At 39.3% G+C, this 72,089-nt stretch overlaps 2 protein-coding genes across 3 annotated transcripts; both read right to left on the bottom strand.

Annotated features, from left to right (window-relative positions):
- Positions 1 to 2,601: 2,601 nt before the first annotated feature.
- Positions 2,602 to 40,155, bottom strand: LOC148860834 (phytochrome-associated serine/threonine-protein phosphatase-like). 2 transcript variants are annotated; one of them, XM_088984538.1, is made up of 10 exons: positions 39,812 to 40,155; positions 37,578 to 37,724; positions 37,396 to 37,463; positions 29,688 to 29,745; positions 27,927 to 28,037; positions 27,764 to 27,814; positions 4,079 to 4,222; positions 3,874 to 3,969; positions 3,680 to 3,751; positions 2,602 to 2,935 (listed from the first exon to the last, which is right to left on the bottom strand). In XM_088984538.1, exons 1-10 carry the CDS (start codon positions 40,031 to 40,033, stop codon positions 2,852 to 2,854), a joined length of 1,053 nt encoding a protein of 350 aa, XP_088840664.1. In that variant the 5' UTR covers positions 40,034 to 40,155; the 3' UTR covers positions 2,602 to 2,851. The 2 variants fall into 2 exon arrangements, with proteins under 2 accessions (XP_088840664.1, XP_088840665.1); XM_088984539.1 differs by lacking the exons at positions 27,764 to 27,814; positions 27,927 to 28,037 and having other exon boundaries at positions 39,812 to 40,072.
- A 5,540-nt stretch (positions 40,156 to 45,695) lies between these two features.
- LOC148860835 (uncharacterized) lies at positions 45,696 to 46,229 on the bottom strand. Its single transcript, XM_088984978.1, has one exon. It carries the CDS (start codon positions 46,227 to 46,229, stop codon positions 45,696 to 45,698), a length of 534 nt encoding a protein of 177 aa, XP_088841104.1.
- Between the last annotated feature and the right edge of the window lie 25,860 nt (positions 46,230 to 72,089).

The raw sequence follows: 72,089 nt of genomic DNA on the forward strand, positions 1-72,089 counted from the left end.
CACCCTCTTAAGGTTCTAGGTTGGACAGCTGATGTGGCAGTTCAATCTAGTGCGTTGAAATGGTATCTTTCTAATTTAACGATCAAATTGGTAAATTAGAATGTGAAATTTGACGTGCTAGGGTTTTTTGGGTCTTTGACCATAGTGGTGATGTCTGATTGATCAAATAGGCTCGAGATGATTGAAATCTATAGATGACATGTTCAGACCAATGAGATTTGCTGAAATAAAATCTTTGTTTGATGAATAGTCAAACGAGATAATTTTGTGATGAAATTTGGTGGGTTGGCACTTTTGAACATCCAAAATCTAATGAAAGCGGTGGATCTTTGATTAGTGGTATAGATTGATTGATCTAGTTTAGATCATAGTCTTAGCTTATGGTTTTCCAATCAACGAGATGGCTCAAATGAAATCTTACTTTTTTAATGGTCAAATGGAGGTGTTTGGTCATGAAATTTGACATGGTGGGTTTTCTAGGTCTCTGAACACAGTGGTAAGGTCTAATTGGTTATATGAAGTTGGAATGATTGATGGTAATTAATTAGATTTGCTAAAATAAGATTTAGGCTTGATAAGGAGTTAAATGGGGGAATTTGAGCTATAATTTGGTAGGTAGGCATGGATTAGGGTGAGGAGTCAAAAGGATGGTTCTGATCTGAGAAAGATATGGTCGATCTTGGTAATCATTCAGGGCCATTAGATTGAAATCTTGATGTCTTTGCAGTTGGTTACCATAGATTCGTGTTGGAATTCACTAGTTGATTGTTTCCTAATGATGTTAAGGTGGTGGATATGTTGGATTTGATTTTGAGGAGTTGGAATTTGAATATTGCATAGATCAGGGCCATTAGAAAGGGAGTTGGCATGATGAGATGTCTGAAAATTGGAGTTTAGTCACGAAAATTTGTGCGTAACTAAGTTGTAGTTTTCCAAGTCTAGGGATGATGTCTGATCAAATGTTGATGTTGATCTCAAGGTTCTTATTTGTCCTGTAGTTTGTGTCAAATGAGAGTATTATGGGTTTTGAAAAATCTCAAATTGATCTAGTTGTATTTATAAATTTTGGGGGTCTAAGAGGATAGTACAAAGAGGTAGGGTGAAGGGACCGAGCAAATATTGGGTGCTAACAACCATCTATCTCCAAGGTCTTAGAAATAAACTAAAAATTAATCTGAGTTCAATGCTTCTAATAAACACCCACTAGCTATGCTTGGGGTCAAACCCTAGCAGGTAAGATAAACTTCTCTAACTCCTTGGCAGCACACTAGTGTCTTCCTTGTCAAGATAAACTCTCCAAGTCTATCCAATGGTTGAGAACATTTTAAAATAACACGAGTCTCTTAAGTGTCGGATTTAAAGAGTATAATCCATAGAAACATACTAATATTAACATGAAACAATAATGTACTTTATTCATTTACAAATAAATGCTTATGTCCATCAATCTGATTAGAGCTAAGGGCATATAGTGTCTAACATATATTTCTTGAGGTTTAAATAATAGACACATTTGAAAGTTAAACCCCTAAAATGAGATTATCCCCAAAGTATAGGATACCTATCTACAATTTACCCTATAATATATATAAAATTTAAAAAGAGTATCAAACCATTTTGAGATTTCATTCATCACACCAATTGAAAAAAATAAAAATCCAATTGTCCGATCCATTTATGATCTTGATCAGATCAAATATGGATCCACCCTATCAAATTATTTATATCTATCAATCTATCTATCTTTCCATATAGTAAAATTTGCTTGAATGGTTTGTTTTTTATTAAATTGTCTTAATGTTCAAGTTTCACATAAATAATCTTCAATTTATTTTCATGAATTTTTAATTCATATTATTGATAATATATAATGTTTTGATAATTTAGTTTATTGATACCAAAGCAATAAAGAAAACTTTAACCACTCTTAATTTAAAAATAAGGAAATGAAACAAGATTCATGTAGACGACCCGAATCTGATTCGATAATAGTTGACATAGGAGGCCCTAGGCGCCCCGACAGCAATCATTTAGATTCAGTTCATTAGAATTTTAAACAGCCAAATTTGATTGTTTGCTCAAGAAAGATGGAGCTTCTATGCTTTCCCATGTCGTCTGACTCGTTGAATTATCAATAAAATTAGTTAAAAATCAAAATTTTCATTTAACTACATAAAAATGCATATCAATTTAAATGATGACATAATAAAATTATCTACAGAAAGACTATCAGAGGCCGATTCATGAAATGGTGTCTTTGAACTATTCCAGAATCCATATCATTCAAAAAAAGAATGACAGTATTTAGTAGTTTGCGCTTAATAGCCGAAGGCCTAGATGGTCACTTGGCATCCCCTCCAAATCGGACGCGCAGGATCAATCCTGCAGAGCTGCAGGCCCTCGCATGCCCTTTTCTCTCCCCCATCGCCAACAAGATATAAATGTAACAAAAGGATACCAAGATTTTGTATGGATACATGTATAAATTCTTTTATAGTGAGAAACCTGAGCCATGGTAAATTACCCAAAAAGAATAAAATATAATAAAATAAAAGCGACAGTATGACCCATGGTAAAAGACAAGATAAACAGGGAAACGCATTGGAAAAGCAGGAATAACAGCTACAAACAATTGAGTTCAATATACAACACAGTCTAGAAACTGCAGGCACGACCAGAGATGATCTGGCAAATCTCCACTTGGCAATAATAATGATCTACCTGCAAATGTCAATGTATATTCATTCAAGGCTGCTTCGTTATTACATCGCTCTTTCTTTTCTCCTCATTGACAACAACGAATCACCAGACTGCTGAAATAATTTTACAATTGAAATTTAAAATAATTTTATTATAAGAAATATGGGACCCCTGTCCTGGGACCTCTCATCTGGTTGTTCTCCTCTGTTTCGGTGAAGAACTTCACTTCTCTCTCCTGGTACCGAAATAAAACAAAAACAAAAAACAAAAATGAGCGCCGCTGATAAACATGAGTTGCTACAATAAATTAAATATTAATTAAAATTGTTATAACTATAAGATTGCCTGGAAGGTCCAATTTAGTCCAACAAGAAGTACGGGTTAATTCATCATAAATTGTTCCAGTTTAGTATAACAGTTGCCTTTTCAACAAATTTTCATTTATTTGACGTGTCAATTCTGGGGACTGGAGATTATCAGCTAGGCCACTAGTAATCCAGTATGGCTAGGCATGTTGGTTGGTTCAACTGTATAATTTCACCACCTTAACAGTGGTGACCTAGCTGTATCTATACTAAGATATAGAGGATCAGATGGGATCTGGGCCAGGAGAAAATTCATTCTCGCGTATGCACAAAATTCAGCCTAACAACTGTGCACTCAACATCCAAAAACAGTCAAAATGAGCTTACAAAACCTTCAACTGAAATTGAAGCTAGCTGTTTTATTTTAATGATATTTTTTCCTTGATATTATCAATGACTTTTACAGTATCCATTACTAGGTGGATTACCAAATCAACTTTTGAAACTTGATTTGCTATGCTACATAAGAGATAACCTATGTAGCCGGCTATTTGAAGCATATAGGCAGTGCATGCCTTCCTGGTGTATCACAACCCACTGGGCAACAAGGCATCACTCCAATAGATTTTACCATGAGTATTCCAATGAAAGCTTTCTAGGATACAGTACGGTACCATATTTTCATTGAAGCTCAAGATAGAAGCTACATTGCCACAACGGTAACAATAATTGGGTGCAGACCACACCTGCAACAACCAAACAGCCCATTTAGCCATTAAAATATTAGCAGAAAGTGGCTATCATTCAAAAGCATTTACAGACAAGAATGCCAAGTAAAGATACGTCACGTAGAAGGCCTAGGACTCACGGTTACAAGGCCTTTATCTTGGAACATGTACTTCAAACCTTCTTGTACAAGTTGGTGTGCTCGACAAACAAGGTCCAGCTTGTTTATGTGATTGAACTGCATAAAGATAAACCATTGCAGTTTTAGAGGGCAAATAACATGAAAGTTATTCTCTTTTTTTATTTTTTTGGCACTGACATGAAAGTTGGATAGCCTATTTATTTACCTCAGATGTGACCCTAGATCCAAAAAGCCAACCAGCACCACGTGGACTGACAGCCCAAGTTTCAATCTCCTCAGGGTCACTCCACATAAGATCACAAAAAGGTCCCTCATGAGGAATTTCACAATTTCGTTCAATGACCCTAATCTGCCAAGTAGGGGCAAATACCAATTATGTCATATTTGACTGCAGCTGATAGATACATCATGAATAAAATTTAAGGAACTCTTATCTTTGATGAATTACCACAAAAGAATGTATTATGCCATATTTGAGGAACTCTTAGGATAAAATTTGATCATCAATAATGTATTTATTATAATTGAATTTAGTATTATCAATTATATACTATTTTGATTATCTAGTGTTGTTTCTGTAGAGTGTTTGATTTATGGTTCCAAATTTAAAATATTTTCTTTTTACTTCCATTGGGACTGAAACACTATAAGTTTATCAAATATTTACAGAATGCCTAGCATACATATATAGGCAGGACTTATCCCCTATTCCACCTACACATTATATTGAAGCCAGGAAAGTTGTTCCACATTATTAACCCTTTGGGGGCGCGGGCTACCCCCCCCCCCCATTGTTTAGGTCCGTGAACCCAAAAAAAATAGTAACAATGAAAGATTTTATTGATCAAAATAGAGCGATGATGTACATCAGAGGGGAAGGATGGGCAGCCTCAGCCAGCCCACCCATGATCCTTTCATAGTACAAGTCCCCTGTTTTCCAGAGTGTAATTGCTCCCAAATCCTTTATTATTTCTTTTTTCATCAGCAACTCCTTTATTATTTCTTAGCTTCTCTGATTTTATAGCTATATTTCCACGGTCCCTTCTCAATGTTGCCCATTTGCCCAACCATCCCGTTATTACCCTTGGTCCCCTTCAATTATTAACTCGTAGCTTTAGTTTTCTTAGGCCTGCCAAGGCTGCTTTCAGTTCTACTCTAGTCAAGTCCCCTTTAGTTTTCTTAGGCCTGCCAAGGCTGCTTTCAGTTCTACTCTAGTCAAGTCCCCACCATCAATAGGACCTGAATATATGAGCAAAATGTCTCCCACATGATTTCTCATCACTCCCCCTGATGGGACCGAATTGCCTGAACTGCAGTCATCAAAGTTCAGCTTGAAATGTGATGGCTGTTGCAGGCACCATTCCACTTCTACAAGTACTCTGTTTGGTGCAGATTCAGCCAATGTTTCAAAAGTTGTCCTGGAGGCTGACCCAGGTCAGACTGTTCTAAGTCAGCACTCTATACATTTAAATATACATGTATTTATATACATACAATGTGTGTGTGCAAATACATATTTTATCAATAAATAGTATATAATTATGTTTTACATATAATATATGTATTATTTTATATTAAGTTTGTGTTTTCTAAATTTTTTTAAACTTTGTATTTATAAAAATATTAGAAATTGCAATTTGAAGCCAAAAAATGGGTTTTTTTTTTTGCGAAAATACAGGACAAGGTGCCTACGACTCCTTGGGACACAGATCTCGAAAAGTGACCCAAAATAAATAAATAAAAAATATCACCCCAATCAAACATCGGAGTGCAAAGTTATGACGTCCGAAAGTTTGCACATACATTAAGTGTGCAACCCACGACCCGGTGACCAGGTCAAACGGTCAATGGTTGAACTGCCTGGGTCAATGGTTTTTGACCAAAGGGTGGGTTTCAACAGAACCAAAACCAGAATCAAGGTCGGGTGACAGTTCGATGGTTCAACCAGCCGGGTCCACAGAGGTTGAAAACACTGGATTCAACTTCTTTCCAGTTTCTTATGATGCCATCACTTATATAAGCATCAAACAAGTCAACAATTTTGGCCCAATGTGCCACCGTGATGCCATCAATGGTTGTTTGTCTTCAAGTGATTTTCCTTATCATTGAAGGTATTAGCATTAATTTTCTTCCCATTCACACCACAAGTCTATTATGTTGCACAGGTGAAGAGTTTTCAGCAGATACATAAAACTCAATTCAACAATTACAGCCAAGGAGAAACATCAAAAAAGAAAAGTGCCACAATATTCTAAATTTCCCCTCTTGTTTCAGAGTATGTAGGATGCAGCATTCAAGAATTACAGCCAAGAAGAAACATCAAAAAAGATAAGTGCCACAATATTCTAACTTCCCCACTCTTATTGTTTCAGAGTATGTAGGATGTAGCCTTCAACAATTACAGCCACGATGAAACATCAAAAAAGATAAGTGCCACAATATTCTAAATCCCCCCTCTTGTTTTAGAGTATGTGTCCCAGCTGAATTTCAGCAACTAGTTTGCCATTGTCTCAAACCTTTCCTGCAAAGATACACTCAATCTTTTTCTCCAAATCCCCAGCAAATAGCGAAAGGGATGACACCAAAATATTTGTCTTTTTCTACTTCCTACTCTAGGCCATTTGGTGAATATATTCCTACGTGTTTTAAAGACAAATGCTGGAGTTTAAGTAGGTGTTTGGGATCGATGCTGTTTCCTCAGAAAACAGTGCCACATCAGAAATCAGTTTTCAGGAAAAATGCCCACTGTTTGGTTGGCCGTTTTCCAAAAAACATTTTCTCAGACCACACCTTGGAAATTGGAAAGGGTGTGGTTTGAGAAAACACCCTTTTTAGTGTTTTCCCGTTTTTCTACTGTTGCTAGCAATGGTGTGCTGATGTGGCATTGAAAAACGTCTGTGGCAGCAACAGCAAAGGTACCAAATAGAAAACCTAAGAAAAGATTTTCTGAGAAAACAGCATGCTTATGCAGCACTGTTTTCTAAGATACGCCTCTTCGGAAGAAGCATCAATCCCAAACATCGGCTAAGAAGACAAGTGGTGGCAATTGGTAAAGCTGTTAGACAGTGTATGTCTTTAGCTCCAATCAGATTGATGTACATATACACTTATTGTAAATGAATAAAAATACATTTTTGTTTCATATTAACATTGGTAAGTTTCTGTGAATTTACCCCTTAAGCTAGACACTTACGAGACTCGCGTTAGTTTAGAATGTTCTTAGCCGTTGGATAGACTTAGGGAGTTTATCCTGCCAAGGCTGACACTGATATGTTGCCAAAGAAGTTGGGGCAGCTTGTCTCAGCTGCTAGGGTGAGACCCAAAGCACATATAGTGTGTCTTTGGTTGAAACACTCATCCGGACCTTATGCCCTGGACCTTGGAGATTGATGGGCAAAACTGAAAAATTACACATAACCCCTAGACTTGATTATGGTACTACACTGGGTATCGGATTGTGCTATCTTTGATATGCCAATTAGTGAGATCCATTGAGGGCCAAAACCTGGGTATGTTGGGGCAATCTGAGAATTCACTTAAGTAGGTGATCATAGTGATAGGGATCAACTCCTTTGTCGGACAAAGTGAATGATAGGCTTTACACTCTCTCTGATGGAAACCTAAATTACCAGTAATAGATTTCAACTATGTTTGAGATTTGGTTTTGCAAAATATATTTATATGATATATATAAACGTTTGCAAAAATGTTTGCAAAAGGCTTTAATTCCCAAGATCCATCCAAGCAGATAGTGACTCTACACCTTGCAGCCAGGGGAGAGGTCATTACCTAATGGGTTTTATCTTACTTAAGTCCATTATCCTTGGATCTTCATAAGATGGATGAATTCAAAAATCATTTTAAGTGTAAATGTTGAGCCCATTTTAAGCCCATAGTGATGTGCTCAGGGGTTCACTGCATTTAGCAATGAATTCGGCCAGGCCTTTTCACAGAGGCTGGGCTGAACCCATGTGAGCTTATGTGAGGTCATTGTGGGGTCCCACGCCATACAAATCAAACCTAAATTGGCCAAGCAACACTCTTGAGTCGTGAGCCATATAGCTGATGGGCCTAAAACCCATAATTAATATGATTAATTAAGATGTCACACGATTGCTTAAGCTGCCATGTGACAAGGGGCGAATTTGGATTTGGAAATGGGTATAGAGCACCGATCCTAGAAAAATGCAGTTTTTTTCTAAACATTAGAGAATACGATTCCCGGAAGGATTGGAAATTTTTGAAATTTCACCCAACCATTTAGCATGGTTCGGCCATCCATATGATGGATTCTAAACCTTCCTTCAAAAGCTTCTTCAAATTAGATGTTGATTCACCCAAGATTTGCTCATATTAAAAAGGAAGATTTAGGCTATGTTTGGTTTGAAGGAAAATGTAGGGAAAGGAAGGGAAAGGTAGGGAAACCTTTACAAACCTTGTATCAGTTTCCCTTTCTTTCCCTTCCTTTCCCTACCTTTTCCTTCAAACCAAACATAGCTTTAGGGGAAAGGTTTTGGGAGGTTCTAAATTACAAAATAGTGACATTGATAGCTTTTTTCTATTGGGCCATGTTCGCTTTTCACTTAGTTGCTTATCCAAGTAAATGCAGTTACCTGGGGAAACACTTACCCAGGTAAGTGCATTTACCCATGTTCTTTTATTTCTCATGTAAATAAGGCAATGCCCATTTTAGCCATAAAAATCTATTATTAAAAGGGGCATTATTGTCTCATTCAAGTGTTGGCAACTTTCCCCCTAGGTGGGAAAGTTATTTACCTACCTAGGGGATGGGTATCACTTAACCAAGAAAATAAACTTTCCCTGGTCCCCACATAAATCTAAAAAAAGAGCATGGATTCTTGGTCGATGGGAATTAAAATCCCATTGACCAACTTTCCCCCCTCTCAAAATCCGAAAAAAGAACGCCCCCTTGATGCATCATTACCTAAAAAGTTTTATACTGTATGTGTATGTGTAGGTACATGTTGATCACCACAACTGTGGTAGCACAAAAGGTGCTAAACCGATGCCACAGGGACACCCGTGACGAGTTCATAACTCGGCACAAATTTGCGATGAGCTCAAAGCCTGCAAAGGCTTACGACGAGCTAAAAGCTTGAAATGAACTTGCGATGATCTCAAGACCACCATAGGCCTACAATAGACCCAAAGCCACAATACCAAAGACATACACAGAGACATCACGAGACTACGATGAGCATAAAGCCATCGCAAGGCTGCGATGACCTCAAAGCCATCGCAAACCTATGATGAGCTCACATCCATCGCAAGTCAGAGACAGACGAAGAAGCATGTGATTCATTGACGCCGCACGTGAGAGCACCCGGTGAGATTAAAAAACACGTGATATAATTATTGACATTATTCGTGTCGCGTTAACCTAGGAGACTCGCAAAAGGAAGTAACAAACGTGTATTATGGGAGTCAAACGCTTTTGGTTCCTTTCGAGACCTCGGGATCTCCCCTTATAAATAGAGGTCTAACCCGTAACAAGAACATCACTATGCCAATCAGAGCCTTTAGCCTACCCTTTGTCCTCAGCCTACCCTTTGTCCTCAGCCTTCCTTTGTCCGTCAAGGAGACCCCCGCATGTAGCCTTACCACACCACTCACAAAATTCAAAAAATTCAAAAAGAAATCAAAAAAATATTAAACATAATATTAATAAAAATATAAACTTAAATTTTAAAATAAATGTTTTAAAAAACCTATTATCTAAAATTAAAATACATAAACATAAGATGTAAAGCATATTCAAATGAGAATTTAAAAATAAAATCAAACATAAAACATTTTTTATGAATGATAATAAATTTATCAATTCAGAAGCAGATTTAGAGTGAGTTCATACAACATCCCACGGAGAGGCACGAGCTGCAGCCCCTCCTTGAATCTTACAAGTAAACTAGGAAAGAAAAGCAAGAATCACAATTAAGCCCAAATCAAGGCAGCACGAGCACATCAACACATAACTCTCCCTATTTTTGTAGGCCAATAAAAGGTAGAATGATTGAAGAGCATGTGAACTTCTGCTGGTAGACTCCAACTACTCCCAAACAACGAAAGTAGTCAAGCCCAAAGGTCTGCAGAAAAGGGACAAGAGATTAATAGGTTGTAACAATCCTCATCCTAAGCTCTACAGAGGATACACCAATTAGGAGAAATACAGAGGAAAGATCTTCTCTTTTGTAGGTTATCTAGAGTGTTTACTTTCCCATGGAATACTTCCCAACGAAACACCATAATTTTTTGGGGAACTAGATTGCACCAAACTTCTTTTGAAGGAAAGGGTTGGTGAGTAGAAAGTTGAGAGATGGACTTGAAGAAAGAAGCACAAGTGAAAGTTCCATTGGGTCTAGGAGTTCATACCCTCTTGGCCACTCTGTCATCAATTCTTGGCCATTCCACCCCTTCCACAACTGCTCTCTCACTCAAAGGTCTTCTATAAATCGATTTGAAGTGGTCCACAAATTTTATGGCTATGTCATCCCGGTTGGTAATCACCTCCTCTCCTATCTCTAGCTTGGTCACAAGATTCTTTCTTCATCTCCCATTTGCCAAATCATGGAAAAATCTAGTGCTCCCATCACCTTCCTTAATCCACTTTTGTTTCTTCCCTTAGTAACACCTCTTCCAAATCCTTTTTCAATTGTCTCCTTAACACTTTGTCCTCCTCGGTCAACCCATTTTGAGATTCCTTTACATTCAACTTTTCTATTCGAGAGATTAGGCACAGTTTTTGCTCCTCAATTCTACCAAAATGATCTCTATTCCACTCTTTTATTTTGGCTCTCAACCTTTTTAATTTCTTATGAAAATTGATCCCCTTCCATTTTACCCCCCTCTCCTCCTCACCCCACCATTCCTTCACTTTTTTCACAAAATCTGGATGGGTAGGCCACATATTTTCAAATCTAAAAGGTTTGGGTCCTGTAAGAAAAAACTTAGTACCTATCTGGATAGGACAGTGATCGGAGGTGACCCTGGGTCATGCTTTAGCAACCAAATTATCCAAACTATTCTCCCAAGCAAGGTTAAATAAGAACCTATCCAACTTCGAACACAAAGGGGTTTCCTAAAGGTTGGACCAGGTGTAACTGGCTTGTAGCAAAGGTATTTCCTTCAATTCACATTCTTTAATAAAACCATTAAATTTCCTCATGCTTGTTGTAATTACTTGTTGGGGATTAACGGTTTCATCAGAGAATCTAATGACATTAAAATCCCCGCCCAGGCACCAAGGGCCATCCCATAGCCCCTTGATTGCATATAGTTCCTCCCACATCTCATTCCTCTCTCTATAGGAATTAGGGCCATAAACATTAGATACACACCCATCCTCTACACTCTTACACTTAATGGAAACTGAGAATCTGCCTATCAATTCTTCCACTACTTCACCACATCCTCCCTCTACAGTGTTATGATCCCCCCCAAGGCTCCCCAAGAAGGAGACGAGCTCCAACCAAAACCACTAGACCCCCAACAACTCCTCACCCATCTCCCATCTAATTCCATTATTTTGGATTCTTGTAACAACACAATATCGGGTTTTTCCCTTCAGAGTAGGTCTTTGATCACCCTTCTCTTTCTTGCACTCCCTAACCCTCTTACATTCCAGCTAATAATTTTCATCGAGACAAAATAGCAAAAAACCCATGAAAAGGCCATAATCTCCTCATTTTAGGCCCTTCCTCCTATCCCCTCTACCACTAAATTCTAAATCTCCCTCAATGTCTGAGATTAGCCTTTCCACTTCAGATCTTTTTTTCTTCTTTGTTCCTTCCCCCCCCCCCTCCTAATACAACAATCATCCTCTTTCTTTTCTCCATCCTTTCCAGCCAATGTATGAGAAAGAATTTTACCCTACTCACTTATTTTGGCTACAACATCTCTCTAAGAATCCTTCCTTTTTTTAGTTCCTCCATCATTGTATAGATCAACTCCCAAACTCTATCCGCCTCCCTCTTACTACTTCCTTCCATCACCCTCTCTCCTCCTTCCACTATCACCTTCTCTCTTGCACCAAAATCTCCTAGATGGGAAGCTGGAATATCTACTACGGGCATAGCAAACAAGTCAGTACCTAAAAAAGAATTGACACCCATACCTAGTATGACAGGGGGGGGGTAGGACTAGAATCACTGGAATTGAGTTGCTGACAGGCGACAAATGGTTTTAAGGCCTTTCCCTTTTTGGACAAAGTTGTGAAGTAGACATGGTGAAAGAATCACTTCCTGATGACCTACCCACATGGAAATCCTTTCTCTGTGTTTCCAACACTAGAATACCCACATCCATCCTCACGGCCGATTCTTGTCCCTCTCCACCAACATCCTGTAATTCATTAGACTCAGGGTCAGCTCCCTCGATGAAGGGAAGAGGAGCTTTCACAACTGTAGGACCATTTCTTCGCCATTTCTAGTCTTCCTGCCACCTGTCTCTTCAATCTCTTCCTCTAAAAACAACAGCTCTATATGCAAACTTTCTATTTCAAGTAAATCATTGTTGCTTTTCGGAGACAGACTTCCCAAACTTAAAGTTCCGTCTCTATCGGAATCGTCATTGTTGTTTTGTTCACTCAACCAATCTTCAAACCATGTTTTATTCAAATCACTAGGGTTCAGGAACCTATCTAGTGAGAGATGGTTCGCCATGTTGGATGGGACCCACTGTAGAGAGCCTCGAGACTGAGAGTCTTGAGATTTTGCGCCTAAACTATTTGACCGTAAGGAGGGATTCGGGGTAGAAGAAGATAGACGCTTAATCTTGTCTATCAGCTCATCCCTCCTCTCAGTCACGTGCTTACTTAAAGGGTCCCTTGGCCCATCTGTCTTGTAAAGGGCCTTGGGCTTAAAACTTGTAATATAAGAAGCCAGCTTTAAAACCTTTACTTGAGTTGCCTTCTCCGGCCCACCAGAAAAGGGATCCACTCGATTGGGCCCATTTTCTAAGTCTTTTCCTCCCACATGACCTCTTAACAAATCACGCCCCCCCTATTTTAATGGTCAAACCAGCAACCTTCCCTGTCTGAGGTTGTTGGTTCAGCCCTCTCCCTTTAGACACTGGTATATTTTTGTCTATTTCCCCTGACACCACTTGCGCAAAAGATCTGCCATTTGTCATAGCATTTTCTTGCTTTCTATAGGTTTGACCTTTCATCTGCCCCAAAGCTTTTTGGCTTCCCAGAATTTGTTGGCCCTTTTTAGTGAACCATTCCTTCCCATTTGAATTAACCAATCTCACAAGTCCACATAATGCTTCTTCTTCCTCCTCCCCTCCTACCATACAAGCCTCCTTCCACAGCCCTGCTTCAATGGAGGATGCTAGCCACACGGAGACAAAACTCTCCTCTGTTCGTAGCTCTACCTTTCGTGGAATGCCTTCTGGCTTCACACCACTTAGCAAGATTGCTACTGAATAAAGATCACTCCAGAAAGCTCCTTTCAAGATTCCTCCACACAACACTGCTATAGACTCTACTACTTCTTGTTTCCACATATGAAATGGCAAGCCTATTACACGCACCACCACACCATCTTCGACAAATAGATCCTTGGAGTTGGATGTTGGATTCCATTTAAAGACTGAATGATCCGAAATCAGCCTCAACATTGACAGCTGATATTTCTAATTCATTCTCTACTAGATCTAGGAGGGCTTTACAGTTATCGAAGGGAGTTACTATGAAGACACTCGTCAGCTTCATCTGGTTGCCAATAAGTCAGCTACCCTCCTCCAATCATTAACCTTTTCCTTGGCTTGTATCATAAACTTACTATCCCACTCTTCTCTCTCTAGACCTCCCACCATTCTGCATTGGCCTTTTGTTTTTGCCATGACCACTGGCCCTTGTTCTACCCTATTGTTGTTGAGATATGCCTTATCCTCCCTTATGGAGGCTTTTTTATCATTTGCTACTCTTTGAGCTAAAAACTCTTTGAGCAACCAGTCAACTTCCCCCCATCCTTGGCTTTGTTTTCCTGCTGGTAGACATACCAGTTGCCTTCGTCCCTTACCAAAAAATTCAGCCAAAAAATATCTTCTCCCTTCTAATGTACTAAAATCCTGCCAGTTTATCCGCTTACCTTTTGAATAGGCTCCAGCTATGAACTCTCTTAGCCACTCGATCACTTCTAATCCTTCCAGCAATATTGTACCCTTTTTCGCTTCCCTTACCTTCAGGCTTATCTTCCCCTTGATTCTCATCTCTTCGAATAGGAAATTTTTAGCTTCGAACAACATTACCAAATCGGGGGTTCTCGGAGCTTCGGTGAGCAAGCAAAGAAAGAAAACATCGGCTGAGGCGCAAGGCACATCAAGCGCACTAGGCGTGCGCCTTTTGAAAGGGCTACACCTAGGACCTAGGTGAGGCGCATATCCTAAAATGCGCCTCGCCAATGCACCTAAGGCACGCCTTTTAAATCACTAGAGAAACCCAACAGAGGCGATGCAAGATGGCAAAGTCTTATTAAGGTTCCAACTAGTGAGTTGATGTACTTTTGTTGTACTTTTGTTATTTAGTGGAAATAAATTAATGTACATGTTTGATTCATGTTGTTTGGTATAATTCTGTGTAAAACCCTAAAACTGGACACTTATAGAAACTTGTGTTAGTTTTAAATGTTCACAGCCATTGGATAAGTCTAGGGAGATTTATCTTGTCAAGGCTGATACTGATGTGCCACCAAGTGTTGGGATGGCTTGTTTCGGCCATCAGGGTAAGACCCAAGGCACATGCAGTATGGGATTGCTTGAACCCTTGAATCGGACCAGATTTCCAGTATTGCCCTAGACCTTAGAGACAGATGGGCAAAATTGGAAAGTTACACCTGACCCCTAGACTCGATTATGACACATCACTAGGTGTCGGATCGGGCTGTCTTTGATGTGTCAATCATTGAGATCCTTAGTGGGGGTCAAAACCTGGACATGTTGGGGTAGTCTGAGAATTCATTTGAGTGAGTGGTCATAGTGACAGGATCAGCCCCTTTGTCGGACAATGGTAATGATCGGGAATGCACTCTCTCTGATGGAAACCAAACTACCGGCAGTTGATTTCAATCGTTGGAATTTTGTTTTGCAAAATTAATATATATATATATATATATATACGTATATGTACGGTTTCAAAAGATTTGCAAAAGGTTTTCAATCCCGGGATCCATGTGAGTGGAGAGTGCGGCACTGTTCCTTGCAGCCGAGAGAGAGGTCTTCTCTTGTCGGGCAGTGCTTGATCATTAAGGGCTGAGAGGTTAAGTGTAAGACCATTTAGGATAATACCTGATGGGCTAATCTTGCACCTGCCCACAGTCCCTGGGTTTTTATAAAATGGCTTGGCCCAAAGACCACTTAATGTAAGTGTTGGGCCCATAGGGTCCATGTGATGGGCTCGAGGGGTCACTGAGTCTTTCAGTGAATTCGGCTGGGCCTTGTAATAAAGGTTGGGCCAAACCCATGTTGCTGGTGTGTAGATCAATGCTTGGGTCCCACGCCATACAAAGAAACCCAACTGGGCAACAGATTGGAAACTGGTTAAACATTGAACACTTAATGGGCCAAAAGCCCATTTCGAACTGGGCTGATATGATCACATGTTCATGGGGCGAATCTGAGATTAATGTTAGTAAAAGGATTGGGTCTTTAACCTTATCCACTCTAAGAGACCAAATTCAAATTAGATTTGAATCTGGTAACCTCCTGATAAGATCAGGAGTTAGCTTAATCTGCATATAGGATTAAGATTATCCCCTATCCAAATACTGATTTGGATTGGGATAACTCCCAAAATATTGGGAGGTTTCTTAATCAAGAAAAAAGAGGAGAAAACCCTAACAGAAGTATCAGATTTCGAACTAGGGTTTTGTGTATGTAAGAGACACCTACTGCAAATTGAGATTTGATCTCTTACAGACTCCAGCGAGAAGAGACAGTTCTGCCCTCTTCGTCCCTGGATTTCTCCTCTAGTAGCCGCCATTCCCTGTTGGAAGATTGGATCTTTGCAGCAACAGGAAGTCAAGAAATCAGTTCTTGACAACAGTCTTGCAAGAATGACCAAAAAGGTTCGGTGTTCTAGGTTCCTAGAGTATTCTTGCGAAGAATCCAGTGTGTGGGGCGCACCCTGCTGGTTCCGTTCCATCCACAGTCGTGTCATCTTCAGCAGGAGCGGATCTTGGTTTCTTCTTTGGGCGTGAACACCAACTTTGGGAGATATTGTTTCTCCGGATCAGGTATAATCTTTCCTACTTCCTTTTGGTTCAGATCTAGTTTGATTATGGTTCAAGTAGAATCCTTGAATAATGTATTCTAAATTTAGGGAATTTTTTTAATTCGCCCACCCATTCCGCACTCTTCATGGCGTCCATTAGATGGATCCTACCATTCTTTCACCTGAGGCACGCCTTTTAAATCACTAGAGAAACCCAACAGAGGCGATGCAGGATGGCAAAGTCTTATTAAGGTTCCAACTAGTAAGTGTTGTGTTATACCACAGAATGGCAGATGGAGTCAGGACAAGATGCTTAGGGCCCAAAGAGGCAGAAGTAGTCTTGAACGAAACTCATAGAACTTACTTTGGAGAGGTGACTGCAACACTTTATAGGAGACTACAGAGGTTGGGGCATTATTGGCCAGAAATGAAAACATATGCGGCCAAGGCTCAAAACAATTGTGAAAAATGTATACCAGAGGTAGACAATAATGAGTGCCTCACAGTAGGGTGATGGAATTTTGACAAACCCAAATGCACTGATACACCTTAGCGATCAAATGCCTTGGCAAAACCAAGAAAATTTTGACAAACCCAAATGCACTGATACACCTTGACAAAGAAAACCACTAGTAACTATAAGGGTGATGGAATACCACAAGCACTCACTACCTCGAGTAGCGATGAAATAACCAAGTCAGGCTAAACAGTCCAAATGGACTTCATGCGTGATGGCACACACCATAGTTACACCGGATTCTTAATACATACATAAGTTTGGCACTCCTAGAACGTGATGACAATAGCCTGACTACGACAGGCACATCTACAATTGTGATGAGCAATTTGCATACCCCGCTATAGACAATAAACAGCCAAGTGATGTCATAGCAGGCAGCAACAATAATTTGCCAAAAATATGTGTACAATCAAACACCATGGTTAAGGCAAGAACTAACCAAGTCATCAGGGAACAAATGCTATGACACCCGAATAGCATTCTAACTCCTTGCCATAACCCAATCATTAGAAACAGATGTTTGTTTTCATAGGATGCATACACAGATTGATTGACAAACAGAATCGCCCATCACAGGCCTACTTATATTACGCTAAGCCCAATAAGCCTACTAGCACTACGTTCAGCCCGATATCTCGAACGAGTTCAAATCTTATAGCACATTAGAATGCAGAAAACAAGAAAGTTGATGAAACACACAATATGAAAATTGTTCTTTTTATTCAAAATGGTTCTATACAACAGATAAATACAAAATTCTACTCATACCATTCAGACCTCATACGAGCTATCTCCTCCAAGCTCTGTCGTTGCAATCGGATCCTTGATATCTCCTTATCCTCCTCCTCAAATTGCCATATTATTTTCTATTGACTTGAAGCTTCATCGAGCAAAGCACTCATCTTCTTCATTAGCCTTCGCAAGATTCACCTAGACAATCCTCTGGCGTAGGCAGAGGTCATTGGAAGCTTGTGCAGTTAGAGATTTTGACTCTTTGTAGCCAACATTCCAGAAAACACGTGCCAAGAGGGCGACTCTCTCCTCTATCCAATCCATTTTGAAGCAAAAAGAGGTGAATGATGCATAGGTTCTCATCCAGCGGGCAAAAAGAGACCAATGAGACTTCATCTATCAACTGATCCATAATGTGATTCATCAATGCCACTATAGTATTCAAAGACGCTACCATGACCACTGGTGGGACATCACCAGTTAGTAACCACCCTTTATGAGATTAATGCCATAGTCTTTGCCACAATCCAAGAAACAACGTACTTTCGTTCCCACAAACACCCTGAACGAAAATTGGATCAGAGATGGAATATCTAACAAGAACAAGCTCATGCTTTAATTTCAGACTTACCAATGCAAGTTCTTTAGAATACGACATGGGCTCGACCTGTGTTGACATTTCATCGTCCACCGAATCAGGTTCGGACCGAGTCACTAGGCATACATGTTGCTCCATCGAAGCCTTGGAAGATTGGAGTCGCACAGCTGAGACCTCTTTCATAAGTTTCAAAATCCTCATGGTCAATAGCATAGTATTCAAGGCACCAAGGCGAGGCGAGGCAACAAGGTGGCGCCTTGTCACCTAGTTGCCTAGGCGAGCGCCTAGGCTTCACCTAGGCGATGGATTTTTTTTAAGTGAAAAATACATATCCTAGGTAGTTCCCAAGGTTCCATAACCATCTTTCCTTAATAACTATCCATATTTTTCATAAGAAAATTATAACCTTCATGTTTATGTCTAGAAAATCAACATATTTATGAGAAGAAAAATAAGAAAGAAAAGAAAATTCATTAAATATGGGGACTGAACCCCAATTTTTGTTATAGGAAAAGAAAAAAGAAAAGGTGGAAGTAGAAGATGTGGAGGAGGAAATGTGTTGATTAGACAACTTTAAGTTTTGCCCTTACTTATTGGTTCAAATTCTGAAGTCTTTGAGGGTTCTATACAGCAATTAGCAATGTTTATGTTGATTAAACCCTAACAAATAAGAAAATAATAAAAAGAAATTAGTTTATAAACACAAAAAATTAATGTTTTTGTTTAATAATTTCTATTTTATAATTATAATCTCAAAAAAGTAACAATATAAAAGTATTTTATAGGACAATATACAAAACTGCTAGACGACTGGGTGAGGCGAGCCTCCAAGGGCGCCTTGTCGCCTAGGCATCGCCTTGACAACTATGGTCAATAGGTGCAGACCCCTGCTTGTGCTGAGATTTGGTCACCATATCTCCATGAGACTGCTCGAGCAATACAGCAGCAGCCCTCTACTCAAGCTCCCCCCTGCTCCTTTCTTCAAGGACAAGGTTTAATTTTCTTCACCCATCCACCAACAACACGAACAGTAGTGACAACAGTAGGAGGAAATGAGACTACTAATTGCACTAACTGTCTCCGCTCTCTCCCCAACTTCAGGAGAAGAAACTGGGTGGTCCTGATCATCACCCTCAAAAACCCTCTTTTGGAGCATCACCAACTGGTTGATGCTCTGCATGGGGCACTGAGATGCTGGAAACATGGACCGACTCACCAACTAGCCCAGTACCGATGGCCAAAAAGACCAAGGCACTCTCGCAGCCTTGTGCCTTTTCTGAGAAACATGACGATTACTTTCACTGATTTCAACAGAGGACGCTTGCCCTTCCGGTTAGTGCCCAAGAACTCCTACTCCTCCGCACCAACTTGAACAATCGAACGAGCACCTGATTAACAGAGGACTTCCTCCTCCCCTTGCTTTGTTGCATTACCCGGTGGCGGGGGACATCACGTGACGAGGGTGGGGATCAACAACCATGAATAGTTGCAGCTCACCAAGAAGAGAGCATAGATAACTCTAGCGCACAAACTTGCAAACCTCAACCCTCTTGAAACCAGCCAAAGGGAAACGAGAGACACCAAGAAACCCCATGTCGTTTCAACTACTCCAGAAGACATCTTCACCTGTTGATCACAAAAATTGCGATCCCATATCATCATAATCAAACTAACAGAGAAGTCGATCAGGACGGTAAATCGCCACTTGCACTTCCCCAGCACGATCAAGATAATGCGAGAACCCCCAGCCAGAGAACGAGATCTCCCCTTCCTCTTCATCTTCCTCCTAACCCCCCTCCTCTTAAGGAGGCTTATACCTCTTTGTGTTCGGGAGGCTTACACCCGATGCATTCTAAACTACGCCTCACGCCTCTAGGTAGTGAAACGCCTCGCGTCACGCCTCCATGTTTTAAAACATTGTCTACCAGTGCCCTGGGTGGAAAGTCACCTCATCGAGGCATTGGCTCCTTGTTTGCTGAAAAATTATTGCAACTCTGCGCTATGCTCAAAATGCTAGATCAGCATATCAAGGTGATCTTGGTCTGACACTCGCCGCGTTCCTACCACATTGATGTTGACTCCCTAGGTGTGTGTGAGGGGGTTGGTCTCCACCTGAGTTGACATCCTTTTAACGAAATCATCCAGCTTCACCTTCTGTACGAATTGTTAGACAATGTATACCCTCAACTCCAATCAGATTGATGTACTTTTTAACATTTATTGTAAATGAATAAAATGCATACTTGATTTCTGTTATTATGGTGTGTTTCTGTGTAATACCCTTAAACTGGATACTTAAGAGACTCGTGTTAGTTTATAATCTTCACGGTCGTTGGATAAACCTCCCTAGGTTTATCCTACCAAGGCTGACACTAAGGTGTTGCCAAGTCGGTTGGGGTGGCTTGTCTCAGCTGCCAAGGTGAGACTTGAAGCACATGTAGTGTGGGTTTGCTTGAAACCCTGAACCGGACCATTTTCCAATTATGCCCTGGACCTTGGAGACAGATGGGCAAAACTAGAAAGTTACACCTAACCCCTAGACTCAATTATGGTATTGCACTAGGTGTTGGATTGGGTTGTCTTTAATATACCAATAAGTGAGATCCTTAGCGGGGGTCAAAACCTGGGTATGTTGGGACGGTCTGAGAATTCACCTGATTAGGTGATCGTAGTGGCAGGATTAGCCCCTTTGTCCAACAAAGTGAATGATCAAGGAATGCACTTTCTCTAATGGAAACCTAAACTGCCAGCAGTTAATTTCAAACTTATTGAGATTTGTATTGCAAAATATATTTATAGAGAGATGTACATATATATTATGGTTTCACAAAATGTTTGCAAAAGGGTTTTAATTCCTAGGATATACGTGAACAGAGAGTGCAACACTGCATCTCGCAGTCGAGGGAGAGGTCCTCTCTTATCGGGTAGTGTTTGATCATTATGGGCTGAGAGGTTAAGTGTAAGACCATTTAGGGCTTTTACCTGATGAGTTAATCTCACTTAAGTCCATAGTCCTTGGGCCTTCATAAGGTGGCTGGACCAAGGGACTATTGCTAGAGAGTACCTTTGTCGAACAAAGTGAATGATCGGGGATGCACTCTCTCTGATGGAAACCAAAACTGTCGGCAATTGATTTCAATCATTGAAATTTGTTTTGCAAAATATATTTATACATAGATATACATACATATATATATATATATATATATATATATATATATATATATATATATATTACGGTTTCAAAATGTTTGCAAAAGGTATTAATTCCCAGGATCCATTTGAGTAGAGAATGCAGCACTGTTCCTTACAATCGAGGGAGAGGTCATCTCTTGTCGGGCAGTGTTTGATCATTATGGGCTGAGAGGTTAAGTATAAGACCATTGAGAGTAATACCTGATGGGCTAATCTTGCATCTACCCACAGTCCTTGGGTTTTATAAGGTGGCTTGACCCATGGACCATTTAGTGTAAATGTTAGGCCCATTAAGAACCCATGGTGATGGACTCAGAGGTTCGTTGTTTCCTACAGTGAATTCAACCAGGCCTTGTAACAGAGACTAGGTTGAACCCATGTAGCTGATGTGTAGATCAATGTTTGGGTCCCACGCCATACAAGGATACCCAAATGGGCAACAGTTTGGAGGAAAAGAGAGCACATGGACTTAATGGCCCTTAAGCCCAAATCGAACCGGTTTAATTTGATTAATTAAAAGAGGGGCGAATATGGGATTTAGATCAGCAGATAGGATAAGGGATTGTCCATATCCACTCGAAGAGTCCAGATCCAAATAGAGGTTTGGATCAGGAAACTCCTAATCAGATTAGGAGGGCTCTGTAGATAAGATAAGGGATTATCCTTATATCTTAAAGAGAGTCCATATCCAAATAAAGATTTGGATTAGGAAACTCCAAATAGGATTAGGAGAACCTCTTTAAGGCTATAAAAGGAGGAGGGTGAACCCCAATTCACCTATTCTGATTATAGATACAAGAGAGAAGACAGCTCCAGTGAGACTAATGCCATCTTCTGCTCTAGCCTTCTCCTACTACTGCCGCCATTGCCAGTTCGTTCTCCACCTGTAGGAGCAATCAAGAAACATTCTTCATATCAGTTTTTGGTGAAAAACTAATCTGACGTCGTGCTCACACACCCTCCGTCGAATTCTTGTTGAAGAACCAACCACCTACTGATTCTACTCCACCCTACGTTGTGTCATCTTTAGTGGGAGCAGTCTTTGGCGTTTTCCTTGGGCGTGAACACCTTCATTCTCCACCTGTAGGAGCAATCAAGAAACATTCTTCATATCAGTTTTTGGTGAAAAACTAATCTGACGTCGTGCTCACTCACCCTCCATCGAATTCTTGTTGAAGAACCAACCACCTACTGATTCTGCTCCACCCTACGTTGTGTCATCTTTAGTGGGAGCAGTCTTTGGCGTTTTCCTTGGGCGTGAACACCTTCGTTGGGAGTTACTGTTACTCCGTATTAGGTACATCCCTCTCCTACTTATTGGTTTCATATCTGGTCTGGTTTAGGGTTCAAGATTGATCCTTGAAAATGCAATTTTCTAAAACAAGGAATGTGATTCCCAGATGGGAGAGAGAAATTTTTGAAATTTCGCCCTACCTACCTATAGGGTTCGGTTATCCATATGATGGATCTCTCATCCCTTCAACTATTTAGTGTAAATGTTGGGCCTACTAAGAGCCCATACTGATGGGCTCAGGGGTTAATTGTCTTCGGCAATGAATTCGGCTAGGCCTTGTAACAGAGGCTAGGTTGAACCCATATGGCTTTTGTGGAGATCATTGTTACAGTCCCATGCCATAAAAATAGAGCCAAGCTAGCCAACAATTAAAAGGAAGTGAGCCTGAAAGCTTAATGGGCCTAAAGCCCAATTCAAACTGGGTTTAATGAGATTAATTAAAAGGGGGAAATTTTGAATTTAGATTTGTTTCTAGATCAACAAGAGGATAAGATGTTTTATCCACTTAGGAGTCCAGATCCAAATAAAGATTTGGATCAAAAGAACCCTCTCCTGATAAAATTAGGAAGTTGATCCAAGAAGGATTATAAAAAGAGGAAAAAATCTTTCTATTAAACACTTTTTGTGAATCTTAGATCTTCTCTCTGATCTTGACGCCCTACCATGTTCGATCTCCAGTTCTTGGAGTGATCAAGATTGGATCTTAATATTGTTTCTTGCTAGAAGAAACAATCTTGAAGTTGTGCTCACATCCCTGCGTGATTCTTGCTGAAGAATTGGGGTTCTGGCTGAAGAATTTATTTGTTTATCCTGCCTCACCCTAAGTTGTGTCATCTTCAGTGGAGGAAGGATTTGGTGACTCTTCAGGCATGAACATCTGCGTTGGGAACTACTGTTGATTCCGTATCAAGTATATCAGATTTGGTCTGGTTTGTTTCAAGAACGAACCTTGAAAAATGCAGTTTTTCTAAATCAGGGAATAAGATTCTTGGAAGGGATAAAGTAAATTTTTGAAATTTCACCCAGCCACCCTGCATGGTTCGGCCATCCATATGATGGATCTCCCTTCCCTTCAAAACAGCTGTCGGAGTGAGAAGCAGTCCATTAGGTCATGTCATGATTCGACGACTGGTGGAAGTTGCACCATCTCCCTTCATGCCTCCCTTTCTTAGGGTCAACTCTTGGTGGTGGTGGTGGCAGGTTGATCAACTGATCCTCCACCAACTTGTTCATTATCATTATCACTTCATCTTTGGTGCAAGCAAAAGGAGTAGTTGGAGATAGCGAGCTATTTCTTTTGGTTGTCACCACGATAATAGGGCCCCTGGCTAGGCCCCCTGTTGTTCTGAGGCCTCTTGTCAACAGCATATGCTTCGTTCTTTCCATACTGTGATGATGTCGGGGTGGACTAGGATGTGGTACTCTTGACAGTGCGTCGTCCTCTCCACTCACTTCCACAACTGGTTGAAGGTCTCGATCTCGATGTTCTCAATGTTTATCTTGTAGGCTAGTTGCATGCCCTACATGCACTGTCCAACAAAACTCTTCTCAATGGCATGTTCATCGAAAGCAGAATGAGTCAATTTTTGGAAACTCGTGACATAAGCCAAGAGGTCCTCGCCTACACTGTTCTGTGTTGCGTAGGTTTGCCATCAATCTCTGCTCTAAAGTGAACCATTTTGACAAGAATCTCTTTGCCAACTCTGCCCACAAGTTTATGCTACCCATGGTCAGATTGACAAACCAAGTGTATGCAAGTCCAGTCAATGATTTGGTGAACTCTCTTACTTTTCAGGTCTCCATCCAAGGCAAACGACCCCAAGGCGTCCTCGAAATTATTCACATGCTCTTGCGGGCTCCCTTTCTACCCATCATACTATGGCCACTACTAGGGCGAGACATAACCGATGGGGTAAGGTTTGTATAAGATCCAGTTAAAGTAAGGCTTCTAGAGGACAAGTAAGGCTTGGACTCTGTTTTGGCTCTCCACCATCAAGCCTTGGACATACTCCTTAGTTCGTCACAGCTGATGGGCTCTTCCGTCGTTGGGTTGGTTTATGGGGTGACACAAGGTTGCTCCACGGTGGAAAAGCGAGTTCTTTGTGTCGTATCTTGTGCAGGCATAAGGTTGCTCTGGTCGAGTGTTCATTCATGTTGGGGTTTGGGTTGAGACTCGAACTCATACACCTTGTTAGAAAGGATCTCAATGTCGACCTACTCATCAACATGTTCTTTAGGGATGGTAGAAGGTTAATCCTACGGGCAACCATCCTTCGTGATCAAGGAAGAACCAAAGATTCTAATGTGAGTAGGGTGGTAAGCTCATCAAAGCCTCACAACGGCTTTATACTCATTGCAGGCTCACGATGGCTCTGAGTTTGTCTTTGGTATTCATGTTGTGGGTCTATTGCATGCTTGTGGTGGTCTTGAGCCCATCGTAAGCTCATTTCAAGCTTTGAGTTCCATTGCATGCTTGTGGTGGTCTTGAGCTCATCGTAAGCTCATTTCAAGCTTTGAGTTAATCACAAGTCTGTGCAAACTTTGAGCTCATCGCAAACCTGTGTCGAGTTATGAACTCGTCACAGGTGTCCCTTCACAATCGGTTTAGCACCTTTTATGCTACCACAGTCGTGGTGATCAACATGTACCTACACCATTACAAGGCTGCGATGAGCTCAGATCCACGATAAGCTCAAGCCATCACAAACCTGCGATGAGCTCACGTCCATTGCATGTCAGAGACAGACCCAAAAGCACGTGATTCACTGATGTCGTGCGTGACAAAATGCCTAATGAGACTATTGACATCATTCGTGCCACGTTATCCTACGAGACTCGCAAAAGGAAGTAGTATACGTGTATTATGAGAATCCCCAGATGAAAGGAAACATCGTCCTTGAGATATCTCATAAGACACATGGTGAAATCCTAGCAGGGTTCCCTGACAACTGACACCGAATCGAAGATTCCCTTTCCTAATGGGAGTCAAATGCTTTTGGTTCCTTCCTTTCAAGACCTCAGGATCTCTCCCTATAAATAGAGGTCCAAGTCGTAACGGAAACATCATTCTGTCAATCAGAGCCTTTATCCTACCCTTTGCCCTCAGCCTTCCTTCGTCCTTCAAGGAGACCCCTGCATGTAGCCTTACCATACCACTCACAATACTAGTGGGTGTTGCCTCAACACCCTATCTGGATGTACTTTCTTTTGTTTTGATTTAATGAAACTTTTCTATTTACTTATCAATATATATATATATATATCCCTAGATTGAGACATGTCTTCTTCATAATCATTGCACATTAAACAAATACTTGGAAGCTAGAAGCATCTAACTTCCAATTAAACCAAAGTTAGAACACCATCCATTAAAAGTCCCATGAGTATACCTACCTTGGTGGGATTGTGTTTCCCTAAACGCCATAATATCTTCCAACAACCCCTTTTGTCTAAGTGTTATAAAAAGACTTAACTATAAATTTTATGTCTCTGAATTCTTTGCACCATCTCATATCAAGTTTGCTTGTGTCTAGCTTTACTTCTTCCTATTTTGCAAACAAGGCAGCACAGTCTATACTAGTTCTCTAAATAACAGTGGGCGTCTGAAAGTTAAGCGTCATACAATCTAATATCCTCTCTTTTCAAAACAATGACTATTGAAATGTTCTTAGAACTTGATGCATAGACACAACTTTACATCTCCAAACCATTCGTCCTCCCAAAATCTTACCCTATTACCTTCCTCCTACATGAATTTTGTGAATCTAGTCATTTCTGGTTCATACATTATAATTCCTTTCCAAATGCTAATCCCATACGAGGATGATACTTCTGTAGCATCTCATTCAAAATTCAACACTCCACATTTGCTTAGAACTACTCTCCTCCAAAGAGGATCCTCCTCCTCAAACCTCCACATTAGGGATCCATATTATAAAAGTTAGCCTCAGCTAGCCATCTCATATAAGATGGCTGAATCGTTACCCTTTGGGGATTAAACTCTAAAAGATTCTCCTCTATAAACCTCCTCTTTTACAAACCCATCAGCAAAAAAGTTAGCCACTCTCAGAGTACACCTGTAAACCACCCCGAGCTTTGATGCAAGTTTAGCAATTTCCCTCATCACATACATCTGTTTCCATGACCCAGTTTTCTTAATCTTTAGCCACCATATTACTACTTGTGAATCTTGTAGTTTAATGATTTAGCTAGTATTTGTCCATTTGACAACAGTATATCTGACTTCTGTTCATCCCTTTGTTTTGCCAATAGTAATGTGTTATAGTATCAGAGCTCCTGAAATACAAGTACTCCTGAACCTTTCTTCAAATTCCAACACTTGTACATATGAGTGATGCTTAAAAATCACTCATAAACAAACAAGTAATATCCTCATTTGTTCTATTCTTTTAGGTTAATCAAGTATAACCTTGTAGTTTGATGTTACCTATTCCACCCCTCCACTTTCGTAAATGATGGAAAGTGTATGTGATATATAAATTTTTTTTGAAAGTCAATTTTACCCTCTCTAGCACCTTCTTGCATATTATATGGATAACAAATACCCTCATTTAAACGACTTTACGGGGCATTTTTTTCTGCCATAACATTCAGTTGGGAAAGAAAAGTACCCTAGTCGGTTTAGGAAGAAAATAAAAATTTTGAAATGATAAGACAGAATTTTGTGTTCATTAAATGAGGACTTTCATTAATTTCAAAATATATATTTTGTAAGGAAAATAATACATTATTAACAAGGACACTTTGGTAAAATAACTATTTGTCTTAATTCCATCTCTCCACTCCTGTTGTAGTTTTGCGGTCAAAGGGAACACGCGTTATTATAAGTTATTAGATAAACCCTGAGGATGGCACAAGTATTTGACCAAAACACCAGGGATTATATAAATCATTTACCATAAAAAAATATATATATATATAGGTGCTCCACCAGGTTGACTGGTGGCCTTGGCACAGGGCAATAAGGTAGATGCCCCCATTAAACCTGTAACCATCCAAGTAATACACAATTCTTGAAGCCACACTCAAAGAAGAGAAGACAAAAGAAGAAACAATCCTGTCATCCAGAAAAATGCCATCTTTTGAACAGTATATTATTAATTAGAAAAAAGAAAAAAAAAAAAAAGAGGAATAGAAAGATATAGATAGGGAGATGGAGTCAACAAAAACACTGGTTAACAAATTGTCAAGATCTTCCAACCAAAATAGTTGATCTGCTCATCCAAATTTAGTGGACGATCACACAAATATACTCAAATTATTAACCAAAAGAACAATAAAGACAAGAGAGAAAAGGAAAACCTGATCGATAGTTCGAATGTCCGGAGAAAGGCCACCATGGACACAAAGCACCTAGAATGCCAAGCAGATGAATTGGTAAGAATACCAAAAACTAGTGGTCCAAGAAGAAAAGGAGGGAAAAGGAATAGATAAAGGAAAGATAGGAACTAGGAAGGAGTTGTACAGTTCCATCTATAATTGCTGACAGTGTGAGGTAGTCAAAAACATCAGTGCAATACCGCCAGGCATTAGCATTCCCATACTTCCTCTGGCACTCATCATAAAAGCCATATACCTAACAGTAGAAATGATACATCAGAAAGCATCTACAGCTAGGTGAACCACTTAACCCCATATCTCAATTGATAGTCAATGCAACCAAGGATTTAGGTTATAGCAGACAAGTAGAAAGATAGAGCAGGTACAGCAAATGTACCAAAAAGGTTACATTCTTCTCTTGGTCAAGATCAGAATACGAGAGAAGCACTTTGAGCTGACATGGAATATATGCACTCAACCAATTGCAGCAAATAGGTATTCACAAATAATTAACAAGCTTACCAGAAGAACAAATCTCGCTTAGGGTTTTTTTTTTTTTTTTTTTTTGGGGGGGGGGGGGTTCACTGGAAGGAAACCAATGTTTTCACCAGTCAAACCAAGCTTCAATGCTTTATGGCTTCTTAACAGTATCACCAGCCATTAAAAACCCAACAAAAAGACACCAGCACTTCTTTTCCAGCAAATTGGAATATAAAATATTGAATCCACCCAAAAGACAGCAGTATTTTCTTTTCCAAATTCCAAACAAATAGAGAGATAGTAAGTTTTTTTTTTCAACTTAAAAACTAATATGTCTATAATAGACTAAGTACTACTGAAACAAAATAAGAAAACAAAAGCAGTAAAAGGCACAAACAGACAAACAAAACTTCGTGAATAATAAATACTACATCATAATAGTCGAGCATCATAATAATGGATGAATATCAGAGAAATGCAACAGGAAATATGAGATACTTGCAGAGACAGTTTACCAAAGGCATAAGAGTAAACATGTCTTACTTGCATGAGATGATTCTAGCCATATGTTATGATACCAAACAATGCAGTATTTCCTATGGTTAAAACATGATCAACCCAGTGTTTTAAAAGCGCAAGGGCCAATTTTTGCCTGAGGCGCAAGGTGCATGCCTTTTTTAAGCAAGGCGCAAAATTACAGAAAAAAAAAGCTAAAAAATAAAAAAAAATCAGAAATTATAAAAAAATGTCAAAAAATATCAAACATAATGTTAATGAAAAATATAAACTTAAATTTTAAAATAAATGTTTTAAAAAACCTATTATCTAAAATTAAAATACATAAGCATAACATGTAAAGAGTATTCAAATGGAAATTTAAAAATAAAAGCAAACATATAAAGCATTTTCAAGTATTGTTTCCTTAATTGCATCGCTTCAAGTAGCTAATGTGATGTAAAGCATATTGCATTCTCGATTCTATGAGTCGCCTTTGTACTGTGCCCCCTACTGTTCGACTCAAAAAAAAAAAAAGCAAAAAGTGCAAAATTTTAAAAAGGCACACGCCTAGGCTGAGGCTGAGGCTGAGGCACACCAGGCGCATGCCTAGGTGCACCAGGCGTGTGCCTTTTGAAAGGAGTGCACCTAGGACCTGGGCGAGACACATACCCCAAAATGTGCCTCGCCTGTGCGCCTAGAGGCACGCCTTCTAAAACACTGGATCAACCAGTTACATGTACCCTTGGTTAGGTCTCCTAGTTCTGACAAACCAAATGGAAAATGTCACCTTCCCACCTGTGTGCCATGAACACAGCCATTCAATTGTATGACTAATACAAACTCCCTGGCATACAGCTTAAACTTAATCTCAAAATTGCCAGACTAATAACAAAATGACTAATGGGTACAATTTAATATGAAGGCATACCTGAGTTAGTTGCCTGCTCTCATGATTTCCACGTAAAAGAGTTATGTTAGCAGGGAATCTGTTAACCAGCACAAAGCACAAAATCAGAAGGGAGATACTCATAATATCCCTTGGCAAACCTAATAAACCAGATCAATACAATCTCTCTTTCTCTTCAAAAAAGGCAAATGAATTCTCTTTGTTTAGGAAAGGAAATATGAACTTCAATTAAGTAACCTGGTTAACACAAAAGCAAAAAAAGGTCCATATTTTGAGAAGCTCTATTTTTTATAGTCCAGAAGATGTGAAAAACACAAAGCAAAATATCTCACCAATTACCCCAAAAATTTTAAAATGCATTCCATTGCCAAAATTATGAGTAGCACTTGGCTCACTTTAGACTACTCAAGTTTCGAAACCAAGAAAACAATGATAATACAATGACAAAGCCACAACATAACTAAGAGATTTATTGATCAAAAAAAAACATAACTAAGAGATTCTCAGAAGTTGCAATGAAGAAACCACCACAATCACCATATCAAGGAAACATATTTTCACCATGAAAGATTTCTGGGCTTATTGTTCTTGATTTTGGCACAACAAAACAAAACAATAAAATGCGCAAAAAAACAAAAAGTGCAAGAGGCTTTTTTGCAGGCCTTTCCAGGCAATTCGAAAAATTTAGAAAAAAAAAACTCAAAAAAATGAAAAATACAAAAAAGAATATTCACAGGAAATTTAAAAAATAAAAAATATTGAAAATAGTATTAATTAAAAATATATACATATATTCTGAATTAAATGTTCCTTAATTATACATAAAAGTTTGATTTTATATTTTTAACTAGCGAGGACCCGTGCGATGCACGGGATTTATCAAAGGAAAAGTGAAACAATGGAAACTTATAATTATATTAATAATTTTAGTAATTTGTTAAATATAATTTAATAATTTAGATTAATTATATTAATAATTTTTAACAAAAATAATAAATTATTGCTAATTACTCAATAAATAATTATTTTTTCATATCATCCGTTAGTGTTTTAATTTACTTTATTAATCATTAGATGTTATAATTAAATTAATCTATAGATTAACTTTTTTAGTCATAATTAAAGTAATAGTCCAAGCTCAAGGTTTAAGACTATGAAACAAAGCCTCGTACCCATCTCCGTCCCCATCCCTAACAAGGCAATATACATCCTCAGTCCCATCGGGTCGGAACAGTTGAGTACCCGATGGGATGGGGAACATTGTCATCCCTATTCACATTCGAGTCCTATTATATGGTTAATTGTCATAGAACTGTAATTCGAAACCTAATAAATAAAAATAAATTTTAGCAAATTTTTACCTAGCAACTTTTAAAAATTAAGAAATTAATAAAAATTAGTAGTTCATAAAATAATAATAAAAAGTTAAAAAAATATTAAATATAATAAAATAAATCACTTGCATTCCATATAAAAACTATAAAATTTAATTAAAATATTAAAATTAATCTATATATATACAGTAAAGTAGAAGGTACCACGTAGGTGGCCTAATCTTTCTCCACTACTCCGATGAAGAACTCTCTGCCCCTCTCATCTTAGCCTTTCTTGCTCCCTCATGAAGCCATGTCATCAGTGTCTTCTCCCTTTCTCACGAAGCCACATCATCATACCTGACCCACTACTTCACATTCCCTAATACCTAATTGTGAGAGGAGACATGATAGGGTAGGAAAACAAGGCCAATACATCTCTTAGTTTTCTACCCTTCTTCTAATTAATCCACTCACAAATCTTCAATACACCATGTGGCAAATCAATAATGGAGAAAATCAATCGAGGCAGTGTTCGGCACTGCGTTACTCTTTATTAATAGAAAATGTCAATAATGGTATTTAAAATAAATACCATATTTATTAATAGAGAATGTTGAATATATTTTCTGAAATTTGCTAAAAATTATCAAAATTTACAAAAAATCTGAAAATCACTAAAAATTACTGAAATTTAAAATATTTACTTAAAATTTATTTTGAAATTAGTTTAAAATAATCACAGAAAATTAAAATATATACTGAAATTAATTACTTTCAAATAATTACTGGTTATTTTGAAATCATTATAGAATAACTACTGAAAATTTAAAATAAATACCATATTTATTCTTTACGGTATTTATTTAATTAATAGTAATTAATTAATTAATTAACAGTATTTATTTAATTAATAACAATCTTCTCTTTGGACCCAAGTAATTAGATGTATAATATATATCATGATTTCAGGAATCCAACCAAATATAATAGGAAACTAATCCCTATATAGTAGGAAATCTTCCCACCTTTCAAACTCTCTCCTCTATCCGAATATAGTAGGAAATCTTTCCACATTTGAAACTCTACAGTCTATTCTCTCTATTTATCTTCTACTCAATACAGTAGGAAATCTTTCTACAATTGAGTTACAGCTCTATCTAATCTCTAGTTCCAATACTCTTGGTTTCACTCCCATAACGTCTTTTCACTCTGTTGTACTCTTTCCTTCTCTTTATCTTTCCTGCTCTCTTTCAGTAGTTGATTGACAGAAGATGACCGGGTAAACCCAATGGGGGGAAGACGTGCCATAGCTGATGCTACATTTGCATTTTGTTCGTTGCATTCTGTCATCTTGTTCTTCTGTTCTTTGGAGCACAAGTTAGGATATGTTTCATTTTATTATTTTAAAAGGTTTTTTGGCAAAGTTTTACAAAAGATTTGGGAGTTCTTGGGGTTAATTTTTCTTAATGCCATTGGAAGGTCAGATTTTTTTTTGTTCATGATCTTCAGTTTCTTTAGGTAGGTCATGCTAGGATCAAAGAGAGGTTAGTTAAATTAAATTAACTTGAGTACCTTAACTAATTTACTTCATTAGCTTAATTAAATTAAGTTGATTAGTTAAAACTAATTAATTAGTAGTTAGTTAACTTTGTGTACGCCTAACCTGGGTTATTTAATAATTTACTTTTATTTAGTTAATTTACTTTTATTGGTTAAAGCAGATAATTATTAATCATGTTTCTTGCATACAAAATTATATATAAAAATGATACAAATTAATAAAAAATATTTTAATAATTTTTATTAATACAATATTTTTTTATTTAAAAAGAAAGTGAATATAAATTAATACATGTTTAATTCTAGTTTCAAAATTAAATCTTATAATTTGATAATGAGACTACAATTTTTTATAAAATAATAAAACTATTAGTTTTACATTCAATTATTATTAATTTAAAATCCTTTAGTCCATTTAAAATAATAAAAACTAATACTAAATAAAATATTAGTAAAAGTTAAAACAACGTAATAGAAAATAAAAACTAATACAATTAGGAATGTCACAACCCTCTTTTTTGGGGTGCAACTTGGGTGGGTTGGGTCGGACTAAGGGCCAACCCAATCCTAAGTCTCAAACCTCAAGCTTAGGTTTGGCCCAACTCAAGGTTAAGCTTGAGCTTACCAACCTAGGCGCAATTTCTACCCTACCCGATGGGTATCCACCCCAACAGGGCGGGTTTTTGCTTGAAGAATGGGTTTGGGGGCAAGTCGGGTCTTGGGACTCTACAACCCGTATGTTATGAGTAGGGTATGGTACTAGGGTAAACCCAACCCACATATTGTTGGAAAGCATTTAAACTTTTGTATACTAGGTGTTGAATTTAATAATATTTTGACTTTGATGTGAAGGATAATTGATAGTTTGTGTTTTTTTACATCTTAATCAAATATTTGGAAACTTTGTTGTTTATTTATGTTACTTTACTTATTTATTAGTTATATATAACAAGAAATAATAGGAAATTAGATGTGGGTTCTAAACCCTAAAACCCCTATTCTTGAATGTGGGGCCAAAGAGGGTTTTACATTTTCATTTGTGGGGTCGATTTGGATTCTCAAAATCCAACCTACTATGGGTTTTGCTATGGGTACGGGTTGGGAGGTTTAGGGAGGCAAGTAGAGTCTAGAATTTGCAAAACCCTTCTTGAACCCACTCTGTTGCCATCCCTACTTGGGCTAGGCTTGGACTTGGGCATATTGATCTTTGTAGCTCAATTTCCATGTAAAATAGATTGATAATATATAGATATGTAAAACATAAAATGTTGGGCAGGCTTAGATTGCATCGGATCAGTACCCAAGGCCTCAACCTAAGCCTACTCCGAGTTTAGTTAGGCCCAAACCCAGCATGAAGTTCAAAAACTCAAGCCCAACTTATGCAAAAGTTTTGGTTGAGTAGGGTTGGACTTGGATTGGGTCCACCCAACTTCACCCTTAGCTCCTTTTGCCTCAAATTGTTTTAACAAAACCCGTGCATCACACAAGTCCCCACTAGTAATAACCTAATTATAAATGTCTTAAGACTCCTACTTAGGGATGACCGTTTATAACTGAGCCTAAACCCAACTAAACCAACAAATTTTCGGGCTCAAGAAACTATTTTCTTCTAAGCTAGGTCTAGCTTAGATCTACACCAACCACACACAATGTGGATAGTAAGATTGTAAATAGTTTGGATTCATATCAGAACCAAATGAATCTACATCTACATTCGATTATGAAATCTAGATCTACATTCACATCTGATTATTATGTTCGATTTTGGATCATTTTCGCATTTAATCTGTAATCGTCTTATTGTGTTTAAAATGACAAAAATTAATAGTGTTTAAAATGACAAAAATTAACACAATTTTAAAAAATCAATTATTTTTAAAGTATATATATAATAAATGTATATAAATATAAAATATTAAATTTATCAATTATAAACTTTATGTAGTTATACATAATATATATTTATACATAATTATTGGATTCCGATTGCATTTGTTTGGTTCATTTGAAGTCGGAATTGGAATCAACCAACAATTTTATTAACAATTTATTATTTTATTAGTACTTTATTATAATTATTTTATTAGTCTTTAATAATTAATATCTTAGTATTCATAATGAATATTTTATTATTAATTATCGATATTAATATTTTTATATTAATTATTTATAATATTAATATTTAATTATTAATATTAATATCTTATTATTTATTCATTACTTAGTAGTAATGTTATTATAACTAAAATTGTTTTTTCTACCCCAAAATATATTGTATTAATATTTTATTTATACATTATTATTATTATATTTAATAATTAAGGGGTTTTGTATCATGAGTTCTTTAGTCCTTAAGGGGAGCCTAAACTACCCAAACATCCTTACATCATCCTCTCTCTCTAATAATATAAATGCTACTCACTCTCTCATTAATACTCTCTTAATTGTCTCTCTTTTGTAATATTATCTCCCTCCCTCTGATAATACAATATCTTGGTAATAGTGTGCAACTTTAAATATTAATGATATACAGCTTTGTTAATGACAATAATTATTAATTTATATTTTTAAAACAAAAGAAAATGCAAAAAAGGAAAAAATAGATAAATACCTATGTTGACTTTTATAAAAATATAATTATGATCTTATATTTTAATAAATGGTTATTTTATTATTTTTTATAATTTTTTTATTATTAATTATAATTATCATATTAATATTAATTATACTAATTTTATATTTGTATTAATTCTAATTATCCTACAAATATTAATTATCCTATACAAAAACTTGTTAAATTTTAATATTTGTATTAACTTTTGTAATTTTTATTAATTATAGATATTACTTATTAGGTTTCAATTTATATTATTATTTTTTTTTTGGAAAAGGTAAAGTAATATTTATTAAGAAAAAGATACACACAAGAGGCTGAGATCAGTCCCAGAAATGGCTGACTGATCTAAAACAGCAATTATTACATGTGTCGTGTATCACACATTACGGGTTTTTAGACAAAACGGTTCAGCTTTTCTTCGTATAAGTGACAAAACGGGTTCTACATTTTAAATTTTCATTAATTTTTGTATACCATTTTTAATGAGCCTTCTATTTTATGTAAGTCTCTTGTGTAGTATGGGCACCAATCACCATGCACGATAAAGGTCTTAACTCAATTCATAAAAATTATTAATTTTAACAATATTATGAATTAATTAGTTAAAAGTATATTAATACAAAGTTTTCTAATAAAATAAAAAAGAATAAAAAAAAAACAAAATACAACATTAGAACACAGGTTCTATTTGCAATATATCAAACCCGTATTTATATCATAATATTATTAAAACTATCAATTAATATTTTTTGTATTTAAATTTCTTATTTTTATTAGTAAGTTTAATGGATTTTTAAAATAATCCCCCCCCCCTCAATAGTGTGCAGCTTTATTAGCAGACTTGGCAATTTTGTTGGGTGGTTCGGGCTCGGGTTGGGTCAAGGCACATCAGGTTGATTTCGGTTGGATTGTCAAATGCTAACCCATGGGTCAATTAGGGTCATCCTAAAAAATAATTGAAATTAAAAAAAAAAAACATGAAAATGCCAAAATTAAAGGAATTAACCTTAAAATTCCAAATATAAAATTTAAAAAAAAAACTTTAACATTTAACAATTCAAAGAGTAAAACAATAAAGAGTAAAGACTAAATAGAAAAAATTAAAGAGTGGAAACTTCTAACAATGCATAAATATTTCCAATTAGCCCTGACAATCGGGTCAGTGGGTTGACCTCTGACCCAACCCAACCCAGTTTTTTTCCGGGTTGGGTCGGGTTAGGTCATTTTCACATTCAGGTAGCTAAATATGAAACCCTAACCCTGTTTTTTCGGGTTGGGTTGGGTTGGGTTCGCGGGTTGGGTCAACTTTTTGTTAGGTCTATTTATTAGTCTAATCAAAATAGGCAATGATTGGTTTCTTATATTTTTAAAACAAAAGAGAGACTTGCTGACATGAACCATCCAATTTTATTATAATTCCTTATCTTTTAAAATGTCTTGTATTAAGAAGGCTGAATGTGCAATTAAGGGGCTCAGTCAGGGTCCAGGGGGCAGAGGTGCAACACTTAGCTAAGGTGCACACATCTTTAAAGTACCTGCACCCAGGCAAAGGCGAGGTGCAGCCTCTGTACCTAGGCATGCTTGAGGCACACCTTTTAAACCACTGTACTAATCTGATTTGTCTTCTCTCTTCTTGAGAGGATCACAAAACGAAGCTGCAGATTGAAGGAGGATGACTTATCAAATACAAATAATATTATGTTCCACTCATAATGGGCCAATATATCATATTATCATCTTTTGATGGAATAAGAATATAAGATGTGGCTAAAATATACAAAGGATTACACATTTTGTTTCATATCATGTTTTTTTTTTCTGATGGATTGAAACCATGCTTCATATCATGTTTTTCTTCTGATGGATTGAATACATGCTTCATATCATGTTTTCGACCCAGCTTGCAACCAAATTTTTTCCAAAATTTCAGAATATGATATTTCATGGAAAAAAGTCAATCTACTACTAACTGCATTCCCATCTGTTCCAATTTCTTTGCCCCGTTTTTCCCATATTTTTTCTCTATTTCATTTTTATTTTATCTATATTTTAGTTCTACCTAAGTTATCTAAATTATCGTTTACCATATTTGGGCCAAAATTAGAAAGAATATTATTTTCTACATTTTTCATTCCAGTCACCAATGAAAAAGCACCAAATGTCACAATTTCAAAAGCTATGACACGATTTTAATTGTTGAACAGAAACAAAATGCACAAGACAATATCATCAATACCTTGCTTTAAGAAGTAACAGAATTGTGAAAACCTCCAGACTATTGTAACCACGGTCAACAAAATCACCCTGCCAGGGATTTATATGATTATATATACAGGAAACAAGAATATGATAATAAACAAAGCATAACAAAAAAACCCACAATAAAGCAGTTAACAGAAGCAAGTATTTAAAATTTACCATAAAAATGTAATTTGTCTCTGGAACATGACCTCCCGTCTGGAAGAGTTTCATTAGATCATGGAACTGCCCATGGATGTCACCACAAACAGTAACTGGACTATTAACAGGCTGGACATTGGACTCCTCAATGAGAAGTTCCTTCACCTGCAAAGATCAGCATACGAATGTCAAAAGAGAAAAGACTAACCAAGAGATGACAGGAAAGTAATTAATATGTTTATAGAAGGCAATAATTTATAGAATATATCCTACAACGATCCTAACCAAGAAACAAAAGAGAGAACAACAACCAAGAAGACTTAAAGCAAACCAACAATGAGCATATAGAAACTGGAAAAAAAATTATATGAGAATTGACAGATGTTAAGATGTGGGCTGGGGTTTCATTATGACCAACAAAGTTACAAAATTAATGATATAATTAGCAAACATCAATAGAACAGCACAAGGTGTCCACTGGCTGGTTGTAGTGAAGACTTGGGGTTGAATCCCACCTGCTGCACCTGAGTTTGCGGGATGGGGTACTCCCCCCCCCCCCATTGTGTAGCCAACTTGGAGGAAAAAAAGCATCAATAGAACAGACTTTCATAAGTGGAACATCAACAGAAAACCTTTTTTTTATAAGTAAAATCGCAACATTTACAGAAATCTTGAAACCCTAACTTCAGCCACAAATAGTTGTAACTGTTATATAAACCCTAAATTGCACTAAAAAATAGTTCTGAAGCTCCCCTTGCATCAAATATTTCCCTTCTTTGATCTTAGGGCTCAGTTTGGAAGGAGTACAAATACAAATTGCGCTGTACATATTTGTATTTGTACTCCTTCCAAACTGAGCCTAGGTATCTACAGACCTAGATAGATCCATGGTCAAGTTGCATATCTGATATGCACAAGCTTCAATGAGCAATGAATAAAGAGGGAGAGAGATTTGGAAGGGTCGGGATGAACAAAATAAATAGAAGAAACTCTAAGATTTTTGAGGCATTAGGAGATGGTACCTTTTCTAATGCATTTTATATTTCCAAGAGACCATGCCCAACATATTAGATTCTAGACCATCAAAAAAAAGAGAAAATTTTCCTACAAAGGTACATGCTTGCAGCACAAACCAATAAGAATGATTTGTTACATTTTACAACATATCATATCCCCTTCACAGCATAACCTCCTCATGAATTATCATTATCTTATTTGAGAGCATAATAAATGGATGCTCTGCTGGATCAATGTAGAGGTAGCATCTATGTATATAAGGAGAAAAACACAACCTTCACTTAATTTATGCCAATGCCTAAAAATTAGTATTCCCCTTTTGTTCTGTATAGCCTCTTACAGGAATAACTTTTATTTGATAAGAAAATAAAAGAAAAGATCTTATTAAAAATTAAAAAAGAAAAAAAAAAAAAAAAGAGAGATGAGTACATTCAACACCAGGGTGCTAAGATAGAACCCAAAACAACAATAGAAAAAGCGCCCAAGAGGCTAAACACTTTTGACATTCAACACCTGGAATATTTATAGATTCCAGGATCTCTATAAAATCACTTTTGACATTGGTTTTATGCATGGGTTTCACCCAGACTAAACATAGTCTCCCTTTAAAATGTCTCAAATTCTCCATTTCAATGAAAAGGGAAAAATCCAATTTGGAAGAGTGATATATAAACAGAAATGTTCTGATTTTAAGGTTAGCGATTTTTCTATGTTAGCAGACGATGGCAGGTATGAATTTCCAAATATTAGATATCATGAATGTCCGTTACCAGTGGACGCTATAGTTATGCTGGAATCTCAATCTTCTATATAAATCCATACAACTCCATTCCACAGAGCCATTGGCAAATGGTACCATGACGCTTTATCTATTTTCGGAGACATCTAACCTCAAGAACCAAACATTGACATAATGACATCAGTCAGGGTTTTTACCTCTACCTCAAGAACCAAACAACATTTTTGAAGGTATAAGCTAAAACTAGGATCACAACCCACTAAGCATATTTCAACCTAAATGCAGAAAACAAAAGGAAACAAATGCATAACAAACCAGGAAAAGAATTCATTAGCATAAGAAAGCTTGATAACTCATAATTTCGTCAGCATAATATCTACAGGTGTCCGTGAAACCCTAATTTCGACCACGAACAGAAGGGTTTATAAACCCTAAATAGCTAAATCCCATGACAGAATGAGGAAATTCCTAGAAGATAAAGCGTTCAGAAGATTACATATTCGCATAAAAGTTGAAGCTCGTCTTCCATCAAATGCTGCCCTTCTTTGACCTTCGAAATCCACAGATCTAGGTCCATGGCGGGGTCGCAAAGGCGATATCCGATACTCGCACAAGCTTCAACGAATAACGGAGAGAGAGAGAGAGAGAGAGAGAGAGAGATTTTGCGTGATAAATAGAAGAAACTTACTGAAAGATATTTTAGGCAAGAGAATGACATTTCTTTATGGAAAATTTCAGATTATTGTACTGGTCGAATGACATCTTTTCTGGAAAAAATTCTTGATTAATATATTTTACTTTGGGTCGACTTTATAATACTAAAATTAGTACATGAACCTTCAAATGTGACAACGGAATACCTATTATTAATTGTTAATGAATGGTTAAGTGATATTTAAAAAGATAAATGTGCTCACTCATCTAAATTTCTTTATTAATTATTTAAATATTAACAAAAATTAATATTATTCAAGAAAGTTGGGTTACTATAATGCCCACACAACCATAACCTTAATTTTTTTGAATGGAAGAAGTAATGATTTGGAATTGTTAATTTTTTGTCAACCTTTAGATGGTTGATAAAAAAACTAAATGACATTTGAAAGGCATTTGTGTCCTTTTCAAGTGCCACTTAAAAGCAGGTTAATCGTTGATTAATGGCAAATACTAGATTGTCATGTTTTGAAAGTTTGAATACTGAATTATTGCATTTTAAGGTTTAGAGACCAAAGTGGCACTAGGTACAAAGTATAGGGTATTAATCAATAATATTTCCCTTGTTTTATTCTTTCGGTTTTTTTTTTTTTGATAAATTTGGGAGACTTGAGGCCTTAACTCTTAGAGAAAATGATGGTTTAACCCAGGGTCAAAATTTTTAGGCCCAAAGTACAATTGGGGTAGGTGCCATCTCGGAATTGATGCCAATTCACAAGCATGCATTGATGAATAGAGTGGGGGGTTTTGACATTTTGAATGCTTATAGATCTGTAGTGGAATTCAAAAATCTACATTGGGCTTGTCCGTACTATATGTATGTGGCACTTACTCAGACTCTCAGAATGCCAAACATCAAGATTAACACCACTGATGCGTATTGCTACACTAGCAAATACACTTGCCGCTCAATTAATAAAGTGATGAATAGAGTATCGTTTCCACGATGACTTATACAACAACTACTAGTAATGTATCATCCATCTATTATCTAATAAACTGAAATGTATACATAATCCAAAACTGCATTTCTAACTAACAAACTATCTCTAGCACATTGAATCAAACACCTTGCATGCAATTGAGAAGACAAGCTCTATGTGAACAGATTTGGTTCAACAATTAATTCTCTAGGTCATTCGATTGAATTGGGATTTAACTTTGGTTTGGTGAAACCCCAATGCCATGAACAGCCTCTCTCGAGTGCATGCTCATGCTATGCATGAGTAATGATTCGTATATCTCTATCAAGAATATAATCCTCATGCATGCATTAAGATCAAGAATTCTAGGGCATCATTGCAAAATTGAATGAACACCAACTGAATTGTACAAGTTATCTCTAACATTGCACTCAATTCGGTTCTTGATTAGCAGATCCGAATTTCTAAACTCTTTCTCAAGCAATCTAGAAACTCCAAGAATGAATAACAGTTCGGCCAAACTGAAATCAGATTGTCTAAATTTTTCATCAAGCAATTCAGACAGTCTAGCATTCAAGATTAATTCGACTAGCTATTCTAATAATTAAAATCCTAATCAAGAAACATCAAAATCGAATCTAACCAATTTGAATAACCCTAGAGAACTAATTACAGATCTGAAATTACATGAAACATGATTCAATTACAGTAAGAAAGAAGAATTAATGGAGAAAATACACATGAACCCTAGCTGAATTCGATTACCAATTGCGCAGAATTCAAGGAAGAAGACAACCTAGATTGATCTCCTCCAATGTCTTCTTCTCCGTTTTCGAATTCAACACCTCTTATTCTCTTGAAGCTTATTGAATCTTCCCCTTTCTTCTCTCTTGCACGCTCTCTCTCAATTCTCCCAAAATAATTTCGAACCAAAGGAGTTTTGAACCCCTTTTTCCTCATTCTCTTCTCCTTATATAGTTTTCTTCTCAGCCCCCTCTCTCTCTCTCTTCTAGAAAATTTGCCACCTTTAGGCTCCTTGGGCTGCTCTTGAGCTGTACATGGGCCTCCCTATTGCTAGGTCGAATGGGCTCCCTTGGAGGGTTAGGCTCTCTTCTTGGGTTCCCCCATGGAGTGCTACCTAAGCTTCATGGGCCCAATAGCCCTCCTTAGACTTCTCGACTGGGCCTTTCTCCCAGCTGGGCTGAATTGCCTCCACTTGGTCTCTTTTCCATGGTTTTATGTTATCTTTCCCTTGAGTTGGTCTCCCTTGATAATTTCCTGAAATCAAGTTAAACTGGGGCAAGAATTTACACAAATCAGCATCAAAACCATGCATAAACATCATAATTTATGTATAATTTGCACACACATCAAACACCCCCATCTTATTACTATCTATCGGATGAATTTTATGATGAGAATGCATTGAGTGGTCGGGAAATCTATGTAAGTATTATAATTCATTCCTATGAATTGCCATTCTTATCACATACATAAGAGCCAAGGAATGGGAGAATTTGAGATTCTTCAAGCTCCAACATTCACTCCCATTCAATATGTAATTCAGCTCCTTGACCACTAAATTAACCATTGCTTTGAGCTTGGTCTCAAATCTGTCAATGCTTCTAATTGAGTGTGAAACCAACTTTTGTCCCTTTTAACCTCAGTCGTCACCGAATTCTTTTATTTCCCCCCTTTTTTGGTGTGAGTGCATTTTATACTCCATCTCACACGGGGCATTTTCTTCTTTCTCTTTTTTTTGTCTTTTGGTGTGAGTGCATTTTATTCTCCATCTCACACTGGTCACAGGCTAGAGGCAGATAACAATTCTCATATTCCAAGATGCTAATTTTACTATTCAGCTCGGAATAGCGGAGTTGGGACTAAACTCATCATAAACTGCTAGTTTTACTATTCAGTTCATGATAACGGAGTCATTTAGACTTTGTCCCTTTCTTGTTTCTTTTTTTTTCTTTTTCTTTTGCAATTGTTGAACCCCATGCATTAATAGTTCAGATGTGAACTAGCTCGAGTGATCGTTAATAATTCAATCAAGTGCATCATACACATGAAGGTAGTTAGGGCTGGTCATGATGAAAGTCATATTCAGCTTCCTTAACCTCATGAATTGTGATTAAATTGGATCATGCACTAGACTAGAGTTTCACACTTACAAAGATTTCCCTCAACTCATTGTATTCCCTCTTGGAATTCACCTTATAAACAGCAATAATCTTGAGGAAATTTCAGTATATTTGGCCTATCAATGCATGTACGTGTTGGGGTGATTGAGATGCATAGCTGCAGCCTAACTCCCCCACACTTAACATGAACATTGTCCTCAATGTTCCTAGTGTTAGAGAGTGAAGATGACTCCAGCAATGAGGGTAATTTCATGAAGAGCATCATCAAGTAAGGAGAGAGGGGTTTGGAGGACTTCCCTGAAGAGTATTATGAATTATGCAATAGCTATTTTGATGGGAAACCTTTAGCTGCTCATAACTACACAAAACTAGAGAGAGAATGATGAACACTATAAGAGATCAGTAATCTACTCAATTCACAACCTAAGAAAAATAACTCAACTGCTATGAATAGGAACAATAGAAAACAAATATAGTTTATGACTAATTATCTGAAGCTTGGCAGTCTAGTGAGGTCATCGGTCATCTAGGTATACAGTGGATGGAGTAGGTAACGTTCCACCCACTATATATGGCTTAAGGCAGTGACCATTCACCTTAATGTGCCTTGTGCCGGGTGAGTGACCTCTACGGTTCCATATGGGAAAACCTGTGTGATGGTGAAAGGTCCAGACCATCTCGATTTCAGCTTGCCTAGGAACAACCGGAGATGATAATTATACAGCAACACTTGCTGGTCCACATGAAAATCACGTCTCAACAAGTTCTTATCATGCCATCTCTTAGTTCTCTTCTTGTCCTAGAACAACTCCTACGGCTGAATCACTCACATCACACATCAACTCAAAAGGAAGTGTCCAATCCGGTGCTATCATGATGGGTGCACCGATCAGCTTGTCCTTCAGAATGTTGAATCCTTTTAGGCATTCGGGTGTGAACTCAAAGGCCACATCTTTCTAAAGCAAAGTGGACAATGGCTTAGCTATCTTGGAGAAGTCTTTGATAAATCTTCTATAGAACCCGGCATGTCCTAAGAAGCTTATCACATATCAGATGGATGTTGGTGGTGGCAACTTCTTAATTGTCTCCACCTTAGCTCTGTCAACCTCTATACCTCTCTATGAAATCTTATGCCCAAGCATGATGCCTTCTTGCACCATGAAATGACACTTCTCCCAATTCAGCACTAGATGTGTCTCCTTGCATCGCCTAAGCACCTTCTCTAAATTGTTCAAACATGCAGCAAATGAAGAGCCAAATACTGAGAAATCATCCATGAAAACCTCCATGAACTTTTCCACCATATCAGAAAATATTGACAGCATACACCTCTGAAAAGTTGTTGGAGCATTGCACAACCCGAATGGCATTCTCCTATAGGCAAAAGTACCGTAAGGACAAGTGAAGGTGGTCTTCTCTTGGTCTTCCGGTGCAATTGGAATCTGATTATAACCTGAATACCCATCCAAAAAATAGTAGTACTCATGCCCGACCAGCCTCTCTAACATTTGGTTAATGAATGGGAGAGGGAAGTGATTCTTGCATGTGGCTTCATTCAACTTCCTATAGTCAATGCATACTCGCCACTCGATGATGGTTCTAGTCGGTATGAGTTCATTTCTTTCTTTCAGTACAACGGTCATGCCACCTTTCTTCGACACTACTTGCATGGGGCTCACCCATGAACTGTCAAAGATAGGACAAATAATTCCAGCATCTAGTAGCTTAATGACTTTAGCCTTCACCACCTCTTTCATGTTCGGGTTCAGGCATCTTTGAGGCTGAACTGAGGGCTTGCTTCCATTTTCCATCAGAATTCTATGCGTGCATACCGATGAGTTGATGCCCTTGATGTCGACCACCATCCAAGCCAAGGATGTCTTGTGTTCCCGTAACACTCACAACAATTTTTCTCTTTGCAAATGGCTCAAGGCTGTTGATATGATAATCAATAAAGCTGATGATGCTGCTAAGAAAGCATACTCCAAATGAGTTGGGAGTTGCTTCAGCTCAAGGGTGGGTGGCTATTGGGTTGAAGGCTTGCTTGTTGGTATTGGTAGTCTGTCTAAGCTCTCCAACTTGAGAAATCCTTTCCCTTAAAACTATGGATTGGCATTCAGGTATGCTACTATGCTCTACATCTCTTCATTTTCTTCCCTTGCAGCTCCTCCCTCTTGTATGCAAAGTTCAAGAGGATCGGCCAACCTGTTTACCTGAAAACAATCATCAACTATATAATCAATAACATCAACCATGTAACAAGAATTATCACTAGAGGGTACATGTTTCATAGCATCAGACATTTTAAAAATTATTTCATCATCTTGAATCCTAAAGCTGAGTTGTCCTTGTTAGACATTAATCATTGCCTTCCCCATAGCTAGGAAAGGTCTTCATAGGATAAGAGGAACATCAACATCCTCTTGCATGTCTAATACAATGAAATCAATTGGAAAGATAAACTTATCTACTTTAACAAACACATCTTCTATGATTCCCCTATGATGCTTGATGGGTCTATCAGCTAATTGTAATGCAACTCTAGTAGGTTAGGGTTCTCCGAAACCTAGTTTCTTAAAAACCGAGTATGACATCAAGTTTATGCTAGCTCCTCACATAATGCCTTTTCAATTTTCAAACTCCTTATAGTGCAAGGGATGGTGAAACTCCCTAGATCTTTAAGCTTTTGGGGCTGCTTGTTGAGAAGGATTGTCGAGCATTCTTCATTGAGAGCAACTGTAACCACATCTCCCAATCTCCTTTTGTTTGCCAATATCTCCTTTAAGAACTTTGCATAGTGTGGCATCTGAGCTAAAACATCAGCAAATGGAATATTAATATGTAAACTTTTAAACACTTCAAGAAACTTACCGAATTCTTTCTCCAATTTGTGTTGCTTTAACCTATTCTGGAAGGGTACTTGTGGTTGTTGGTGTCTCTCCTTCTTCGGTTCAAATTGCTCTTCCTCCTTCTTTTTTGTTTGAAGGGTTGCATCTACCTTGTTTTTAGCCCTTGCTTTCTTCTCCACTTCATGCAGCTCCTTACCACTTCTTAAAGTGATAGCTTGCACTTGCTCCCTTGGGTTCACTTCGGTGTTGCTAGGTAGAGTGCCTGGTATTCTTGCTGAAATCATTTGTGCCAATTGCCCGACTTGATTCTCCAAGTTCTTTATTGATGCTTATTGGGTATGAAATCTTGTTTCAGCACTTACTATGAACTTGGTCATCAACTCCTCTAGGTTTGTCTTCTTTTCCGACTGATTAAAGTTTTGGGGAAAAGGCTTCAGCATAGTCTGATTTGGCCATGACTGATTTGGGTGGCCCCTCCATCCGGTGTTAAAGGCCTGAGGGTACCGATTTCCTTGTTGCCTTGGAAAGTTGCCAACAAAGTCTCCTTGCTCTGGGGATTGCAACTGGTTGCCAACTTGGCATTCAGTGCTGATATGGCCTCCCCCACACCATTCACAAGTGATGGACTGAACATGCATGGTTGTCATTTGCATCTCATATATTTTCTTGCTGAGTGCACCTATTTGCGCAGATAGAGCTGATGTGTCCACATTGTGAAGGCCTTGCTGCCGCCTAACTTGTGCTCTCTCAAACTGAAGGTATCAGAGATCCATCATATGGATAGCCGAACCTTGTAGGTAGGTAGGGCAAAATTTCAAAAATTTCTCTCTCCCATTTGGGAATCATATTCCCTATTTTAGAAAAATTGCATTTTTCAATGATCAATCTTGAACCAAGAACCGAACCAGATTTGAAACCAAAGATAAGAGAGGGAGATACTTGATATGGACAAATAATAACTCCCAACAAAGGTGTTCACGCCCAAGGAGAGGCCAAAGACTGCTCTCACTAAAGATGACATAGTGTAGGATGGAACAAAATCAGTAGGTGATTCTTTACAAGAATTAAATCCTATAGCAAGAATTCGATGGAGGGTATGTGAGCATGATTTCAAATAAGTTTTTCACCAAAAACTGATATCAAGAACCTTTCTTGATCGCTCCTACAGGTGGAGGACGAACTAGCAATGGCAGTAGCAGGAGGAGGGCGCAAGAGCAGAAGATGGCGCAGTCTTACTGTTGGTGTCTTCTCTCTTTCTATAATCTGAATTAAGGGTCTTGGATGTCTGCCCTCCTCTTCTATTTATAGCTTTAAAGAGATCAACTCCTAATCCCATTAGAAGTTTCTTAATCCAAATCTTTATTTGGATTTTGAATCTCTTTAAGAGATAAGGATAAGCCCTTATCTTATATGCAGATTAGATCCAAATATGTATTTGGATCTAGACTCTCTCAGTGGATAAGAATAATCCATTATCCTATTTGTTGATTCAAATCCCAGATCCGCCCCTCTTTAATTAATCTAATTAAATCAGTTCGAATTGGGCTTTATGCCCATTAAGTCTATGTGCTCAACTAATCTTCCAAATTGTTGCCCAATTGGATTACATTGTATGGCGTGGAACCCAAACATTGATCTACACATCATCCACATGGGTTCAACCTAACCTCTGTTACAAGGCCTGGCCGAATTCACCGAAAAAGAGAGTGAACCCCTTGAGCCCATCACATGGGCTCCTAATGGGCCCAACACTTACATTAAGTGGTCCCTGAGCCAAGCCACCTTATAAAAACCCAAGGACCGTGGGCAGATACAATATTAGCCCATCAGGTATTACCCTCAATGGTATTACACTTAACCTCTCAGCCCATAATGATCAAACACTACCCGACAAGAGAGCACCTCTCCCTCGGTTGCAAGGAACAGTGTTGCACTCTCTACTCACATGGATCCCAGGAATTAAAACATTTTGCAAACATTTTAAAACCATTATGTATATATGTATATTTCTATATAAATATATTTTGCAAAACAAATTTCAATGATTGAAATCAACTGCCAACAGTTTTGGTTTCCATCAGAGAGAGTGCATCCCCGACCATTACCTTTGTCCAACAAAGGGGCTGATCTTGTCACTATGATTATTCACTCAGATGAATTCTTGGACTATCCCAACATAACCAGGTTATCTCTAACCTTGCACTCAATTCGGTTTTGATTAGCAGATCCAAATTTCTAAACTCTTTCTCAAGCAATCTAGAAATTCCAAAAATGAAGAACAGTTCAGCCAAACTGAAATCAGATTGTCTAAATTTTTCATCAAGCAATTCAGACAGTCTAGCATTTAAGATTAATTCGGCCAGCTGTTCTAACAATTAAAATCCTAATCAAGAAACATCAAAATCGAATCTAACCAATTCGAATAATCCTAGAGAACTAATTACAGATTCGAAATTACATGAAACATGGTTCAATTACAGCAATAAAGAAGAATAAATGGAGAAAATACACATGAGCCCTAGCTGAATTCAATTACCAATTGCACAGAATTCAAGGAAGAAGACAACCTAGATTAATCTCCTCCAATGTCTTCTTTTCCAATTTCGAATTCATCACCTCTTCTTCTCTTGAAGCTTCTTGAATCTTCCCCTTTCTCCTCTCTTGCGCGCCTCTCTCTCAATTCTCCCAAAAGAATTTCGAACCAAAGGAGTTTTGAACCCCTTTTCCCTCCTTCTATTTTCCTTATATATTCTCCTCAGCCCTCTCTCTCTTTTCTAGAAAGTTTGCCACCTTTAGGCTCCTGGGGCTGCACTTTGTGCTACTCTTGAGTTGTACATGGGCCTCCCTCTTGTTGGGTCGAATGGGCTCCCTTGAAGGGCTAGGCTCTCTCCTTGGGTTCCCCAATGGAGTGCTGCCTAGGCTTCATTGGCTGAATAGCCCTCCTTAGGATTCTTGGCTGGGCCTTTCTCCCAGCTGGGCTGAATTGCCTCCACTTGGCCTATTTTCCATGGTTTTATGTTATCATTCTTCTAAGCTGGTCTCCCTTGATAATTTTATGAAATCAAGTTAAACTGGGGCAAGAATTTACACAAATCAGCATCAAAACCATGCATAAACATCAAAATTTATGTGTAATTTGCACACACATCAAACACCCCCATACTTAAGCTTTTGCTTGTCCTCAAGAAAAGACATCAGCCATAAACTGATCATCCCCACTATCTTATTACCATCTACCGGATCAATTTTAGGATGAGAATGCATTGAGTGGTCGGGAATCCTATGTAAGTATTTTGATTCATTCCTATGAACTGCCATTCTTATCACATACGTATGAACTGCCAGTTTCGGACCGCCACGATGTCTTGAATGACCCGCCGTGCCAAATGGGAGGCACGCGGTCCTACCTCTGATTACTCCAGAGTTTGTGCCAACCTCCATTAGACCCACAAAAACAAAGACAGGGAGCATGCTCTACCCGACCCTCAGATTGCAGAACTACAAGCCAAGCTCAGGGCCATCAAGGATGAGCTCCGCCAAGTTTAGGAGAACCGAGTTGATGCCTCAACCAGCCAGAGCAATCTGATGGGGAATATGGACGTCTTCACCCTGGATATCATCTTCGAGCCTCTCCCCCAGCACTTCAAAACTTCCATGCTAGAGATGTACGATGGGAATTCAGACCCCGATGACCACCTAGAAAGTTTCAGAGTGCTCATGATACTCTATTAGTATTTCAACGCCTTGACGTGCCAGACTTTCTAGGCCACTTTCAAGGGGGTTGCCCGTCGTTGGTTCTCCAGTCTCCCGCCTCAGTCAATCAGCTCATGGGAGCAGTTCGCCAATTATTCCTTGCTCGATTCATCAGTAGCAGACGATGCTAGAAGAGCGTGGTCTTGCTAATGTCCATCAAGCAGAAGTAGGTAAAGAGTTTGCGATCCTATATTAACCGCTTTAAAAAAGAAGAGCTTGAGGTCCGTGACCTCAACCCCATGGTCTCTATGCACGCTACTATCAATGGGCTCCGCCATGAAGTGCTCGGTTGCCAAAACTTCACCGAAGACCAAGATGGAGTTCCTCAAGAAAGCCCAAAAGTACATTGTGGTCGAGGAGGCTTCAACTGGAGATCACCAACAATGGGAAGCTGAGTGCAACAACGGACCCACAGAGAAGAAAAGAGCAGAGACCACTACAACAAGTTACAAGGACAACAAGAAGCCACCGGCCTTGACCCTAGCTTATAGTCAATATACACCACTCAACTCCACCAGGACCTAGATCTTGGTACAGGTTAGTGAGGAGAAGTACGTGAAGTGGCCAGAGAAAATGAAGAGGAACCCTAAGAGGGGGAACCTGAAAAAATATTGCAAGTATCATCGTGGCACCAACCACGACACTGAGGACTACTACGATTTAAAGAATGAAATAGAGTCCCTCATCCAGTGGGGGCACCTTAAGCAGTTCGTTAGAGGCGAGCCCGGTGCCTCATCCTCCCAACAACAGTAGCAGCAATAACAACACAAACAAGTAGTTAGCGTCATCGACATCATCACTGGGGGCACGACCTCAGGTAGGGCCTCAGTCTTGGCCCATAAGGCCTACACCAAGTAGTTGAGTATCCATGGACTTGCCCCCAAGAAGTCGAAGCCTCAAGAAACCCTCGCCTTCACGTACGAGGACCTAGTCAGGGTCACAATACCCCATGATGATGCCCTCATAATCTTGGCCATCATCGCCAACTTCATGGTAAAGAGGATTCTCGTTGATAGTGGCTCTTCGGCCGACGTCCTCTTCTACGAAGCATTTCAGAAGATGAAGATAGCACCTGAGCACCTCCAACCCACCAATGTTCCATGAGTCGGCTTCTCCAGGAATGTGGTAAGACCAGAGGGGAGGATCACCCTACTCATAATGATAGGAACCAAGCCTTGGGGCCTCACCTCGGTTCCCCGAGACGAGGGCCTTGACCTCAGGGAGGAACCAGTGAGCCAAGTCCAACCAACCGAGGGCCTCACCTCAGTTCCCCGAGATGAGGTCGAGCCCGAGAAAATAGCCAGTGTCAAGTCCAACCTTCCCCCAAAGAGCTTATCCGAACTAGCTGAGCGTGAACCCGAGCTTTAGGCCAGTTTGGCAAAAGAAGAGGCTTTGATGCCAACTTTGACAAGATATAGGCCATATTGGACATGGCACCCCCTCGGTTGGTGGAGGAGACTCAAAGGCTCACCTGTTAGACAGTTTTGTATGCCCTTAGCTTCAATCAAAATTGATGTACTTTATGAGTTTATTGTAAATGAATAAAAGTACATATTTGATTCATGTTCCCTTGGTATGTTTTTGTGTATTACCCTTAAACTGGACACTTATTGAGACTCGTGTTAGTTTTGAATGTTCATAGCCAGTGGGTCGGTCTGGGGAGACCTATCCTGACAAGGCTGACACTGTGGTGCCACCAAGTCGGTTGGGGTGGCTTGTCTCAGTTACCGGGGTGAGACCCTAGGCACATACAGTGTGGGATTAATTGAATCTTTGAACTGGACCAGATTTCCAGTATTGCCCTGGACCTTGGAGATTGATGGGCAAAACTGGAAAGTTACACCCGACCCCTAGACTCGATTATGATACTGCACTAGGTGTCAGGTGTCAAACCTGAGCGGGGGTCAAAACCTGGGTATGCTGGGACAAAACCTGGGTATGTTGGGACAGTCTGAGAATTCATCTGAGTGGGTGATCATAGTGACATGATCAGCCCCTTTGTCGGACAAAGGTAATGATCGGGGATGCACTCTCGCTGTTGGAACCCAAGACTGCCGGCAGCCGATTTCAACCGTTGAAATTTGTTTTTGCAAAATATATTTTATATGAGATATAAAAGTATATATATTATGGTTTCTAAAATGTTTGCAAAAGGTTTTAATTCCCGGGATCCATATAAGTGGAGAGTGAAGGGTTGAGAGATCCATCACATGGACGCCCAAAGATTGCGGAATAAGGGGCGAATTTCAAAAATTTTTCTCTCCCTTCAACTGGGAATCACATTCCCTATTTAGAAAATCACATTTTCAAGGATAAATCTTGAACCTTAAACTGAACCATATCTGAACCAAAAGGAATGGGAGAGAATGATACCTGATACGGAGAAGTAATATCTCCCAACGAAGGTGTTCATGCCCAAGGAAGGATCCAAAGACTGCTCCCACTGAAGATGGCACAGTGCAGGATGGAGCAGAATCAGCAGTGTTCTTCCCCAAGAACTCTGTCTTTCGCAAGAAACAGCAGGATGGAACGTGAGCACAGCTTCCTTTTCAATCCTTTCTCAAAGAATTGATGTCAAGATCCAATCTTGACTTCTCCCACAGTTGAAGATCGAACTGGCAAACAGGGCGGCAAGAGTAGGGAGGCGGCAAGAGAGTATTCGCAGGGTGCAGAATTCTCTCTTCTTGATTTCAGCACTAAAGAGGATCTGATGTATTTCTTGGTCTCTCTCAAGGCTACTGCCCCCTCCTTCCTTTTGTTAACTTGAAAAGATTAGCTCCTAATCCCATTAGGAGGTGCTTATCCAAATCATATTTGGATCAGTCTTCTCTTCTAGTGATAAGGATAAACCCTTATCTTATCTGCAGATTAGATTAGCTTTATCCTAATCTTATTAGGAGGTTTCTAGACTCTCTGAGTGGATAGGATCAAGACCCTATCTTAACTGCTAATCCATCTCAGAATTCGCCCCTTTAATTAACTAAATTAATAGCCCAGTTCGAAATGGGCTTTAGGCCCATTAAGCTTATGTGCTCACTTAACCTTCCTAACTGCTGCCCAGTTGGGCTTTCTTGTATGGCGTGGGACCCAAGCATTGATCTACACATCAGCCACATGGGTTCGGCCCAGCCTTTGTTACAAGGCCTAGTCGAATACATTGTTAAAGACGGTGCACCCCCTGAAACCCATCGAATGGGCTCTATGGGCCCAACACTTACCCTAAGTGGTCCCTGGGTGTTACAAGGTGGCTTGGCCAAGGGACCACTTAGGGTAAGTGTTGGGCCCATAGAGCCCATTCGATGGGTTTCAGGGGGTGCACCGTCTTTAACAGTGTATTCGACTAGGCCTTGTAACAAAGGCTGGGCCAAACCCATGTGGCTGATGTGTAGATCAATGCTTGGGTCCCACGCCATACAAGGAAGCCCAACTGGGCAGCAGTTAGGAAGGTTAAGTGAGCACATAAGCTTAATGGGCCTAAAGCCCATTTCGAACTGGGCTATTAATTTAGTTAATTAAAGGGGCAAATTCTGAGATGGATTAGCAGTTAGGATAGGGTCTTGATCCTATCCACTCAGAGAGTCCAGATCTGAATGTGATTCAGATCTAGAAACCTCCTAATAAGATTAGGATAAAGCTAATCTAATCTGCAAATAAGATAAGGGTTTATCCTTATCATTAGAAGAGAATGCTGATCCAAATATGATTTGGATAAGCACCTCCTAATGGGATTAGGAGCTGATCTTTTCAAGTTAACAAAAGGAAGGAGGGGGCGGCAGCCTTGAGAGAGACCAAGAAACACATCAGATATCTTTAGTGCTGAAATCAAGAAGAGAGAATTCTGCACCCTGCGAATACTCTCTTGCCGCATCCCTGCTCTTGCCGCCCTGTTTGCCAGTTCGATCTCCAACTGTGGGAGAAGTCAAGATTGGATCTTGACATCAATTATTTGAAAAAGGATTGAAAAGGAAGCTGTGCTCACGTTCCATCCTGCTGTTTCTTGCGAAGGACAGAGTTCTTGGGGAAGAACACTGCTGATTCTGCTCAATCCTGCACTGCGCCATCTTCAGTGGGAGCAGTCTTTGGATCCTTCCTTGGGCGTGAACACCTTCGTTGGGAGATATTGCTTCTCCGTATCAGGTATTATTCTCTCCCATTCCTTTTGGTTCAAATCTGGTTCAGTCAAGATTGATCATTGAAAATATGATTTTTTAAATTGGGAATGTGATTCCCAGTTGAAGGGAGAGAAAAATTTTTGAAATTCGCCCCTTATTCCGCAATCTTTGGGCATCCATGTGATGGATCTCTCAACCTTCATCACCGACCGAATAGATGCTCTCAATCGCTTCATGTCGAAGTCAGCCGACCGCTACCATCCATTCTTTCGCGCCATCAAGAAACTAAAAGATTCCTAGTGGATGGAGGAGTGCCATTGCGCCTTTGACGAGCTAAAGAGATACCTCACCTCACCTCCCCTCCTCGCTCGACCTACTAATAGTTATGCATTTTGATGCCTTAAGGGCATCATTTTAGGGGTATTTTAGACCTTAGATTGACTAATATGTACCATTTTTCTGGTTAAATTCAATGTTGTAACTTTTGAGATTCCTTATGCAAATTTTGGGTAAAAATTGGGAAATTTATAGAGTTTTCTACAAATTCTGGGAAGCTAGTGAGAATTTTAACTGAGAGGGGGTGTTTCTATGAAAAACTGAACATAGGAGGACACCTCCTATCTGCTAAAACCAAAATGGCTCCCCTCTCCTTCGCAATCCTTGGGGCGCCTCCCCACTCATTCTTTTCACCTCTAACAAACCCTAGCCGTCCCTAACTGCTAAATCCTCATTTTAATCTCCACCCTCCATTCTAGGGTGCCCTCTCTTTAGCATTTTAACCCTAGGGCGCCACCTAAGTTCTAATCCCCACCATTCAGCCTTTAGCCACTAGATCTTAACCCTCTATTTCATTCTCTATGTCAACCATTCACTATAGGGCGCCACCCACTTCTTTTAATCTCTACCTTTCATCCCTGGGCACCTAAATCTCCACCATACAATCTTAGGAGCCCAAATCTCAGCCCTACATAATATTAGGTGCCCTTTTCTCGTCTTTTTAGCCTTTGGATCTCCTTAGAACAATCCTAACCCTCCATTCTCAAACCCTATGGCGCCCATATTTATGCAAAAACCCAACCGTTGCCCCTCTCTTTCTCTTTAATCCTAGTTCTATCCACCATTCTCTATAAAATGGACCCCAAGGGCCCTGGAGAAGGGGTTGGTTAATTCACCCAGTTCAAAGATAAGGTTTCAATAAGAATGATGTACTTTATGAGTATATTGTAAATAAATAAAAGTGCATATTTGATTCATGTTTCCTTGGTATGTTTCTGTGTAATACCCTTAAACTGGACACTTAATGAGACTCGTGTTAGTTTAGAATGTTCACAGCCAGTGGGTCAGTCTGGGAGACATATCCTGATAAGGATGACACTGTGGTGCCACCAAGTCGGTTGTGGTGGCTTGTTTCAGCTGCCAGGGTGAGACTCTAGGCACATACAATGTAAGATTAATTGAATCTTTGAACTGGACTAGATTTCTAGTATTGCCCTGGACCTTGGAGATTAATGGGCAAAACTGGAAAGTTACACCCGACCCCTAGACTCGATTATGATACTGTACTAGGTGCCGGATTGGGCTGTCTTTGATGTACCAATCAGTGAGATCCTTAGCGGGGATCAAAACCTGGGTATGTTGGGACAGTCTGAGAATTCATCTGAGTGAGTAGTGACAGACAAAGGTAATGATCGGGGATGCACTCTCTCACTGATGGAAACCAAGACTGTCGGCAACCGTTTTCAATCGTTGAGATTTGTTTTTGCAAAATATATTTTATATGAGATATAAAAGTATATATATTATGGTTTCTAAAATGTTGGCAAAAGGTTTTAATTCCCGAGATCCATATAAGCAGAGAGTGCAACACTGTTCTTTGCAGCCGAGGGAGAGGTCTTCTCTTGTCGGGCAGTGTTTGATCATTATGGGCTAAGAGATTAAGTGTAAGATCATTGAGGGTAATACCTAATGGGCTAATTTTGCATTTGCCCACAGTCCTTGGGTGTTAAAGGTGGTTTGGCCCAGGGACCACTTACGGTAAGTGTTGGGCTGATTGAGTTAATTTGATGGGTTTCAAGGGGTGCACTGTCCATAGCAATGTATTCGGCCTAACCTTGTAACAAAGGCTGAGCCGAATCGATGTGGCTGATGTCTAGATCAATGCTTGGGTCTCACGCCATATAAGGAAGCCCAACTGGGCAGTAGTTAGGAGGGCTAAGTGAGAACATAAGCTTAATGGGCCTAAAGCCCATTTCGAACTGGACTAATTTAATAAGTTAAAGATGGGCGAATTCTGAGTTGGATCAACAGATAGGATAAGGTCTTAACCCCATCCACTCAGAGAGTCCAGATCTAAATATGATTTAGATCTAGAAACCTCCTAATGAGATTAGGAGAGGGCTGATCTAATCTGTAGATAAGATAAGGTTTATCCTTATCACCTAAAGAAATGTCTGATCCAAATATGATTTGGATTAGCAACTCCTAATTGGATTAGGAGCTAAGCTTTTAGGGTTACAAAAGAAGGAGGGGGCGGTAGCCTTTAGAAGACACATATACTCACATCCTCTTCAGAGCTAAAATCATAGAAGAAAGATTTATGCAATCCTTACGAAAATCTTTTTGCCGCCTCCTTCCTGCAGCCGCCAGACATCTAGTTCGATCTCCAACACTGTGGGAAAAGTCAATATTCGATCTTGACATCAGTTTTTTGTGAAAGAATTGATAGGAAGCTATGCTCACATGCCATCCTGCTGTTTCTTGTGAAGGACAGAGTATTTGGAGAAGAACACTACTGATTCTGCTCCATCCTGCACTGCGCCATCTTCAGTGGGAGCAGTCTTTGGATCCTTCCTTGGGCGTGAACACATCCGTTGGGAGATACTATTTCTCCGTATCAGGTATAATCCTCTCTTACTCCTTTTGGTTCAGATCTGGTTCAGTTTATGGTTCATGATTATGATTTTCTAAATAGGGAATGCAATTCCCAGTTGAAGGGAGAGAAAAATTTTTGAAATTCACCCTTTATTCTGCAAGATTCAGGCATCCATACGATGGATCTCTCATCCCTTCAGTGGTATCAGAGCCATGGTTAAAATCTTGAACCATTTTGTTTTAGATCTGAACCTGCGCAAATGGGCAGAAGGCGTTCTACCCAATTTGCGCAGATATGGGTTTTGGAAAATTTGTTCCCAAAATTATGGGCAAATAATCTGAAATTAATTTTTATATAAATCTGATTATTATTTAGAATTGTTCTTTATGATCTTCTTGATTTATGGGTTATTCGTACAAGAGGAGATCGAAATCTTGATTTGCGTAGGGAACCTGCGATTTTGCAGATTATGGATTATTTTATTGCATTTGGTCTGTAAAATATATATTTTTTATTTTTTAGACTGAATTTATAGGTATTCGATTTGATGTAATTATTAATAGAAATTAGGATTTCTATTTATTTTATTTTGGATCGAAGATGGTGGCGTGAGGAAGGAGAATCGTAATCCGCGATTTGTAGTTTATGAAACAACAAACTGTGATCTAACCTTTGTTTTGCAGGATGGATTGTGCGAACAACCCTGTTTGACTGATTATTGCTTTTCTATTATCAGTATTTAATTTTAGATTATTTTCTTGAATTAAAGATTTAATTAAAGATCAAACCCTAGACCCATTCGAACCAAGATTGGTTCAAATTGTTTGGACCGAATCTAGGGTTCAATCAAGGCTGAAAGTCTGCCCTAATTTTTTCGCTGATGGGCTGGAGGATTGATATTTATTTAAATGGTTAATTTGGCCCAACCTGTAAAGGCCCAATTTTAAATGGTTAAAACTGCTAAAAGCCCACTCTGCGGACAAAGTTATATGGGCCGAACCCATCAACCCTAATTTGGCCCATATACATAGATAAAATTAATGGTTAATATTATGGATTTAAAATGGGCTTCAAATGGGCGTTACAGATAATTAATTGATTGGATCAATTTATCCTTGCATGTGATTTGCTACGTACATGGACCATAAGTACTTGGTCCATGCTCAATCGACAATGGCTCTTCCGCACACCATGACTGAATGCACATCATTGCCATGGTGTCTTTTTTGGTCATTGGATGACCTCCCTCAGTGGTGGGCCCCACACCTCATCAAGATGTTACGTGCGGAACCCTAGCCGATTTAGGCCCACCGAAATCTGGTTTTATGAAAGTCAGTGAGAGCCACTTTGGTATGACCTAGATCGAACTAGGGCGTAATTAACTGTTCCCTCCAGCTAATATGAGTGCTTGTGATAGGGAGATTCATATGATGAACTCTCTAAAGGCCTTCCATCATTAGCGTGAGGATGGGTCTTTCAGTAATGAGGAAACACAACAGAAAATGGGCTATCCATTTGCTGTTGGGTTTGTCTGAGTGTTTCATAAGATGATGGGGGCATCATAGACCGATGCGGGAGGGGTTTCACAAGAAAATGGAAACTCTCTCACGGTACCTTGGTGTTCACGAATATGATGGGTAAGCATTCACTGGACATAAAAGTTTACTTGAAAACGTCTCTGAACCTTGTCTGACAGAGGCCAAAGGGAAAACTCATATGATGAGTGGATATGATCATTCACAGAAAGGTGGTGGCATTATGCAGCTGAAACAGTTGGCTCCATGCACCCTATGTGATTTCCCACATTTCAGAAACAACCCGTAGTCTCCGTCATTGAGAAAGGAGGGAAATCTCAGAGATGAATAAATGGAAATGGAATGTAGATTAAAATCCACATCTATGTAATGAACATGAATCAAATTAGGTTGTGGACTGATGTTTGCTCTTTTATCAGAAAATGGCAAACAGACAATTTGCAAAGTTGCTTGATGCCAACAAGTTGAAGGGCCCAAACTATGCCGAATGGTACAAAAACCTTATACTGGTCCTAACTTCTGAAAAGTTAGATAAATTTGCAAAGAATCCTGCCCCGGAGTATCCGGGTGATAGGGCTTCTGAGGCCCGAAGGAGAGACTATCAGGAATGGGAGGAGAAAAACTCCATTACCCAGTGTTACATCATTGCCTCTTTAGACAACCCAATATTGAGGTAGTTCGATCAGATCGAACTTGCCAAGGACATATTGGACAATCTTAGGACGATGTATGAAGAGCAGAATTGTTCTACTCAACAGAAGGTCTTGAAACAGTTCATGACCGTACAAATGTCCAAGGGCCAACATGTTCATGACCATTGTCTTCGGATGATGGGATACATCAACGAACTGGTGGCTCTTGGATCCGGGCTGGTCCTTGTGACCCAGATAGATGCTATCCTTAATTCTTTGCCTCATTCCTTTATTCCGTTCATCATGAACTATAACATGAACAAACTGAATGTCAGTTTGCAAGAGCTCAACAATATGTTGAAAAGAGCTAAAGAACTAATTAAAAAGGATGAGCCTGTAGCTATGCTTGTTGAAACTAGCAAGACAGGTAAGAGAAAGAGGAAGGCAAAGAAGCCTCAGAAGAAAGCCACTAAGGGCAGAAGCAGAAGAAAGACAAAGCATCATATGCCTGTCACTTCTGCAAGAAGACCAGCCACTGGAAAATGAACTGTCTTGCCTACCTGGAATCCAAGAAAGGTAATTTTGAAACTTGTGTTATAGAAACCAATTTATTGGTAGCTTCTGCGTCCTGGTGTATTGACTCCGGGGCTTCAACTCATGCGTGTAATTCACTGCAAGGGTTCAAGGTAAGTAGAAGGCTGAGTAAAGTAGAAGTCACGCTCTACTTGGGGACTACTGCAACTGTTGCAGCCGCGACGATAGGAATCGTGGAGTTACTTTTTAGAGAAGGGAAGGCCAGAGACACTTACCTAACACTTAGTAACCAAGTCTTGTCACCTAAGTCAAGTGTTGAGATTCACGTCAAATGGTGAAAGGTAACACTAAAAATGTGTGTGCATATCCAGTTTAGGGGTAGAAATCCACTGTCAAAAATGATAAGAGGAATACCCACTTGATTTAAAAAAAAATCAATCTCAGATTATTGAGATAGTATGCAAATGAAAGGGTATATAAATTTTTTAAGACAAATTTTTGTAATGTTCAAAGTAGGATGATTTTACCCCTTAAATTCAATACTGATCTATGCAAAGTATGAGAATTCTGAAATCAGGATACTTGGCTAATTTTGTATGGGATGATCTTGCAATGGGAATGATCTCTTTATTCAGTGTAATTTTATGGCTGCATTGCTAAGGGACTAGCAATGGTTAAGTTGGGGGGGTGTAATAACTATGTATTTTGATGCCTTAAGGGCATTATTTTAGGGGTATTTTAGACCTTAGAATGACCAATTTGTACCATTTTTTCTGGTTAAATTCATTGTTGTGACTTTTGAGGGCCCCTGTGCAATTTATGGGTAAAACCTGGGAAATTTACAGAGTTTTCTGCAAATTTTGGGAAGCTGGTGAGAATTCCAGTTGAGATAATGGGTGTTTCTATAAAAAACTAAGCACAGGAGGGCACCTCCTATTTGCTAAACCAAGAATGGTGCCCCTCCTACTCTATTAGCATACTCCCCTCTCCTTAGCAAACACAAGGGTGCCTCCTCACTCATTCTTTTCACCTCTAACAAGCCCTAACTACCCCTAAATGCTAAATCTCATGTTTCATTCCTTTTAATCTCCACTCTTCATTCTAGGGCACCTTCTCTTTAGCATTCTAACCCTAGGGTGCCACCTAACTTCTAATCCCACCATTCATCCTTTAGCCACTAGATTTTAGTCTTCTATTTCACTCTCTATCTTAACCATTCACTCTAGGGCGCAACCTACTCATTTTAATCTCCATTTTTCCACCCTAGGTTCCTAAATGTCCACCATCCAATCTTAGGAGCCCAAATCACTGCCCTACATAATATTGGACGCCTTCTCCACCCTCTGCCTCTAAGAGGGTGAGTATATGCTCTGAGAAATTCACGAAGGCATCTGTCGTAACCACATAAGCGATCGAACCCTGGCTTAAAAGGCACTAAGGTATGGGTATTTTTGGCTAACTCTTTAGGAGGATGTAGCCGAGCTAGTACAAAGATGCGAAAGTTCTAGAGACATGCCACATTATGCCACCGGCTAGCCACAACCCTCTCAGGTCTCAGCAACCCCTGGCCCTTCACCAAATGGGGATGGACCTCCTCGACCACTTCTCTCAAGCAACAGGTTGGGGGCATGAAGTACCTCATAGTCGTTGTTGACTACTTCACTAAGTGGGTCGAAGCCGAACCCCCGACTACCATTACAACTTGAGCAATCCTGAGCTTTTTTTGGAAGAACATCATCTGCCGCTTTGGCCTACCCCATAATGGAGATCGAGGTATTGGCTAAATGGCTCGAGCTAATATTCCCAAATAATCTTAAGATCCTTTGCAAGGAATCGGGGGGCCAATGACTAGGGTATGAACAAAGAGGATGAAAGAGGCTTTACAAGGCTTAATCATGAAAGTGCGTGACAATGAGGCTGTTCTACAAGATTCTAAGACTGTTCTAGCAGTTCCCAAAGCTTCACCAAGGATAATCACCTATCTTTATGTGCAAGGCCTAGAACTTGAAGAACAAAGCTTGATAGGCTTGGTGCATGGACATGATAAGAAAAGGCCCAATTCGCATGCTAAGATGTATTGAGGGGCTTGTTTTGTTTTGTTGGGCTTGTCTTTATCTTGTTGTGTTTATTTTGACTTTTCTATGCTTTGTCATTAATTGTAGTTTTTTAGAAGGATTCCTATTTCAAGGCAGATTTGCTTTCCTAAATTAAAGGGATCCTCATCAGTTAGGTGTTTCCTGATAAGATAATCATTAGTTAGGAGTTTCCTTATAAGATAATGATGTTTACATGCCTATAAAAAGGCCACAACAATGTAATACGAGATCATAAATAATACAATGGTATTTTCAGCAAGTTTAGCTTTACCTTCTTGTGTTCTTTGTAGAATACAATATCTTGACTTATCAAGGGAGTGATCAACCATTGTGGCATCTTCAAGATTGGATTCTTTGAGGACTTAGCTTCCTTAAGGTTCTAATCTGATCATCTACAGCTTGTTTTATAGTTTCTGGGTGCACATAACAACTTGATTCAAGAGTTCCTAGAGCAGGTCTTCTAGTGGGTTTTTATCATTTGGTATCAGAGCCTTGGTTTTAGAAACATGTTACTTATCCTTTGCTTATCCTTGTTTTGTATTTTCTTTGATCTTTTTGCGTTTCTTATGTTGTCCTTGCATAGTTTCTTTGAATTCTTCCATTTGACTTCTTTGTGTTTTCGAATAGAGTCAATTCGGTTTTTGTGTGTTTAGTTTGGCAAAAAAATAAAGAGACAGAAAAGAATATCCAAATTGAAAAGAAAAAGAAAAAAAAAGAGAAGAAAAGAAAAAAAAAGAGAGAAAAAAAAACATAAAAGAACACCCAATTCAAAAAGAAAAAAAAAGGAGGAGGTGTTACATTGCAGTTCTGATTCTTTAATCATTTTCCCAGCATGAATGGGATTTCTTGAATTTGCAAGATCATATTTCATTTTTTAGGGTTTGACTAGTTGACTAGTTCAAGAGCCAGCTGTATAATCCTTTTTGGACTGGGATTTTTTTCCTTAAACAATTGTCTTACTATATTAATTAGTACTAATCCTTAGCAAATAAGGATTCTTGTGTCTAAATTAATTTAATTTCGTGCTCCTTATTCTATTGACTTCTTTTGCATGTCTTTTGCTTCATTTTGAAGTTTTCTTATTTTTGGCTCCTATAATTGATTATTATTTTCCTTCTTTATTTCTACCGTTTGCCTCAACTAAGTTTTTAAAGTTTTAGTTTTGAGATTTGCCACCATTTAACCGGTTGCTCATTGAGATTTGTTTATCTTGATTCTGTTAAGAACATAAAAGGGACTGGATTGAGTGGAATAAAAAAGGGCAAAGAGAAGTGAGATTGCGATAACCATCTGATTTGAGTGCAAACATGTGAGGGAGTGTGTGAGGAATAAAAAAAAAGCAAAGAGAGGTGAAGAACAAATTCTTTTATTTACAGTGAGTTTTTGCAAGTTATAACCATGAGCATTGAAGGAGAACCACAAGAGATTGACATGAAATTATTCAAAAGGGTTGTTAATGAACAATTTAGAAAGTTGAATGCGAGGCTGGATGATTTGCAATCCCCATCTATTTCTAAGTCCACTAGAAGACATGTGTTTGAGGAAGAAGAGGAAGATGATTCAGATTTGGAGGAATCAAGTTCTAAACAAGGCAAGAAGGCTGTTTCCAAAAGACATAGCAATTTGGACAGCACAAAGATGAAGATTCTGACCTTTCAAGGAAATAATGATCCTGGACTATACTTGGAGAGGGAAAGAAAGGTTGAGCACGTTTTTGATTGCCATCATTACTCCGAGGAGAAAAAAGTAAAACTAGCAGCCATGGAGTTCATAGATTATGCATGGTGGGGGTCAATTGGTGATAAATAGGCGTAGGAATGGAGAGAGCCCAATTCGATCATGGGAAGAGATGAAACTAGTAATGCACAAGAGATTTATACATAGCCATTACTATATGGATTTACATAGAAAGTTGTAGGGGCTAGTTCAAGGTTCCATGAGTGTAGAGGACTATTACAAAGAGATGGAGATAACCATGATTAGAGCAAACATAGAAAAGGATCGAGAAGCAACAATGGCTAGATTTATTGGTGGCTTGAACAAGGAGATTGCTGATGTGGTAGATTTACAATACTATGTGGAGATGGAGGAGCTGTTGCACAAAGCCATTAAAGTGGAAAAGCAAATCAAATCAAAAGGGTTCAGATCTGGTTTTTCATGGAAACCTAATTAGAAGGACAACAAAGCTGCCTCAAAAACAAAAGAGGAAGCAAAGCAAAAGGATTTGGTTGTTGTTTCTAAAGGTAAAACCAAAACTAAAACTTCTTCTAAGTCATGTGATGTTAAGTGTTTTAAGTGCTAAGGGTTCGGGCATATTGCTTCTCAATGCCCTAACAAAAGAGTTATGATTGTGTTAGAGAATGAAGAAATAGAAAATGTTAGATCAAGTGAGAAGGAGATGCCACCATTGGAGGATTGTTCTGATGTTGAAGTTGCAGAACTTGTTCATGGTGATTGCTGGTTACATGGAGAGCCCTAAGTATACAACCTAAGGACGATGGTGATGATGAATAATGTGAGCATATTTTTCACACAAGATGCCATGTGAAGGATAAGGAGTTTGAGGACCTATTTCCCGAGGAGATTCCCCATGGATTACCTTCCTTAAGAGGTTTTGAGCATCAAATAGACTTCATACCCAGTTCCGCCTTACCAAATCGTGGAACTCTTGACATTTCAGTGGAGCAGCATGTGTGGTGCACCAGCACAGACAGTTGGTTGGCGTGATCCTGGTTTTATACATACAAGTTTCCTGAGAGATTTATGGCCTAATTTAGTGTATACTTACAAGCTTGGTCACCGATTATTTAATGGGTCATACATTTGGAGCAAGATTTATTTTTTCAAGTTGTCCCCTTACCCGTGGCAGAATTCATTACAACAAATCATCATATTTGGAGACATGGGAAAGGTAGAGCATGATGGTTCTAACGAATATAACAATTACCAGCCGGGCTCGGTTAATATCATAGACCAACTTATCAAGGACTTGAACAACATTAACATAGTTTTCCATCTTGGAGATATGCCATATTCAAATAGATATATATCACAGTGGGATCAGTTCATACCCGGTTCTGCCATACCAAATCGACCTGCTTATAAAGCTAATCCCGAGTAAACAAAGGAGATACCAAGTCAAGTAGATGAGTTGGTTCAAAAGGGTTTTGTAAGGGAGAGTCTTAGCCCATGTTCGGTTCCTGTCATCTTAGTCCCAAAAAAAGATGGAACATGGCATATGTGTGTGGATTGCCGAGCCATTAACAAAATAACAAGGATTTGAGGATGAATCCTTTCGAGGAAGGAGGGAAATGGCTCAAGCTAATATTCCCAAATAATCTCAAGATCCTTTGCAAGGAATCGGTGGGCCAATGAGTAGGGTAAGAACAAAGAGGATGAAAAAGGCTTTACAAGGATTAATCATGGAAGTGCGTGACAATGAGGCTGTTCTACAAGATTCTAAGACTGTTCTAGCAGTTCCCAAAGCTTCACCAAGAATAATCACCTATCTTTATGTGCAAAACGATGTGCAAGGCTTAGAACTTGAAGAACAAAGCTTGATAGGCTTGGCGCATGGACATGATAAGAAAAGGCCCAATTCGCATGCTAAGACGTATTGATGGGCTTGTTTTGTCTTGTTGGGCTTGTCTTTATCTTGTTCTGTTTATTTTGACTTTTCTATGCTTAGTTGTCATTAGTTGTAGTCTTTTAGAAGGATTCCTATATCAAGGTAGATTTGCTTTCCTAAATTAAAGGAATCCTCATCAGTTAGGTGTTTCCAAATATGATAATCATTAGTTAGGAGTTTCTTTGTAAGATTAGGAGTTTCCTTATAAGATAATGGTGTTTACATGCCTATATAAAGGCTACAACTATGTAATACGAGATCAATCAATAATACAGTGGTATTTTCAACAAGTTTAGCTTTGCCTTTTTCTGTTCTTGGTAGAATACAATATCTTAACTTATCAAGGGAGTGATCAACCTTTGTGGCATCTTTAAGATTGGATTCTTTAAGGACTTAGTTTTCTTAAGGTTCTAATTTGATCAACTACAGCTTGCTTTGTAGCTTCTGTGTGTGCATAACAATTTGATTTAAGAGTTCCTAGAGCAGATCATCTAGCAGGTTCTTATCACCCCACATTCTAGTTATCGACAATGGAAAACAATTCGACAACATTAGGTTCTAGGAGTGGTGCACCTCCCTTGAGATCAAGCAGCACACCTCGGTAGGCTATCCCCAAACAAATGGCCTAGCCGAGGTCACTAACAAAACTATATTGGATGGACTAAAGACCAAATTAGACCGAGCTAAAGGCCTATGGGTTGACGAACTGAACAATGTCCTCTGGGCATATCATATCACACCTTGGATGGCCTTGGGAGAGACTTCGTTCGGCCTAACCTACGGTACTAAATAGGTTATGCCAATAGAGATTGGCCAACCGACACTCTGGACCGAAGTGTACAATAAGGTCGAGAATAGTGAAGCAATTAGAACAAACCTAGACTTGCTGGAAGAAGCTCAGGAACAAGCATAAATTAGGGTGGCCGCCTCAGCAATGGGTGGCCCGCTACTACAACTTGAGGGTGAAGGAGAGGCATTACCGTGAAGGAGACATCATCCTTAGAAAGGTTATGGTCCCTGAGCCTGGTGTAGGCAAGCTGGGTCCCAATTGGGAAGGTCCCTACAAAGTCAATTAAGTCTTCGGCCCTAGCACTCTTCCCCTGGAACACCTGGATGGAAGACCTGTCCTTGGACATGGAACTCGGAGAATCTCTGGATGTACTACCAGTAATTGTAAATTTTGATGCCCAAATGATAAATGAATAATGCAAAGTTCTTCTTTGGATCAATGTTTAGCATTTTTTCTTACCAAGTCCCCAGGGCCCCTCGGCTTCATGATTGGCCAAAGCACATAGCCTCCCTCAAGGACCATGCACTCACATTGGACCATTGCCAGGGCACGTAGCCCCCCTCGGTGGCGGATGGCCACCTAGTCTTATGTACTTAGCACAATGAAAGGAAGACAACAACCCCAACTAACTTAGCGGTTCGCCTTGGTCCGAGACCTCGGCCTCCCCAGCGAGTCACTTTGGCCTTGTCAAAGTAACCACTTGGGAAAGAAATAGGCCAGGCAAGCTGCACCTTTTCCTCGGCCTCTCCCCCATACTTCGATAGGCCACCTTCGCCTTGCCTAAGTAGACACTTGGGAGAAAACAAGCCAAGCAAGCTACATCTCAGTCGCACACCTTTTGCCTCGGCCTTGACCCCTAGCTACTTAAAGCGAGCATGTAATGAACCCGTGATCAGATCATTGTGGCATTAGCAAGTTTACTAGCCGCTCAAGTAGTAAAGTAGTGAATGAAGTATGGTTCCCACAAGGATTTAGGAAACAATTACCAATATTAAATTGGTCACTTCTTATCTGATCAACAACAAAATAAAACTTTATTCAAAAACTAAAAATCCTAAACTAAAATCTATCTAAAACATTGGCTCAATTGCCTTCAATTCAGGTTAGAAGAGTAAACAATTAATATCAATATCAAGATTCAGAAATCAATCATATTGAATCATTCGAATTGACCATGATTGAGCCTTGGTTTGATGAAACCCCAAGGTCATGAACAGTAAGTGCATGTTCATCCTATGCAAGATTGATGATCCCCATATCTCTATCAAGGATCTAATCATTCATGCGTGCATTTCTTCAAACACTTCTAAGGTATCAAATCAAAGCTGAATTGATCACCAACTGAATTGTGCAAGTTATCTCTAACCTTGCATCTAATTTTGTTCTTGAATAGTAGATTTGAATTCCTAGAATCTTTCTCAAGCACTCTAAGAATTCCAAGCTTTCGTTCAAATCGGCCAATCTGAAAATAGTAGATCTGAATTTTCTTTCAAGTAATTCAGATCTTGTAAATCTCAAATCTAAGAATTCAGATATGAGTTTTGAAAGATTAATTGGCTGATCTGATCTACAATTAACCTTTATTCAAGAAACTTCAAGAACAAATCACATCCATTCGAATGAACAAAAAGAAATTGATTGCTTGATCTAAAATTTTACAAACTTAATTACGCCAAGAAAGAATGGAAGAGGGAGAGAAAGAAATTTATATAAAAGGACGCTGAATTCAAATCAAAGAAAAAATGAACTAAAAAGGAATTAATTACATTAGATCTTTGAATCAAAATCCTCAATTTCGAACTCACATTCTCTTATTGCTAGCTTGAACTCCTTCAGCCCTTCTCCTTCTCCTCTTCTCTTCAAGATGTTCGAATCCCAAGGAGTGGGAGAGCCTTGATCTCAAGCAATTGAACACCTCTCCCCCCTCTAGAGGCCTCCTTATATAGATTTTCAAGGGGGCTCTTGCCCCTTCTTGAAAAAGCCTCTAGAATGGGGTGTATTACACCCCATTCTTGAACTTCCTAGAGTGCTCTCTTAAGAGCCTTCTAAGGGTTGCCACCCCTAGCTCTTTTGGGTTGCTATTTGAACTGCAATTTAGCTCATTCTTAGCACATGTTAGCTACACTCTAGGCTGCTCTTTTGGGCTGAGAATGAGCCTCCTTGCTAGGCTTCTTCTTGGGTTTTTCCAAGGAATTAACTTGTACTTCTTGGACCAAAGTGCTCTTTTGCTTCCATAACTGGGCTAGGCTGAATTTGGTCCTTTTTGGTCATTCTTTTCTTACCTTTTTCCTTCTTTTTCTTGGATTGATTACCCCTGAAATCTTTTCTTAGCATTAAGATATATTAGGGAAAAATTAAATAAAACCGGCATAAGAAACCATGCAAAAAGACATCCTAAATTATAGATAAATTGTATGTTCATCAACCCGTTATGAGCCATTTTTTGGCTTGTGGTCTCTTCGATGGAAGGGGTAGGGAGCCCTCGAAAAAAAAAGAGAGAGAAGAGAAGGAAGATGAAGGAGAAAAGGGAGAACACTGTGTACAAAAAATGCTCTATTTTCATTCATTTGTCCATGTGTAAGCATTTACAAAAAGTTTTGTGGCCTTGGTGACCGAGCACATTTACATCCAAAAGAAAAACAAAAAACACAACAAAAAGGAAAAAACAGCTAGGCTTCACCACCAGCCAGGGGGAGGGTAGACTCCTTGGCTCCATCAATGGGATTGTCGAGGACCTGAACACCCTCCTTGAGGGACTCTAGGTACACTTGCATTCCCTTGACAACGTAGTTGGTGAGGCTTTTCTAGTACTCCACTGACTGCTTCCAGATCTCGATGGGCTTAGTTGCTCATTCTTTGGCCTCGACTATTCGTGCGTCAGCTTCTGCTACCCACTTGGAGGCCACCAATGCAACTCCATCGAGACAGACCTGATTCTCCTCAGACTTCTTGAGGGCCTCCTTCACTTGGCCAACCTTAGCCTTCTCCCCCTTCGTAAGGGGCTTCTTTGCTACGAAAACCTCAATAGGTCGATCTCTGTGCGCCAACTTCTTTGACGACCAATATCACAGAGCCTCCTCAGCTGTTCTCTTCTTCCCCCCTTGGCCGACTTCTTCCCTCGATTCCCTTGGCCAGTCGGGACTTTCTGTGGGTTGGCCCCCTTGGTGGGAGCAGGCACCTGATCACCCCTTGCGGGTGCTACCTTGGCAGGCCTCTTTGGCGCCTGCCCTTTTGTTGTACTGCCCCCTTGGGCCTTCTTCACACGAACGCTCTCCAGCAACAACTTCTTTGCATCCATGGGAACCTCTACAAGCAAGCAAAAAACATAAGTTAGTAAATTGCTGAAGATGAGGGGAATGTGTTAAGAGATGATAGGACCTCTCCTACTGATGGGGGCACGTTTGAGCCCCGTGAACACCAAAGGAAGTTCCTCATCCACCAAAGGCTTGGCCTTGACTTTTTCCAGTACAAGTAGGTGGGCTATGTCAGCGGCCTCGTTGTTCTGAAGTGTGGGGGGCAACTCTCCACCGCCGTACAAGCTTCTCCCTAGCTTGACCTGAACGACCAACTCTCGGGGCAAGAAATGTAAAAGAACTTGTCCTTCCAGTTACGGACGAACGAGAGGTTGTCAAACAGGATTACCCATCCGAGGTTGAAGATAATACATGTTGGCCTCGGAGGTGTGCTTCCTCAGCATGAACATGATATTGAACAACTTAGGCGTCAGCTCCACATCCTAAAGCCGAGCCACTACCAGCATGGAAATCATGGTTCGAAGGGCATTGGGGACAAACTGGCTGATGGTGATCCCATACCACCTTAGCAACAAAGAAATCAGAGGGTCAAGGGGGAACCTAAGGCCAAATTCTTGGAAGTGTTAGTATACACAGATCTCCCCCTCCTCGAGAGTCCACTGCCAGTCACCGACATCAGGTACTCTAAGTGAGTAGGATTGAGGAGAACTGCCCCCTAAAAGGTCAGGAAGGTCATAACACTTAAGTCTAGAATTGGAACAGGACATTGGGACAAGCTATTACCTAAAGACAAGGGTTGGAGGAAACTAGACGAAGTGTGTTAGTCAAAGGTTCTGGGAGCAGAAATCACTTGATAGCAAGGGCGCCTAGAGTCAAATGACGAAGGAAAACCGTGACTAAGGACCCTATTTATAGAAGAAGAAATGGCCCTGATTTGGTCAGATCCAACGGTCATGAAGCCTCCTCCTTTGTTGCCCATTCGTGGTGCGACACTCAGCACTCAGCCTCGGAGAGACAAAATAATGCCGGCCGAACCGACAGGTCCATTTGTCGCAACCCACTGGTTCGAGCCTGTTGACCCAATGGACGCTTTTGGCTCACCCATAGCACCTGCCCTGCCTACGAAGGGCTCTCGTCACACGTGACCAGTATGGGAAACCACCTCGATGCAACAACCCACGTGAGCATGAGGCGTGGACTCAACCTCTCCAAACCCTCTAGCATGGACTTCCCAGTCAAAGCCAAGGTCCCAACAACTTCGCCCTTTCACCCTTGTACGACTCGCATCTGGGCCATCCGAGCTCAACTACTCCCAAGTAGCTCCGACTATAAATGCAAGGTGCCTTCCACAAGGTAAGGGATCTAGAACCGCTAAGACTCTTAGCATTCTTCTTATCGAGGATTGGGTGTTTTCTAGTAACCTCATCTGTGCTTCCTCAGCACTGAACCTTCTATTTACCTTGTGCAGACACCAACTTGACCATCAGAGTCCTTGCCTCAGGTCTTTACACATGACCTCTAACACTTCTTTCCTTGTAGATCAAATTCATAGGGCCAACTTCAGACCCCTCGTACGCCCAGCCTAGCATCCAGACTTCATCACCAACTCTTCCGAGATCATCTACCTCGGCCCCTAGGCCTTGGTATCCTCAATGCCCAAGAAGGTGGTTTTCCTCAGCCTCCATCCCTGGCTTCGGCATACCCCTACCGATTATCTACATGCCCCCAGCTTCGGCCCCCTCACAAAGTACACAGGGCCTCGAAGCCCTCGGTCGTGATGCCGGATCTTAGGAGTAAATTTATCGTGTTGCCCTCGACCAACCCAAGCAACAACAATTCCCTTTTCCGATACAAAACAAATGTCCTCATCTCCTACCTTTTAGGATCTCGGGATCTCATCCATAAATAGAGATCCTCCTCGTATTAGAATTGAGCTGATCATAAGCACTCGTCACCCAGTACCCCCGAGCACATCCCGACTCTCAATGTTCGGCAAGGCAAGTCTATGGGAAAGTTCGCACCAACATGGGAGGGGCCATACTTAATAAAAGAAGCCCATAGTTTGAGCTACTATGTATTAAAAACTGTAGACACAAGCGAGAAAATGAAACCATAAATGGTTACTAGTTGAAAGCTTACTTTGATTAGCTTTGTGTTTATGTAATCACACAAATATATGTACATGTGTTATAAATAAATCTACAATGTTTTACAGGATTCTTTATTAGTCACTCTTTTGATCTACGATAAAGTCTAGAATTCTAATTGCAATGAAGTTGTTTTACTTTTCCACCGTTCCATTAAGATTATATGCATTTGTACACTATGAATGTAGTCAAATGAATAGTACACTACAATTTGTTCCAATACATGCCACATACTACTTACATTTGTATTTTGTTTTTTTACTATACTCTCAAAGCCCTGATGACCCTGGACACTCCATACTGCATGCTCCATGCGAAGGCCCTGGTAACCCCAGGCACAGTTCAAAGCCCTGGTAACCCCGGACACTCTATATCGTATGCTCCATGCGAAGGCCTTGGCAACCCCAGGTGTAGTTCAAAGCCCCAACAACCTCGGGCACTCTATACGACATGCTCCATGTATAGGCCCTGGAAACCCTAGACACAACTCAAAGCTTCGGCAACCATGGGCACTCTATACTACATGCTCCATGTGAAGGTGCTGGCAACCCCAGGCGTAGTTCAAAGCCTTGACAACCTTGAGCACTCTATACCGCATGCTCCATTTGAAGGCCTTGGTAACCCCAGGCACAATTCGAAGCCCCGACAACCCCGGGCACTCTATACTACATGCTTCATGTGAAGGCCTTGGCAACCTCAGGTGTAGGACAAAGCCCCGGTAACCCCAGACACTCTATATCGCATGCTCTATGTGAGGGCCCTGGCAACCCTAGGCACAGACAAGCCTTGGC

Source organism: Nelumbo lutea, chromosome 4, assembly GCF_056320005.1.
Source record: "Nelumbo lutea isolate HS-2025 chromosome 4, American lotus-T2T, whole genome shotgun sequence".
NCBI classification, from domain to species: Eukaryota; Viridiplantae; Streptophyta; class Magnoliopsida; order Proteales; family Nelumbonaceae; genus Nelumbo; species Nelumbo lutea.

Coding starts and splice junctions, on each gene's coding strand:
- LOC148860835 (XM_088984978.1), bottom strand. CDS start 46,229: ATGATTTCAGCAAGAATACCAGGCACTCTACCTAGCAACACCGAAGTG.
- LOC148860834 (XM_088984538.1), bottom strand. CDS start 40,033: ATGTCATTCTCTTGCCTAAAATATCTTTCAGTAAGTTTCTTCTATTTA. Junction 37,464..37,577: donor AGACAAATTACATTTTTATG/GTAAATTTTAAA, acceptor AATCCCTGGCAG/GGTGATTTTGTTGACCGTGG. Junction 29,746..37,395: donor CTGTTACTTCTTAAAGCAAG/GTATTGATGATA, acceptor GCTGGTTAACAG/ATTCCCTGCTAACATAACTC.